Source organism: Dendrobates tinctorius, unplaced genomic scaffold (genome assembly GCF_039654945.1).
Source record: "Dendrobates tinctorius isolate UK_male_01 unplaced genomic scaffold, ASM3965494v1 ptg000350l, whole genome shotgun sequence".
Lineage (NCBI taxonomy): Eukaryota > Metazoa > Chordata > Amphibia > Anura > Dendrobatidae > Dendrobates > Dendrobates tinctorius.
The window spans coordinates 2,007,127-2,079,215 of NW_027362016.1; the positions used below are offsets into that span (position 1 = coordinate 2,007,127).

The window sequence follows — 72,089 nt, forward strand, 5'->3', positions numbered from 1 at the left end:
AAATGGTCTCACTTTTAACATTAACAATCAATAAAATATTGTCTCTACATTTTTGTCTCTTTTTTGCTCCAATTGTTTGCATCTCATAAAAAATAAAACTTGATGTAACATTATGCATGCAAATTGTGTTTTATGTGCGACCATGACCTATTCTAGAAGCACAGGGTCAGAATTATACTGGTGCATGGAGACAAACTGAAAATGTAAAAATTCAATGGCAAAATTGCTGTCTTTTTCTACTCATTCACAAATAGTTAATGAATGTTATTAAATATGTACAGCAAAATGGAAGGCGTTTCAAATAGAAATCATGCTTCAAAAAACAGTCAAATGAAAAATTATAATATATCTCTCCAGGTGTGACACTTGACATTTGCAGAGTGTCAAACCCCTCAGATAATGTATAGATATGGCCGAAATAGCTCAGTTGGGAGAGCGTTTGACTGAAGATCTAAAGATCCCTGGTCCAATCCCGGGTTTCGGCAAAATGCTTTTTCTTCACCGTTTACATTTTAAGGAGATATTAAACAAAGCACATGGACTGATCATGATCAAAAGGCCTAAAAATCTTAACTATCTACAGAAAACAAAATGTTAAAAATTTGAGAAAAGGTAACTTTTTCCTTTTGAACACATGAATGTTTTTTAGTAATTTTTCCTCTATTTTGTTTTATTTCAGATTGACTTAGCTGTAAGAGGATTAAAAGGTAACCTGATAGCTGAAACAGACAGCACTTATCAGACACTAGCTGAATGATTATAGTCAGCTTGTTTGACTTTGAAACACTGAGGCATTACTGAGACAAATGTCCTTAAAAAATATGCTGTGGACAAAGTCAAAAAGGCAAAAAACACAAGCTCCACACAGGTCCGTCATCTTTAATTTGAAATATAGGAGGTTTCTACTTTAATGGTGAGACAAAGCATCTACATATTTGACATTGCTCCAGTGAGTAGAGCCCACTTAAAAATGTATGGGTTGCTTGTCTCTGCAAGCAAAAGCTGGGCACTAAACTGGCATACTTGCAATGCTGGATGGTTCAGAGTGAAAACACCTATAGGCTGACAATAGTAATTGCAGGTGTTGATTAACTCATTGTGCAAAATAATTTCTAAAATGTGGTCACTTTGGGAGGTTTTCTGCTGTTTTGGTACTCTGCAAATTTCAACTGCAAGGTATTCCTGCAAAATCTGCATTGCAAAACCCAAATAGGGCTCTTCCTTTCAAAGCCCTGCTGTGTGGCCAAACAGTAGTTTCTGAAGAAATGTGGTGCATCACTGCATTTGTGAGAAATATAACATTTCTAATATCCAAACAAAATAAATGGAGGTTTAAAAATTAATGCAGATGAAAAGTACGCATATAAAAAATGTTATTTATTGACTTTTTTGGGGTGGTGTGACAAGTTTTTAATCTCAAGGAATGGTAACATTTTTGCTGACTAGCATGGAAGTAGTTAAGTTCCAATTGCATATCGAAGTCAGGATGGCCGAGCGGTCTAAGGCGCTGCGTTCAGGTCGCAGTCTCCCCTGGAGACGGGGGTTCAAATCCCACTTCTGACATCAACATTTAATTTCAAGAAACTTTATCTTCATTTATTGATTAGATGAGGTCAAACAAAACTTAGTAATGTGTTTTTGAAAAATTTCCTTAGAGTCTTTGGAGTGAATCTGAATTTGTCCTCTCAAAAAAGAACTCTAGGAACATCAAACAGATTTTTTGTGCATATGTCTGTTGTTCTTTTGGCACTAGAAAAATCCTTTGGACAGTCAATGAGGAGGGACTATTTCACCTCTTTGTGTTCTCTGTCCCTATTAGGGTAGGGAATCAACCTTCTACAGTGCTGTCATGAAATATATCTAGAAACGGATTTGCTGGTAAGTCTACTTTCATAGTTTTCACCTCATACATCAATAGACCATAACGATACTTAATAAACAAAAACTTAACAAGTAGGTAATCATAGTTTAAAAAATGTGAAATGCCCATGTCATTCTGACATGTTTCAGCACATTTTGGGACAAATGGTCTCACTTTTAACATTAACAATCAATAAAATATTTTCTCTAAATTTTTGTCTCTTTTTTGCTCCAATTGTTTGCATCTCATAAAAAATAAAACTTGATGTAACATTATGCATGCAAATTATGTTTTATGTGCGACCATGACCTATTCTAGAAGCACAGGGTCAGAATTATACTGGTGCATGGAGACAAACTGAAAATTTAAAAATTCAATGGCAAAATTGCTGTCTTTTTCTACTCATTCACAAATAGTTAATGAATGTTATTAAATATGTACAGCAAAATGGAAGGCGTTTCAAATAGAAATCATGCTTCAAAAAACAGTCAAATGAAAAATTATAATATATCCCTCCAGGTGTGACACTTGACATTTGCAGAGTGTCAAACCCCCCAGAAAATGTACAGCTATGGCCGAAATATCTCTGTTGGGAGAGCGTTAGACTGAAGATCTAAAGGTCCCTGGTCCAATCCCGGGTTTCGGCAAAATGCTTTTTCTTCACCGTTTACATTTTAAGGAGATATTAAACAAAGCACATGGACTGATCATGATCAAAAGGCCTAAAAATCTTAACTATCTACAGAAAACAAAATGTTAAAAATTTGAGAAACAGTAACTTTTTCCTTTTGAACACATGAATGTTTTTTAGTAATTTTTCCTCTATTTTGTTTTATTTCAGATTGACTTAGCTGTAAGAGGATTAAAAGGTAACCTGATAGCTGAAACAGACAGCACTTATCAGACACTAGCTGAATGATTATAGTCAGCTTGTTTGACTTTGAAACACTGAGGCATTACTGAGACAAATGTCCTTAAAAAATATGCTGTGGACAAAGTCAAAAAGGCAAAAAACACAAGCTCCACACAGGTCCGTCATCTTTAATTTGAAATATAGGAGGTTTCTACTTTAATGGTGAGACAAAGCATCTACATATTTGACATTGCTCCAGTGAGTAGAGCCCACTTAAAAATGTATGGGTTGCTTGTCTCTGCAAGCAAAAGCTGGGCACTAAACTGGCATATTTGCAATGCTGGATGGTTCAGAGTGAAAACACCTATAGGCTGACAATAGTAATTGCAGTTGTTGATTAACTCATTGTGCAAAATAATTTCTAAAATGTGGTCACTTTGGGAGGTTTTCTGCTGTTTTGGTACTCTGCAAATTTCATCTGCAAGGTATTCCTGCAAAATCTGCATTGCAAAACCCAAATAGGGCTCTTCCTTTCAAAGCCCTGCTGTGTGGCCAAACAGTAGTTTCTGAAGAAATGTGGTGCATCACCGCATTTGTGAGAAATCTAACATTTCTAATATCCAAACAAAATAAATGGAGGTTTAAAAATTAATGCAGATGAAAAGTATGCATATAAAAAATGTTATTTATTGACTTTTTTGGGGTGGTGTGACAAGTTTTTAATCACAAGGGATGGTAACATTTCTGCTGACTAGCATGGAAGGAGTTAAGTTCCAATTGCATATCGAAGTTAGGATGGCCGAGCGGTCTAAGGCGCTGCGTTCATGTCGCAGTCTTCCCTGGAGTCGTGGGTTCAAATCCCACTTCTGACATCAACATTTAATTTCAAGAAACTTTATCTTCATTTATTGATTAGATGAGGTCAAACAAAACTTAGTAATGTGGTTTTGAAAAATTTCCTGAGAGTCTTTGGAGTGAATCTGAATTTGTCCTCTCAAAAAAGAACTCTAGGAACATCAAACAGATTTTTTGTGCATATGTCTGTTGTTCTTTTGGCACTAGAAAAATCCTTTGGACAGTCAATGAGGAGGGACTATTTCACCTCTTTGTGTTCTCTGTCCCTATTAGGGTAGGGAATCAACCTTCTACAGTGCTGTCATGAAATATATCTAGAAACGGATTTGCTGGTAAGTCTACTTTCATAGTTTTCACCTCATACATCAATAGACCATAACGATACTTAATAAACAAAAACTTAACAAGTAGGTAATCATAGTTTAAAAAATTTGAAATGCCCATGTCCTTCTGACATGTTTCAGCACATTTTGGGACAAATGGTCTCACTTTTAACAATCAATAAAATATTTTCTCTAAATTTTTGTCTTTTTTGCTCCAATTGTTTGCATCTCATAAAAAATAAAACTTGATGTAACATTATGCATGCAAATTGTGTTTTATGTGCGACCATGACCTATTCTAGAAGCACAGGGTCAGAATTATACTGGTGCATGGAGACAAACTGAAAATGTAAAAATTCAATGGCAAAATTACTGTCTTTTTCTACTCATTCACAAATAGTTAATGAATGTTATTAAATATGTACAGCAAAATGGAAGGCGTTTCAAATAGAAATCATGCTTCAAAAAACAGTCAAATGAAAAATTATAATATATCCCTCCAGGTGTGACACTTGACATTTGCAGAGTGTCAAACCCCCCAGAAAATGTATAGATATGGCCGAAATAGCTCAGTTGGGAGAGCGTTAGACTGAAGATCTACAGGTCCCTGGTCCAATCCCAGGTTTCGGCAAAATGCTTTTTCTTCACCGTTTACATTTTAAGGAGATATTAAACAAAGCACATGGACTGATCATGATCAAAAGGCCTAAAAATCTTAACTATCTACAGAAAACAAAATGTTAAAAATTTGAGAAACGGTAACTTTTTCCTTTTGAACACATGAATGTTTTTTAGCAATTTTTCCTCTATTTTGTTTTATTTCAGATTGACTTAGCTGTAAGAGGATTAAAAGGTAACCTGATAGCTGAAACAGACAGCACTTATCAGACACTAGCTGAATGATTATAGTCAGCTTGTTTGACTTTGAAACACTGAGGCATTACTGAGACAAATGTCCTTAAAAAATATGCTGTGGACAAAGTCAAAAAGGCAAAAAACACAAGCTCCACACAGGTCCGTCATCTTTAATTTGAAATATAGGAGGTTTCTACTTTAATGGTGAGACAAAGCATTCACGTATTTAACATTGCTCCAGTGAGTAGAGCCCACTTAAAAATGTATGGGTTGCTTGTCTCTGCAAGCAAAAGCTGGGCACTAAACTGGCATACTTGCAATGCTGGATGGTTCAGAGTGAAAACACCTATAGGCTGACAATAGTAATTGCAGGTGTTGATTAACTCATTGTGCAAAATAATTTCTAAAATGTGGTCACTTTGGGAGGTTTTCTGCTGTTTTGGTACTCTGCAAATTTCATCTGCAAGGTATTCCTGCAAAATCTGCATTGCAAAACCCAAATAGGGCTCTTCCTTTCAAAGCCCTGCTGTGTGGCCAAACAGTAGTTTCTGAAGAAATGTGGTGCATCACCGCATTTGTGAGAAATCTAACATTTCTAATATCCAAACAAAATAAATGGAGGTTTAAAAATTAATGCAGATGAAAAGTACGCATATAAAAAATGTTATTTATTGACTTTTTTGGGGTGGTGTGACAAGTTTTTAATCACAAGGAATGGTAACATTTCTGCTGACTAGCATGGAAGGAGTTAAGTTCCAATTGCATATCGAAGTCAGGATGGCCGAGCGGTCTTCCCTGGAGGCGTGGGTTCAAATCCCACTTCTGACATCAACATTTAATTTCAAGAAACTTTATCTTCATTTATTGATTAGATGAGGTCAAACAAAACTTAGTAATGTGGTTTTGAAAAATTTCCTGAGAGTCTTTGGAGTGAATCTGAATTTGTCCTCTCAAAAAAGAACTCTAGGAAGATCAAACAGATTTTTTGTGCATATGTCTGTTGTTCTTTTGGCACTAGAAAAATCCTTTGGACAGTCAATGAGGAGGGACTATTTCACCTCTTTGTGTTCTCTGTCCCTATTAGGGTAGGGAATCAATCTTCTACAGTGCTGTCATGAAATATATCTAGAAACGGATTTGCTGGTAAGTCTACTTTCATAGTTTTCACCTCATACATCAATAGACCATAACGATACTTAATTAACAAAAACTTAACAAGTAGGTAATCATAGTTTAAAAAATGTGAAATGCCCATGTCCTTCTGACATGTTTCAGCACATTTTGGGACAAATGGTCTCACTTTTAACAATCAATAAAATATTTTCTCTAAATTTTTGTCTCTTTTTTGCTCCAATTGTTTGCATCTCATAAAAAATAAAACTTGATGTAACATTATGCATGCAAATTGTGTTTTATGTGCGACCATGACCTATTCTAGAAGCACAGGGTCAGAATTATACTGGTGCATGGAGACAAACTGAAAATGTAAAAATTCAATGGCAAAATTGCTGTCTTTTTCTACTCATTCACAAATAGTTAATGAATGTTATTAAATATGTACAGCAAAATGGAAGGCGTTTCAAATAGAAATCATGCTTCAAAAAACAGTCAAATGAAAAATTATAATATATCCCTCCAGGTGTGACACTTGACATTTGCAGAGTGTCAAACCCCCCAGAAAATGTATAGATATGGCCGAAATAGCTCAGTTGGGAGAGCGTTAGACTGAAGATCTAAACGTCCCTGGTCCAATCCCGGGTTTCGGCAAAATGCTTTTTCTTCACCGTTTACATTTTAAGGAGATATTAAACAAAGCACATGGACTGATCATGATCAAAAGGCCTAAAAATCTTAACTATCTACAGAAAGCAAAATGTTAAAAATTTGAGAAACGGTAACTTTTTCCTTTTGAACACATGAATGTTTTTTAGTAATTTTTCCTCTATTTTGTTTTATTTCAGATTGACTTAGCTGTAAGAGGATTAAAAGGTAACCTGATAGCTGAAACAGACAGCACTTATCAGACACTAGCTGAATGATTATAGTCAGCTTGTTTAACTTTGAAACACTGAGGCATTACTGAGACAAATGTCCTTAAAAAATATGCTGTGGACAAAGTGAAAAAGGCAAAAACACAAGCTCCACACAGGTCCATCATCTTTAATTTGAAATATAGGAGGTTTCTACTTTAATGGTGAGACAAAGCATCTACATATTTGACATTGCTCCAGTGAGTAGAGCCCACTTAAAAATGTATGGGTTGCTTGTCTCTGCAAGCAAAAGCTGGGCACTAAACTGGCATACTTGCAATGCTGGATGGTTCAGAGTGAAAACACCTATAGGCTGACAATAGTAATTGCAGGTGTTGATTAACTCATTGTGCAAAATAATTTCTAAAATGTGGTCACTTTGGGAGGTTTTCTGCTGTTTTGGTACTCTGCAAATTTCATCTGCAAGGTATTCCTGCAAAATCTGCATTGCAAAACCCAAATAGGGCTCTTCCTTTCAAAGCCCTGCTGTGTGGCCAAACAGTAGTTTCTGAAGAAATGTGGTGCATCACCGCATTTGTGAGAAATCTAACATTTCTAATATCCAAACAAAATAAATGGAGGTTTAAAAATTAATGCAGACGAAAAGTACGCATATAAAAAATGTTATTTATTGACTTTTTTGGGGTGGTGTGACAAGTTTTTAATCACAAGGAATGGTAACATTTCTGCTGACTAGCATGGAAGGAGTTAAGTTCCAATTGCATATTCCAATTGCGTTCAGGTTGCAGTCTCCCCTGGAGGCGTGGGTTCAAATCCCACTTCTGACATCAACATTTAATTTCAAGAAACTTTATCTTCATTTATTGATTAGATGAGGTCAAACAAAACTTAGTAATGTGGTTTTGAAAAATTTCCTGAGAGTCTTTGGAGTGAATCTGAATTTGTCCTCTCAAAAAAGAACTCTAGGAACATCAAACAGATTTTTTGTGCATATGTCTGTTGTTCTTTTGGCAATAGAAAAATCCTTTGGACAGTCAATGAGGAGGGACTATTTCACCTCTTTGTGTTCTCTGTCCCTATTAGGGTAGGGAATCAACCTTCTACAGTGCTGTCATGAAATATATCTAGAAACGGATTTGCTGGTAAGTCTACTTTCATAGTTTTCACCTCATACATCAATAGACCATAACGATACTTAATTAACAAAAACTTAACAAGTAGGTAATCATAGTTTAAAAAATGTGAAATGCCCATGTCCTTCTGACATGTTTCAGCACATTTTGGGACAAATGGTCTCACTTTTAACAATCAATAAAATATTTTCTCTAAATTTTTGTCTCTTTTTTGCTCCAATTGTTTGCATCTCATAAAAAATAAAACTTGATGTAACATTATGCATGCAAATTGTGTTTTATGTGCGACCATGACCTATTCTAGAAGCACAGGGTCAGAATTATACTGGTGCATGGAGACAAACTGAAAATGTAAAAATTCAATGGCAAAATTGCTGTCTTTTTCTACTCATTCACAAATAGTTAATGAATGTTATTAAATATGTACAGCAAAATGGAAGGCGTTTCAAATAGAAATCATGCTTCAAAAAACAGTCAAATGAAAAATTATAATATATCCCTCCAGGTGTGACACTTGACAGTTGCAGAGTGTCAAACCCCCCAGAAAATGTATAGATATGGCCGAAATAGCTCAGTTGGGAGAGCGTTAGACTGAAGATCTAAAGGTCCCTGGTCCAATCTCGGGTTTCGGCAAAATGCTTTTTCTTCACCGTTTACATTTTAAGGAGATATTAAACAAAGCACATGGACTGATCATGATCAAAAGGCCTAAAAATCTTAACTATCTACAGAAAACAAAATGTTAAAAATTTGAGAAACGGTAACTTTTTCCTTTTGAACACATGAATGTTTTTTAGTAATTTTTCCTCTATTTTGTTTTATTTCAGATTGACTTAGCTGTAAGAGGATTAAAAGGTAACCTGATAGCTGAAACAGACAGCACTTATCAGACACTAGCTGAATGATTATAGTCAGCTTGTTTGACTTTGAAACACTGAGGCATTACTGAGACAAATGTCCTTAAAAAATATGCTGTGGACAAAGTGAAAAAGGCAAAAAACACAAGCTCCACACAGGTCCGTCATCTTTAATTTGAAATATAGGAGGTTTCTACTTTAATGGTGAGACAAAGCATCTACATATTTGACATTGCTCCAGTGAGTAGAGCCCACTTAAAAATGTATGGGTTGCTTGTCTCTGCAAGCAAAAGCTGGGCACTAAACTGGCATACTTGCAATGCTGGATGGTTCAGAGTGAAAACACCTATAGGCTGACAATAGTAATTGCAGGTGTTGATTAACTCATTGTGCAAAATAATTTCTAAAATGTGGTCACTTTGGGAGGTTTTCTGCTGTTTTGGTATTCTGCAAATTTCATCTGCAAGGTATTCCTGCAAAATCTGCATTGCAAAACCCAAATAGGGCTCTTCCTTTCAAAGCCCTGCTGTGTGGACAAACAGTAGTTTCTGAAGAAATGTGGTGCATCACCGCATTTGTGAGAAATCTAACATTTCTAATATCCAAACAAAATAAATGGAGGTTTAAAAATTAATGCAGATGAAAAGTACGCATATAAAAAATGTTATTTATTGACTTTTTTGGGGTGGTGTGACAAGTTTTTAATCACAAGGAATGGTAACATTTCTGCTGACTAGCATGGAAGGAGTTAAGTTCCAATTGCATATCGAAGTCAGGATGGCAGAGCGGTCTAAGGCGCTGCGTTCAGGTCGCAGTCTTCCCTGGAGGCGTGGGATCAAATCCCTCTTCTGACATCAACATTTAGTTTCAAGAAACTTTATCTTCATTTATTGATTAGATGAGGTCAAACAAAACTTAGTAATGTGCTTTTGAAAAATTTCCTGAGAGTCTTTGGAGTGAATCTGAATTTGTCCTCTCAAAAAAGAACTCTAGGAACATCAAACAGATTTTTTGTGCATATGTCTGTTGTTCTTTTGGCACTAGAAAAATCCTTTGGACAGTCAATGAGGAGGGACTATTTCACCTCTTTGTGTTCTCTGTCCCTATTAGGGTAGGGAATCAACCTTCTACAGTACTGTCATGAAATATATCTAGAAACGGATTTGCTGGTAAGTCTACTTTCATAGTTTTCACCTCATACATCAATAGACCATAACGATACTTAATTAACAAAAACTTAACAAGTAGGTAATCATAGTTTAAAAAATGTGAAATGCCCATGTCCTTCTGACATGTTTCAGCACATTTTGGGACAAATGGTCTCACTTTTAACAATCAATAAAATATTTTCTCTAAATTTTTGTCTCTTTTTTGCTCCAATTGTTTGCATCTCATAAAAAATAAAACTTGATGCAACATTATGCATGCAAATTGTGTTTTATGTGCGACCATGACCTATTCTAGAAGCACAGGGTCAGAATTATACTGGTGCATGGAGACAAACTGAAAATGTAAAAATTCAATGGCAAAATTGCTGTCTTTTTCTACTCATTCACAAATAGTTAATGAATGTTATTAAATATGTACAGCAAAATGGAAGGCGTTTCAAATAGAAATCATGCTTCAAAAAACAGTCAAATGAAAAATTATAATATATCCCTCCAGGTGTGACACTTGACATTTGCAGAGTGTCAAACCCCCCAGAAAATGTATAGATATGGCCGAAATAGCTCAGTTGGGAGAGCGTTATACTGAACATCTAAAGGTCACTGGTCCAATCCCGGGTTTCGGCAAAATCCTTTTTCTTCACCGTTTACATTTTAAGGAGATATTAAACAAAGCACATGGACTGATCATGATCAAAAGGCCTAAAAATCTTAACTATCTACAGAAAACAAAATGTTAAAAATTTGAGAAACGGTAACTTTTTCCTTTTGAACACATGAATGTTTTTTAGCAATTTTTCCTCTATTTTGTTTTATTTCAGATTGACTTAGCTGTAAGAGGATTAAAAGGTAACCTGATAGCTGAAACAGACAGCACTTATCAGACACTAGCTGAATGATTATAGTCAGCTTGTTTGACTTTGAAACACTGAGGCATTACTGAGACAAATGTAATTAAAAAATATGCTGTGGACAAAGTCAAAAAGGCAAAAAACACAAGCTCCACACAGGTCCGTCATCTTTAATTTGAAATATAGGAGGTTTCTACTTTAATGGTGAGACAAAGCATCTACATATTTGACATTGCTCCAGTGAGTAGAGCCCACTTAAAAATGTATGGGTTGCTTGTCTCTGCAAGCAAAAGCTGGGCACTAAACTGGCATACTTGCAATGCTGGATGGTTCAGAGTGAAAACACCTATAGGCTGACAATAGTAGTTGCAGGTGTTGATTAACTCATTGTGCAAAATAATTTCTAAAATGTGGTCACTTTGGGAGGTTTTCTGCTGTTTTGGTACTCTGCAAATTTCATCTGCAAGGTATTCCTGCAAAATCTGCATTGCAAAACCCAAATAGGGCTCTTCCTTTCAAAGCCCTGCTGTGTGGCCAAACAGTAGTTTCTGAAGAAATGTGGTGCATCACCGCATTTGTGAGAAATCTAACATCTCTAATATCCAAACAAAATAAATGGAGGTTTAAAAATTAATGCAGACGAAAAGTACGCATATAAAAAATGTTATTTATTGACTTTTTTGGGGTGGTGTGACAAGTTTTTAATCACAAGGAATGGTAACATTTCTGCTGACTAGCATGGAAGGAGTTAAGTTCCAATTACATGTCGAAGTCAGGATGGCCGAGCGGTCTAAGGCACTGCGTTCAGGTCGCAGTCTTCCCTGGAGGTGTGGGTTCAAATCCCGCTTCTGACATCAACATTTAATTTCAAGAAACTTTATCTTCATTTATTGATTAGATGAGGTCAAACAAAACTTAGTAATGTGGGTTTGAAAAATTTCCTGAGAGTCTTTGGAGTGAATCTGAATTTGTCCTCTCAAAAAAGAACTCTAGGAACATCAAACAGATTTTTTGTACATATGTCTGTTGTTCTTTTGGCACTAGAAAAATCCTTTGGACAGTCAATGAGGAGGGACTATTTCACCTCTTTGTGTTCTCTGTCCCTATTAGGGTAGGGAATCAACCTTCTACAGTGCTGTCATGAAATATGTCTAGAAACGGATTTGCTGGTAAGTCTACTTTCATAGTTTTCACCTCATACATCAATAGACCATAACGATACTTAATTAACAAAAACTTAACAAGTAGGTAATCATAGTTTAAAAAATGTGAAATGCCCATGTCCTTCTGACATGTTTCAGCACATTTTGGGACAAATGGTCTCACTTTTAACAATCAATAAAATATTTTCTCTAAATTTTTGTCTCTTTTTTGCTCCAATTGTTTGCATCTCATAAAAAATAAAACTTGATGTAACATTATGCATGCAAATTGTGTTTTATGTGCGACCATGACCTATTCTAGAAGCACAGGGTCAGAATTATACTGGTGCATGGAGACAAACTGAAAATGTAAAAATTCAATGGCAAAATTGCTGTCTTTTTCTACTCATTCACAAATAGTTAATGAATGTTATTAAATATGTACAGCAAAATGGAAGGCGTTTCAAATAGAAATCATGCTTCAAAAAACAGTCAAATGAAAAATTATAATATATCCCTCCAGGTGTGACACTTGACATTTGCAGAGTGTCAAACCCCCCAGAAAATGTATAGATATGGCTGAAATATCTCAGTTGGGAGAGCGTTAGACTGAAGATCTAAAGGTCCCTGGTCCAATCCCGGGTTTCGGCAAAATGCTTTTTCTTCACCGTTTACATTTTAAGGAGATATTAAACAAAGCACATGGACTGATCATGATCAAAAGGCCTAAAAATCTTAACTATCTACAGAAAACAAAATGTTAAAAATTTGAGAAACGGTAACTTTTTCCTTTTGAACACATGAATGTTTTTTAGTAATTTTTCCTCTATTTTGTTTTATTTCAGATTGACTTAGCTGTAAGAGGATTAAAAGGTAACCTGATAGCTGAAACAGACAGCACTTATCAGACACTAGCTGAATGATTATAGTCAGCTTGTTTGACTTTGAAACACTGAGGCATTACTGAGACAAATGTCCTTAAAAAATATGCTGTGGACAAAGTGAAAAAGGCAAAAAACACAAGCTCCACACAGGTCCGTCATCTTTAATTTGAAATATAGGAGGTTTCTACTTTAATGGTGAGACAAAGCATCTACATATTTGACATTGCTCCAGTGAGTAGAGCCCACTTAAAAATGTATGGGTTGCTTGTCTCTGCAAGCAAAAGCTGGGCACTAAACTGGCATACTTGCAATGCTGGATGGTTCAGAGTGAAAACACCTATAGGCTGACAATAGTAATTGCAGGTGTTGATTAACTCATTGTGCAAAATAATTTCTAAAATGTGGTCACTTTGGGAGGTTTTCTGCTGTTTTGGTACTCTGCAAATTTCATCTGCAAGGTATTCCTGCAAAATCTGCATTGCAAAACCCAAATAGGGCTCTTCCTTTCAAAGCCCTGCTGTGTGGCCAAACAGTAGTTTCTGAAGAAATGTGGTGCATCACCGCATTTGTGAGAAATCTAACATTTCTAATATCCAAACAAAATAAATGGAGGTTTAAAAATTAATGCAGACGAAAAGTACGCATATAAAAAATGTTATTTATTGACTTTTTTGGGGTGTTGTGACAAGTTTTTAATCACAAAGAATGGTAACATTTCTGCTGACTAGCATGGAAGGAGTTAAGTTCCAAGTGCATATGAAAGTCAGGATGGCCGAGCGGTCTAAGGCGCTGCGTTCAAATCCCACTTCTGACATCAACATTTATTTTCAAGAAACTTTATCTTCATTTATTGATTAGATTAGGTCAAACAAAACTTAGTAATGTGGTTTTGAAAAATTTCCTGAGAGTCTTTGGAGTGAATCTGAATTTGTCCTCTCAAAAAAGAACTCTAGGAACATCAAACAGATTTTTTGTGCATATGTCTGTTGTTCTTTTGGCACTAGAAAAATCCTTTGGACAGTCAATGAGGATGGACTATTTCACCTCTTTGTGTTCTCTGTCCCTATTAGGTTAGGGAATCAACCTTCTACAGTGCTGTCATGAAATATATCTAGAAACGGATTTGCTGGTAAGTCTACTTTCATAGTTTTCACCTCATACATCAATAGACCATAACGATACTTCATTAACAAAAACTTAACAAGTAGGTAATCATAGTTTAAAAAATGTGAAATGCCCATGTCCTTCTGACATGTTTCAGCACATTTTGGGACAAATGGTCTCACTTTTAACAATCAATAAAATATTTTCTCTAAATTTTTGTCTCTTTTTTGCTCCAATTGTTTGCATCTCATAAAAAATAAAACTTGATGTAACATTATGCATGCAAATTGTGTTTTATGTTCGACCATGACCTATTCTAGAAGCACAGGGTCAGAATTATACTGGTGCATGGAGACAAACTGAAAATGTAAAAATTCAATGGCAAAATTGCTGTCTTTTTCTACTCATTCACAAATAGTTAATGAATGTTATTAAATATGTACAGCAAAATGGAAGGCGTTTCAAATAGAAATCATGCTTCAAAAAACAGTCAAATGAAAAATTATAATATATCCCTCCAGGTGTGACACTTGACATTTGCAGAGTGTCAAACCTACCAGAAAATGTATAGATAAGGCCGAAATAGCTCAGTTGGGAGAGCGTTAGACTGAAGATCTACAGGTCCCGGGTTTCGGCAAAATGCTTTTTCTTCACCGTTTACATTTTAAGGAGATATTAAACAAAACACATGGACTGATCATGATCAAAAGGCCTAAAAATCTTAACTATCTACAGAAAACAAAATGTTAAAAATTTGAGAAACGGTAACTTTTTCCTTTTGAACACATGAATGTTTTTTAGCAATTTTTCCTCTATTTTGTTTTATTTCAGATTGACTTAGCTGTAAGAGGATTAAAAGGTAACCTGATAGCTGAAACAGACAGCACTTATCAGACACTAGCTGAATGATTATAGTCAGCTTGTTTGACTTTGAAACACTGAGGCATTACTGAGACAAATGTCCTTAAAAAATATGCTGTGGACAAAGTCAAAAAGGCAAAAAACACAAGCTCCACACAGGTCCGTCATCTTTAATTTGAAATATAGGAGGTTTCTACTTTAATGGTGAGACAAAGCATCTACATATTTGACATTGCTCCAGTGAGTAGAGCCCACTTAAAAATGTATGGGTTGCTTGTCTCTGCAAGCAAAAGCTGGGCACTAAACTGGCATACTTGCAATGCTGGATGGTTCAGAGTGAAAACACCTATAGGCTGACAATAGTAATTGCAGGTGTTGATTAACTCATTGTGCAAAATAATTTCTAAAATGTGGTCACTTTGGGAGGTTTTCTGCTGTTTTGGTACTCTGCAAATTTCATCTGCAAGGTATTCCTGCAAAATCTGCATTGCAAAACCCAAATAGGGCTCTTCCTTTCAAAGCCCTGCTGTGTGGCCAAACAGTAGTTTCTGAAGAAATGTGGTGCATCACCGCATTTGTGAGAAATCTAACATTTCTAATATCCAAACAAAATAAATGGAGGTTTAAAAATTAATGCAGACGAAAAGTACGCATATAAAAAATGTTATTTATTGACTTTGCGTTCAGGTCGCAGTCTCCCCTGGAGGCGTGGGTTCAAATCCCACTTCTGACATCAACATTTAATTTCAAGAAACTTTATCTTCATTTATTGATTAGATGAGGTCAAACAAAACTTAGTAATGTGGTTTTGAAAAATTTCCTGAGAGTCTTTGGAGTGAATCTGAATTTGTCCTCTCAAAAAAGAACTCTAGGAACATCAAACAGATTTTTTGTGCATATGTCTGTTGTTCTTTTGGCACTAGAAAAATCCTTTGGACAGTCAATGAGGAGGGACTATTTCACCTCTTTGTGTTCTCTGTCCCTATTAGGGTAGGGAATCAACCTTCTACAGTGCTGTCATGAAATATATCTAGAAACGGATTTGCTGGTAAGTCTACTTTCATAGTTTTCACCTCATACATCAATAGACCATAACGATACTTAATAAACAAAAACTTAACAAGTAGGTAATCATAGTTTAAAAAATGTGAAATGCCCATGTCCTTCTGACATGTTTCAGCACATTTTGGGACAAATGGTCTCACTTTTAACAATCAATAAAATATTTTCTCTAAATTTTTGTCTCTTTTTTGCTCCAATTGTTTGCATCTCATAAAAAATAAAACTTGATTTAACATTATGCATGCAAATTGTGTTTTATGTGCGACCATGACCTATTCTAGAAGCACAGGGTCAGAATTATACTGGTGCATGGAGACAAACTGAAAATGTAAAAATTCAATGGCAAAATTGCTGTCTTTTTCTACTCATTCACAAATAGTTAATGAATGTTATTAAATATGTACAGCAAAATGGAAGGCGTTTCAAATAGAAATCATGCTTCAAAAAACAGTCAAATGAAAAATTATAATATATCCCTCCAGGTGTGACACTTGTCATTTGCAGAGTGTCAAACCCCCCAGAAAATGTATAGATATGGCCGAAATAGCTCAGTTGGGAGAGCGTTAGACTGAAGATCTAAAGGTCCCTGGTCCAATCCCGGGTTTCGGCAAATTGTTTTTTCTTCACCGTTTATATTTTAAGGAGATATTAAACAAAGCACATGGACTGATCATGATCAAAAGGCCTAAAAATCTTAACTATCTACAGAAAACAAAATGTTAAAAATTTGAGAAACGGTAACTTTTTCCTTTTGAACACATGAATGTTTTTTAGTAATTTTTCCTCTATTTTGTTTTATTTCAGATTGACTTAGCTGTAAGAGGATTAAAAGGTAACCTGATAGCTGAAACAGACAGCACTTATCAGACACTAGCTGAATGATTATAGTCAGCTTGTTTGACTTTGAAACACTGAGGCATTACTGAGACAAATGTCCTTAAAAAATATGCTGTGGACAAAGTCAAAAAGGCAAAAAAACACAAGCTCCACACAGGTCCGTCATCTTTAATTTGAAATATAGGAGGTTTCTACTTTAATGGTGAGACAACGCATCTACATATTTGACATTGCTCCAGTGAGTAGAGCCCACTTAAAAATGTATGGGTTGCTTGTCTCTGCAAGCAAAAGCTGGGCACTAAACTGGCATACTTGCAATGCTGGATGGTTCAGAGTGAAAACACCTATAGGCTGACAATAGTAATTGCAGGTGTTGATTAACTCATTGTGCAAAATAATTTCTAAAATGTGGTCACTTTGGGAGGTTTTCTGCTGTTTTGGTACTCTGCAAATTTCATCTGCAAGGTATTCCTGCAAAATCTGCATTGCAAAACCCAAATAGGGCTCTTCCTTTCAAAGCCCTGCTGTGTGGCCAAACAGTAGTTTCTGAAGAAATGTGGTGCATCACCGCATTTGTGAGAAATCTAAAATTTCTAATATCCAAACAAAATAAATGGAGGTTTAAAAATTAATGCAGACGAAAAGTACGCATATAAAAAATGTTATTTATTGACTTTGCGTTCAGGTCGCAGTCTCCCCTGGAGGCGTGGGTTCAAATCCCACTTCTGACATCAACATTTAATTTCAAGAAACTTTATCTTCATTTATTGATTAGATGAGGTCAAACAAAACTTAGTAATGTGGTTTTGAAAAATTTCCTGAGAGTCTTTGGAGTGAATCTGAATTTGTCCTCTCAAAAAAGAACTCTAGGAACATCAAACAGATTTTTTGTGCATATGTCTGTTGTTCTTTTGGCACTAGAAAAATCCTTTGGACAGTCAATGAGGAGGGACTATTTCACCTCTTTGTGTTCTCTGTCCCTATTAGGGTAGGGAATCAACCTTCTACAGTGCTGTCATGAAATATATCTAGAAAAGGATTTGCTGGTAAGTCTACTTTCATAGTTTTCACCTCATACATCAATAGACCATAACGATATTTAATAAACAAAAACTTAACAAGTAGGTAATCATAGTTTAAAAAATGTGAAATGCCCATGTCATTCTGACATGTTTCAGCACATTTTGGGACAAATGGTCTCACTTTTAACAATCAATAAAATATTTTCTCTAAATTTTTGTCTCTTTTTTGCTCCAATTGTTTGCATCTCATAAAAAATAAAACTTGATGTAACATTATGCATGCAAATTGTGTTTTATGTGCGACCATGACCTATTCTAGAAGCACAGGGTCAGAATTATACTGGTGCATGGAGACAAACTGAAAATGTAAAAATTCAATGGCAAAATTGCTGTCTTTTTCTACTCATTCACAAATAGTTAATGAATGTTATTAAATATGTACAGCAAAATGGAAGGCGTTTCAAATAGAAATCATGCTTCAAAAAACAGTCAAATGAAAAATTATAATATATCCCTCCAGGTGTGACACTTGACATTTGCAGAGTGTCAAACCCCCCAGAAAATGTTTAGATATGGCAGAAATAGCTCAGTTGGGAGAGCGTTAGACTGAAGATCTAAAGGTCCCTGGTCCAATCCCGGGTTTCGGCAAAATGCTTTTTCTTCACCGTTTACATTTTAAGGAGATATTAAACAAAGCACATGGACTGATCATGATCAAAAGGCCTAAAAGTCTTAACTATCTACAGAAAACAAAATGTTAAAAATTTGAGAAACGGTAACTTTTTCCTTTTGAACACATGAATGTTTTTTAGTAATTTTTCCTCTATTTTGTTTTATTTCAGATTGACTTAGCTGTAAGAAGATTAAAAGGTAACCTGATAGCTGAAACAGACAGCACTTATCAGACACTAGCTGAATGATTATAGTCAGCTTGTTTGACTTTGAAACACTGAGGCATTACTGAGACAAATGTCCTTAAAAAATATGCTGTGGACAAAGTCAAAAAGGCAAAAAAACACAAGCTCCACACAGGTCCGTCATCTTTAATTTGAAATATAGGAGGTTTCTACTTTAATGGTGAGACAACGCATCTACATATTTGACATTGCTCCAGTGAGTAGAGCCCACTTAAAAATGTATGGGTTGCTTGTCTCTGCAAGCAAAAGCTGGGCACTAAACTGGCATACTTGCAATGCTGGATGGTTCAGAGTGAAAACACCTATAGGCTGACAATAGTAATTGCAGGTGTTGATTAACTCATTGTGCAAAATAATTTCTAAAATGTGGTCACTTTGGGAGGTTTTCTGCTGTTTTGGTACTCTGCAAATTTCATCTGCAAGGTATTCCTGCAAAATCTGCATTGCAAAACCCAAATAGGGCTCTTCCTTTCAAAGCCCTGCTGTGTGGCCAAACAGTAGTTTCTGAAGAAATGTGGTGCATCACCGCATTTGTGAGAAATCTAAAATTTCTAATATCCAAACAAAATAAATGGAGGTTTAAAAATTAATGCAGACGAAAAGTACGCATATAAAAAATGTTATTTATTGACTTTGCGTTCAGGTCGCAGTCTCCCCTGGAGGCGTGGGTTCAAATCCCACTTCTGACATCAACATTTAATTTCAAGAAACTTTATCTTCATTTATTGATTAGATGAGGTCAAACAAAACTTAGTAATGTGGTTTTGAAAAATTTCCTGAGAGTCTTTGGAGTGAATCTGAATTTGTCCTCTCAAAAAAGAACTCTAGGAACATCAAACAGATTTTTTGTGCATATGTCTGTTGTTCTTTTGGCACTAGAAAAATCCTTTGGACAGTCAATGAGGAGGGACTATTTCACCTCTTTGTGTTCTCTGTCCCTATTAGGGTAGGGAATCAACCTTCTACAGTGCTGTCATGAAATATATCTAGAAACGGATTTGCTGGTAAGTCTACTTTCATAGTTTTCACCTCATACATCAATAGACCATAACGATACTTAATAAACAAAAACTTAACAAGTAGGTAATCATAGTTTAAAAAATGTGAAATGCCCATGTCCTTCTGACATGTTTCAGCACATTTTGGGACAAATGGTCTCACTTTTAACAATCAATAAAATATTTTCTCTAAATTTTTGTCTCTTTTTTGCTCCAATTGTTTGCAGCTCATAAAAAATAAAACTTGATGTAACATTATGCATGCAAATTGTGTTTTATGTGCGACCATGACCTATTCTAGAAGCACAGGGTCAGAATTATACTGGTGCATGGAGACAAACTGAAAATGTAAAAATTCAATGGCAAAATTGCTGTCTTTTTCTACTCATTCACAAATAGTTAATGAATGTTATTAAATATGTACAGCAAAATGGAAGGCGTTTCAAATAGAAATCATGCTTCAAAAAACAGTCAAATGAAAAATTATAATATATCCCTCCAGGTGTGACACTTGACATTTGCAGAGTGTCAAACCCGCCAGAAAATGTATAGATATGGCCGAAATAGCTCAGTTGGGAGAGCGTTAGACTGAAGATCTAAAGGTCCCTGGTCCAATCCCGGGTTTCGGCAAATTGTTTTTTCTTCACCGTTTACATTTTAAGGAGATATTAAACAAAGCACATGGACTGATCATGATCAAAAGGCCTAAAAATCTTAACTATCTACAGAAAACAAAATGTTAAAAATTTGAGAAACGGTAACTTTTTCCTTTTGAACACATGAATGTTTTTTAGTAATTTTTCCTCTATTTTGTTTTATTTCAGATTGACTTAGCTGTAAGAGGATTAAAAGGTAACCTGATAGCTGAAACAGACAGCACTTATCAGACACTAGCTGAATGATTATAGTCAGCTTGTTTGACTTTGAAACACTGAGGCATTACTGAGACAAATGTCCTTAAAAAATATGCTGTGGACAAAGTCAAAAAGGCAAAAAAACACAAGCTCCACACAGGTCCGTCATCTTTAATTTGAAATATAGGAGGTTTCTACTTTAATGGTGAGACAAAGCATCTACATATTTGACATTGCTCCAGTGAGTAGAGCCCACTTAAAAATGTATGGGTTGCTTGTCTCTGCAAGCAAAAGCTGGGCACTAAACTGGCATACTTGCAATGCTGGATGGTTCAGAGTGAAAACACCTATAGGCTGACAATAGTAATTGCAGGTGTTGATTAACTCATTGTGCAAAATAATTTCTAAAATGTGGTCACTTTGGGAGGTTTTCTGCTGTTTTGGTACTCTGCAAATTTCATCTGCAAGGTATTCCTGCAAAATCTGCATTGCAAAACCCAAATAGGGCTCTTCCTTTCAAAGCCCTGCTGTGTGGCCAAACAGTAGTTTCTGAAGAAATGTGGTGCATCACCGCATTTGTGAGAAATCTAACATTTCTAATATCCAAACAAAATAAATGGAGGTTTAAAAATTAATGCAGACGAAAAGTACGCATATAAAAAATGTTATTTATTGACTTTTTTGGGGTGGTGTGACAAGTTTTTAATCACAAGGAATGGTAACATTTCTGCTGACTAGCATCGAAGGAGTTAAGTTCCACTTGCATATCGAAGTCAGGATGGCTGAGCGGTCTAAGGCGCTGCATTCAGGTCTCAGTCTCCCCTGGAGGCGTGGGTTCAAATCCCACTTCTGACATCAACATTTAATTTCAAGAAACTTTATCTTCATTTATTGATTAGATGAGGTCAAACAAAACTTAGTAATGTGGTTTTGAAAAATTTCCTGAGAGTCTTTTTAGTGAATCTGAATTTGTCCTCTCAAAAAAGAACTCTAGGAACATCAAACAGATTTTTTGTGCATATGTCTGTTGTTCTTTTGGCACTAGAAAAATCCTTTGGACAGTCAATGAGGAGGGACTATTTCAACTCTTTGTGTTCTCTGTCCCTATTAGGGTAGGGAATCAACCTTCTACAGTGCTGTCATGAAATATATCTAGAAACGGATTTGCTGGTAAGTCTACTTTCATAGTTTTCACCTCATACATCAACAGACCATAACGATACTTAATAAACAAAAACTTAACAAGTAGGTAATCATAGTTTAAAAAATGTGAAATGCCCATGTCCTCCTGACATGTTTCAGCACATTTTGGGACAAATGGTCTCACTTTTAACAATCAATAAAATATTTTCTCTAAATTTTTGTCTCTTTTTTGCTCCAATTGTTTGCATCTCATAAAAAATAAAACTTGATGTAACATTATGCATGCAAATTGTGTTTTATGTGCGACCATGACCTATTCTAGAAGCACAGGGTCAGAATTATACTGGTGCATGGAGACAAACTGAAAATGTAAAAATTCAATGGCAAAATTGCTGTCTTTTTCTACTCATTCACAAATAGTTAATGAATGTTATTAAATATGTACAGCAAAATGGAAGGCGTTTCAAATAGAAATCATGCTTCAAAAAACAGTCAAATGAAAAATTATAATATATCCCTCCAGGTGTGACACTTGACATTTGCAGAGTGTCAAACCCCACAGAAAATGTATAGATATGGCCGAAATAGCTCAGTTGGGAGAGCGTTAGACTGAAGATCTAAAGGTCCCGGGTTTCGGCAAAATGTTTTTTCTTCACTGTTTACATTTTAAGGAGATATTAAACAAAGCACATGGACTGATCATGATCAAAAGGCCTAAAAATCTTAACTATCTACAGAAAACAAAATGTTAAAAATTTGAGAAACGGTAACTTTTTCCTTTTGAACACATGAATGTTTTTTAGTAATTTTTCCTCTATTTTGTTTTATTTCAGATTGACTTAGCTGTAAGAGGATTAAAAGGTAACCTGATAGCTGAAACAGACAGCACTTATCAGACACTAGCTGAATGATTATAGTCAGCTTGTTTGACTTTGAAACACTGAGGCATTACTGAGACAAATGTCCTTAAAAAATATGCTGTGGACAAAGTCAAAAAGGCAAAAAACACAAGCTCCACACAGGTCCGTCATCTTTAATTTGAAATATAGGAGGTTTCTACTTTAATGGTGAGACAAAGCATCTACATATTTGACATTGCTCCAGTGAGTAGAGCCCACTTAAAAATGTATGGGTTGCTTGTCTCTGCAAGCAAAAGCTGGGCACTAAACTGGCATACTTGCAATGCTGGATGATTCAGAGTGAAAACACCTATAGGCTGACAATAGTAATTTCAGGTGTTGATTAACTCATTGTGCAAAATAATTTCTAAAATGTGGTCACTTTGGGAGGTTTTCTGCTGCTTTGGTACTCTGCAAATTTCATCTGCAAGGTATTCCTGCAAAATCTGCATTGCAAAACCCAAATAGGGCTCTTCCTTTCAAAGCCCTGCTGTGTGGCCAAACAGTAGTTTCTGAAGAAATGTGGTGCATCACCGCATTTGTGAGAAATCTAACATTTCTAATATCCAAACAAAATAAATGGAGGTTTAAAAATTAATGCAGACGAAAAGTACGCATACAAAAAATGTTATTTATTGACTTTGCGTTCAGGTCGCAGTCTCCCCTGGAGGCGTGGGTTCAAATCCCACTTCTGACATCAACATTTAATTTCAAGAATCTTTATCTTCATGTAATGTGGTTTTGAAAAATTTCCTGAGAGTCTTTGGAGTGAATCTGAATTTGTCCTCTCAAAAAAGAACTCTAGGAACATCAAACAGATTTTTTGTGCATATGTCTGTTGTTCTTTTGGCACTAGAAAAATCCTTTGGACAGTCAATGAGGAGGGACTATTTCACCTCTTTGTGTTCTCTGTCCCTATTAGGGTAGGGAATCAACCTTCTACAGTGCTGTCATGAAATATATCTAGAAACGGATTTGCTGGTAAGTCTACTTTCATAGTTTTCACCTCATACATCAATAGACCATAACGATATTTAATAAACAAAAACTTAACAAGTAGGTAATCATAGTTTAAAAAATGTGAAATGCCCATGTCCTTCTGACATGTTTCAGCACATTTTGGGACAAATGGTCTCACTTTTAACAATCAATAAAATATTTTCTCTAAATTTTTGTCTCTTTTTTGCTCCAATTGTTTGCATCTCATAAAAAATAAAACTTGATGTAACATTATGCATGCAAATTGTGTTTTATGTGCGACCATGACCTATTCTAGAAGCACAGGGTCAGAATTATACTGGTGCATGGAGACAAACTGAAAATGTAAAAATTCAATGGCAAAATTGCTGTCTTTTTCTACACATTCACAAATAGTTAATGAATGTTATTAAATATGTACAGCAAAATGGAAGGCGTTTCAAATAGAAATCATGCTTCAAAAAACAGTCAAATGAAAAATTATAATATATCCCTCCAGGTGTGACACTTGACATTTGCAGAGTGTCAAACCCCACAGAAAATGTATAGATATGGCCGAAATAGCTCAGTTGGGAGAGCGTTAGACTGAAGATCTAAATGTCCTTGGTCCAACCCCGAATTTCGGCAAAATGCTTTTTCTTCACCGTTTACATTTTAAGGAGATATTAAACAAAGCACATGGAATGATCATGATCAAAAGGCCTAAAAATCTTAACTATCTACAGAAAACAAAATGTTAAAAATTTGAGAAACGGTAACTTTTTCCTTTTGAACACATGAATGTTTTTTAGTAATTTTTCCTCTATTTTGTTTTATTTCAGATTGACTTAGCTGTAAGAGGATTAAAAGGTAACCTGATAGCTGAAACAGACAGCACTTATCAGACACTAGCTGAATGATTATAGTCAGCTTGTTTGACTTTGAAACACTGAGGCATTACTGAGACAAATGTTCTTAAAAAATATGCTGTGGACAAAGTCAAAAAGGCAAAAAAACACAAGCTCCACACAGGTCCGTCATCTTTAATTTGAAATATAGGAGGTTTCTACTTTAATGGTGAGACAAAGCATCTACATATTTGACATTGCTCCAGTGAGAAGAGCCCACTTAAAAATGTATGGGTTGCTTGTCTCTGCAAGCAAAAGCTGGGCACTAAACTGGCATACTTGCAATGCTGGATGGATCAGAGTGAAAACACCTATAGGCTGACAATAGTAATTGCAGGTGTTGATTAACTCATTGTGCAAAATAATTTCTAAAATGTGGTCACTTTGGGAGGTTTTCTGCTGTTTTGGTACTCTGCAAATTTCATCTGCAAGGTTTTCCTGCAAAATCTGCATTGCAAAACCCAAATAGGGCTCTTCCTTTCAAAGCCCTGCTGTGTGGCCAAACAGTAGTTTCTGAAGAAATGTGGTGCATCACCGCATTTGTGAGAAATCTAACATTTCTAATATCCAAACAAAATAAATGGAGGTTTAAAAATTAATGCAGACGAAAAGTACACATATAAAAAATGTTATTTATTGACTTTTTTGGGGTGGTGTGACAAGATTTTAATCACAAGGAATGGTAACATTTCTGCTGACTAGCATGGAAGGAGTTAAGTTCCAATTGCATATCGAAGTCAGGATGGCCGAGCAGTCTAAGGCGCTGCGTTCAGGTCGCAGTCTCCCCTGGAGGCGTGGGTTCAAATCCCACTTCTGACATCAACATTTAATTTCAAGAAACTTTATGTTCATTTATTGATTAGATGAGGTCAAACAAAACTTAGTAATGTGGTTTTGAAAAATTTCCTGAGAGTCTTTGGAGTGAATCTGAATTTGTCCTCTCAAAAAAGAACTCTAGGAACATCAAACAGATTTTTTGTGCATATGTCTGTTGTTCTTTTGGCACTAGAAAAATCCTTTGGACAGTCAATGAGGAGGGACTATTTCACCTCTTTGTGTTCTCTGTCCCTATTAGGGTAGGGAATCAACCTTCTACAGTGCTGTCATGAAATATATCTAGAAACGGATTTGCTGGTAAGTCTACTTTCATAGTTTTCACTTCATACATCAATAGACCATAACGATATTTAATAAACAAAAACTTAACAAGTAGGTAATCATAGTTTAAAAAATGTGAAATGCCCATGTCATTCTGACATGTTTCAGCACATTTTGGGACAAATGGTCTCACTTTTAACAATCAATAAAATATTTTCTCTAAATTTTTGTCTCTTTTTTGCTCCAATTGTTTGCATCTCATAAAAAATAAAACTTGATGTAACATTATGCATGCAAATTGTGTTTTATGTGCGACCATGACCTATTCTAGAAGCACAGGGTCAGAATTATACTGGTGCATGGAGACAAACTGAAAATGTAAAAATTCAATGGCAAAATTGCTGTCTTTTTCTACTCATTCACAAATAGTTAATGAATGTTATTAAATATGTACAGCAAAATGGAAGGCGTTTCAAATAGAAATCATGCTTCAAAAAACAGTCAAATGAAAAATTATAATATATCCCTCCAGGTGTGACACTTGACATTTGCAGAGTGTCAAACCCCCCAGAAAATGTATAGATATGGCCGAAATAGCTCAGTTGGGAGAGCGTTAGACTGAACATCTAAAGGTCCCTGGTCCAATCCCGGGTTTCGGCAAAATGCTTTTTCTTCACCGTTTACATTTTAAGGAGATATTAAACAAAGCACATGGACTGATCATGATCAAACGGCCTAAAAATCTTAACTATCTACAGAAAACAAAATGTTAAAAATTTGAGAAACGGTAACTTTTCCTTTTGAACACATGAATGTTTTTTAGTAATTTTTCCTCTATTTTGTTTTATTTCAAATTGACTTAGCTGTAAGAGGATTAAAAGGTAACCTGATAGCTGAAACGGACAGCACTTATCAGACACTAGCTGAATGATTATAGTCAGCTTGTTTGACTTTGAAACACTGAGGCATTACTGAGACAAATGTCCTTAAAAAATATGCTGTGGACAAAGTCAAAAAGGCAAAAAAACACAAGCTACACAGAGCTCCGTCATCTTTAATTTGAAATATAGGAGGTTTCTACTTTAATGGTGAGACAAAGCATCTACATATTTGACATTGCTCCAGTGAGTAGAGCCCACTTAAAAATGTATGGGTTGCTTGTCTCTGCAAGCAAAAGCTGGGCACTAAACTGGCATACTTGCAATGCTGGATGGTTCAGAGTGAAAACACCTATAGGCTGACAATAGTAATTGCAGGTGTTGATTAACTCATTGTGCAAAATAATTTCTAAAATGTGGTCACTTTGGGAGGTTTTCTGCTGTTTTGGTACTCTGCAAATTTCATCTGCAAGGTATTCCTGCAAAATCTGCATTGCAAAACCCAAATAGGGCTCTTCCTTTCAAAGCCCTGCTGTGTGGCCAAACAGTAGTTTCTGAAGAAATGTGGTGCATCACCGCATTTGTGAGAAATCTAACATTTCTAATATCCAAACAAAATAAATGGAGGTTTAAAAATTAATGCAGACGAAAAGTACGCGTATAAAAAATGTTATTTATTGACTTTGCGTTCAGGTCGCAGTCTCCCCTGGAGGCATGGGTTCAAATCCCACTTCTGACATCAACATTTAATTTCAAGAAACTTTATCTTCATTTATTCATTAGATGAGGTCAAACAAAACTTAGTAATGTGGTTTTGAAAAATTTCCTGAGAGTCTTTGGAGTGAATCTGAATTTGTCCTCTCAAAAAAGAACTCTAGGAACATCAAACAGATTTTTTGTGCATATGTCTGTTGTTCTTTTGGCACTAGAAAAATTCTTTGGACAGTCAATGAGGAGGGACTATTTCACCTCTTTGTGTTCTCTGTCCCTATTAGGGTAGGGAATCAACCTTCTACAGTGCTGTCATGAAATATATCTAGAAACGGATTTGCTGGTAAGTCTACTTTCATAGTTTTCACCTCATACATCAATAGACCATAACGATATTTAATAAACAAAAACTTAACAAGTAGGTAATCATAGTTTAAAAAATGTGAAATGCCCATGTCATTCTGACATGTTTCAGCACATTTTGGGACAAATGGTCTCACTTTTAACAATCAATAAAATATTTTCTCTAAATTTTTGTCTCTTTTTTGCTCCAATTGTTTGCATCTCATAAAAAATAAAACTTGATGTAACATTATGCATGCAAATTGTGTTTTATGTGCGACCATGACCTATTCTAGAAGCACAGGGTCAGAATTATACTGGTGCATGGAGACAAACTGAAAATGTAAAAATTCAATGGCAAAATTGCTGTCTTTTTCTACTCATTCACAAATAGTTAATGAATGTTATTAAATATGTACAGCAAAATGGAAGGCGTTTCAAATAGAAATCATGCTTCAAAAAACAGTCAAATGAAAAATTATAACACAGGTCAACGAAAAAAAATTTTTTTTCTGGTGTCCAAAATATTTTAATGAATTTGGGGTATTTTTGGGGTGCTGATTCTGAATATGTCATCAGTTTTGCCAGATTGGCTCAAGTTTTTGAGATTTTTGGTATCTTATTTATAGCACTTGTTGGTAAATGCGACGCATCATCTCATTAATTTCTTTGGATTAGTACTTGAACTGAGCAGTTCTCAATATAGTTTTGTGTTAATTAGTGTTCTAAAAGTTTGTTCATAGCTTGATTTTTGCACTAACTTTATGTTGTTGTCTGTTTTCCAGTGAAAAGCATGAACTCATCATGAAGAAGTTGTCTTAACGATCCAGACTCATTCTGTTACATTTGTGGTGAATATACACTGCCAAAACATAGAAGAAACATAACACACTTCGTAAAAAAAGTGTATTTTGCCTATTTTGGGGTTATGCTTGGGGACCAAGACAAGTTTTGGGCACCACACATAGTGTGCAAAGCATGTATCGAATTATTACGAAAATGGAGCAAAGGACAAAGAAAAAGCTTCAAATTTGGTGTTCCAATGGTGTGGAGAGAGCCAAAAAATCATCATGATGACTGTTATTTCTGTGCAGTGCAAGTGCAAGGATTCAATAAGCATAAGAAACGAAAATGGGAGTAACATGGAATCTGCAAGAAGGCCTGTCCCTCATTGTGAAGATGTGCCTGTACCTGTGTTTACCATAAATAACAGTCATCATGATGATTTTTTGGCTCTCTCCACACCATTGGAACACCAAATTTGAAGCTTTTTCTTTGTCCTTTGCTCCATTTTCGTAATAATTCGATACATGCTTTGCACACTATGTGTGGTGCCCAAAACTTGTCTTGGTCCCCAAGCATAACCCCAAAATAGGCAAAATACACTTTTTTTACGAAGTCTGTTATGTTTCTTCTATGTTTTGGCAGTGTGTATTCACCACAAATGTAACAGAATGAGTCTGGATCGTTAAGACAACTTCTTCATGATGAGTTCATGCTTTTCACTGGAAAACAGACAACAACATAAAGTTAGTGCAAAAATCAAGCTATGAACAAACTTTTAGAACACTAATTAACACAAAACTATATTGAGAACTGCTCAGTTCAAGTACTAATCCAAAGAAATTAATGAGATGATGCGTCGCATTTACCAACAAGTGCTATAAATAAGATACCAAAAATCTCAAAAACTTGAGCCAATCTGGCAAAACTGATGACATATTCAGAATCAGCACCCCAAAAATACCCTAAATTCGATGAAATATCTTTGGCACCAAAAATGCTGTTGACCAGTGTAATGTATCCCTCCAGGTGTGACACTTGACATTTGCAGAGTGTCAAACCCCCCAGAAAATGTATAGATATGGCCGAAATAGCTCAGTTGGGAGAGCGTTAGACTGAAGATCTAAAGGTCCCTTGTCCAATCCCGGGTTTCGGCAAAATGCTTTTTCTTCACCGTTTACATTTTAAGGAGATATTAAACAAAGCACATGGACTGATCATGATCAAAAGGCCTAAAAATCTTAACTATCTACAGAAAACAAAATGTTAAAAATTTGAGAAACGGTAACTTTTTCCTTTTGAACACATGAATGTTTTTTTGTAATTTTTCCTCTATTTTGTTTTATTTCAGATTGACTTAGCTGTAAAAGGATTAAAAGGTAACCTGATAGCTGAAACAGACAGCACTTATCAGACACTAGCTGAATGATTATAGTCAGCTTGTTTGACTTTGAAACACTGAGGCATTACTGAGACAAATGTCCTTAAAAAATATGCTGTGGACAAAGTCAAAAAGGCAAAAAACACAAGCTCCACACAGGTCCGTCATCTTTAATTTGAAATATAGGAGGTTTCTACTTTAATGGTGAGACAAAGCATCTACATATTTGACATTGCTCCAGTGAGTAGAGCCCACTTAAAAATGTATGGGTTGCTTGTCTCTGCAAGCAAAAGCTGGGCACTAAACTGGCATACTTGCAATGCTGGATGGTTCAGAGTGAAAACACCTATAGGCTGACAATAGTAATTTCAGGTGTTGATTAACTCATTGTGCAAAATAATTTCTAAAATGTGGTCACTTTGGGAGGTTTTCTGCTGTTTTGGTACTCTGCAAATTTCATCTGCAAGGTATTCCTGCAAAATCTGCATTGCAAAACCCAAATAGGGCTCTTCCTTTCAAAGCCCTGCTGTGTGGCCAAACAGTAGTTTCTGAAGAAATGTGGTGCATCACCGCATTTGTGAGAAATCTAACATTTCTAATATCCAAACAAAATAAATGGAGGTTTAAAAATTAATGCAGACGAAAAGTACGCATATAAAAAATGTTATTTATTGACTTTTTTGGGGTGGTGTGACAAGTTTTTAATCACAAGGAATGTTAACATTTCTGCTGACTAGCATGGAAAGAGTTAAGTTCCAATTGCATATCGAAGTCAGGATGGCCGAGTGGTCTAAGGTGCTGTGTTTAGGTTGCAGTTTCCCCTGGAGGAGTGGGTTCAAATCCCACTTCTGACATCAACATTTAATTTCAAGAAACTTTATCTTCATGTAATGTGGTTTTGAAAAATTTCCTGAGAGTCTTTGGAGTGAATCTGAATTTGTCCTCTCAAAAAAGAACTCTAGGAACATCAAACAGATTTTTTGTGCATATGTCTGTTGTTCTTTTGGCACTAGAAAAATCCTTTGGACAGTCAATGAGGAGGGACTATTTCACCTCTTTGTGTTCTCTGTCCCTATTAGGGTAGGGAATCAACCTTCTACAGTGCTGTCATGAAATATATCTAGAAACGAATTTGCTGGTAAGTCTACTTTCATAGTTTTCACCTCATACATCAATAGACCATAACTTTACTTAATAAACAAAAACTTAACAAGTAGGTAATCATAGTTTAAAAAATGTGAAATGCCCATGTCCTTCTGACATGTTTCAGCACATTTTGGGACAAATGGTCTCACTTTTAACAATCAATAAAATATTTTCTCTAAATTTTTGTCTCTTTTTTGCTCCAATTGTTTGCATCTCATAAAAAATAAAACTTGATGTAACATTATGCATGCAAATTGTGTTTTATGTGCGACCATGACCTATTCTAGAAGCACAGGGTCAGAATTATACTGGTGCATGGAGACAAACTGAAAATGTAAAAATTCAATGGCAAAATTGCTGTCTTTTTCCACTCATTCACAAATAGTTAATGAATGTTATTAAATATGTACAGCAAAATAGAAGGCGTTTCAAATAGAAATCATGCTTCAAAAAACAGTCAAATGAAAAATTATAATATATCCCTCCAGGTGTGACACTTGACATTTGCAGAGTGTCAAACCCCACAGAAAATGTATAGATATGGCCGAAATAGCTCAGTTGGGAGAGCGTTAGACTGAAGATCTAAAGGTCCCTGGTCCAATCCCGGGTTTCGGCAAAATGTTTTTTCTTCACTGTTTACATTTTAAGGAGATATTAAACAAAGCACATGGACTGATCATGATCAAAAGGCCTAAAAATCTTAACTATCTACAGAAAACAAAATGTTAAAAATTTGAGAAACGGTAACTTTTTCCTTTTGAACACATGAATGTTTTTTAGTAATTTTTCCTCTATTTTGTTTTATTTCAGATTGACTTAGCTGTAAGAGGATTAAAAGGTAACCTGATAGCTGAAACAGACAGCACTTATCAGACACTAGCTGAATGATTATAGTCAGCTTGTTTGACTTTGAAACACTGAGGCATTACTGAGACAAATGTCCTTAAAAAATATGCTGTGGACAAAGTCAAAAAGGCAAAAAACACAAGCTCCACACAGGTCCGTCATCTTTAATTTGAAATATAGGAGGTTTCTACTTTAATGGTGAGACAAAGCATCTACATATTTGACATTGCTCCAGTGAGTAGAGCCCACTTAAAAATGTATGGGTTGCTTGTCTCTGCAAGCAAAAGCTGGGCACTAAACTGGCATACTTGCAATGCTGGATGGTTCAGAGTGAAAACACCTATAGGCTGACAATAGTAATTTCAGGTGTTGATTAACTCATTGTGCAAAATAATTTCTAAAATGTGGTCACTTTGGGAGGTTTTCTGCTGTTTTGGTACTCTGCAAATTTCATCTGCAAGGTATTCCTGCAAAATCTGCATTGCAAAACCCAAATAGGGCTCTTCCTTTCAAAGCCCTGCTGTGTGGCCAAACAGTAGTTTCTGAAGAAATGTGGTGCATCACCGCATTTGTGAGAAATCTAACATTTCTAATATCCAAACAAAATAAATGGAGGTTTAAAAATTAATGCAGACGAAAAGTACGCATATAAAAAATGTTATTTATTGACTTTGCGTTCAGGTCGCAGTCTCCCCTGGAGGCGTGGGTTCAAATCCCACTTCTGACATCAACATTTAATTTCAAGAAACTTTATCTTCATTTATTGATTAGATGAGGTCAAACAAAACTTAGTAATGTGGTTTTGAAAAATTTCCTGAGAGTCTTTGGAGTGAATCTGAATTTGTCCTCTCAAAAAAGAACTCTAGGAACATCAAACAGATTTTTTGTGCATATGTCTGTTGTTCTTTTGGCACTAGAAAAATCCTTTGGACAGTCAATGAGGAGGGACTATTTCACCTCTTTGTGTTCTCTGTCCCTATTAGGGTAGGGAATCAACCTTCTACAGTGCTGTCATGAAATATATCTAGAAACGGATTTGCTGGTAAGTCTACTTTCATAGTTTTCACCTCATACATCAATAGACCATAACGATACTTAATAAACAAAAACTTAACAAGTAGGTAATCATAGTTTAAAAAATGTGAAATGCCCATGTCCTTCTGACATGTTTCAGCACATTTTGGGACAAATGGTCTCACGTTTAACAATCAATAAAATATTTTCTCTAAATTTTTGTCTCTTTTTTGCTCCAATTGTTTGCATCTCATAAAAAATAAAACTTGATGTAACATTATGCATGCAAATTGTGTTTTATGTGTGACCATGACCTATTCTAGAAGCACAGGGTCAGAATTATACTGGTGCATGGAGACAAACTGAAAATGTAAAAATTCAATGGCAAAATTGCTGTCTTTTTCTACTCATTCACAAATAGTTAATGAATGTTATTAAATATGTACAGCAAAATGGAAGGCGTTTCAAATAGAAATCATGCTTCAAAAAACAGTCAAATGAAAAATTATAATATATCCCTCCAGGTGTGACACTTGACATTTGCAGAGTGTCAAACCCCACAGAAAATGTATAGATATGGCCGAAATAGCTCAGTTGGGAGAGCGTTAGACTGAAGATCTAAAGGTCCCTGGTCCAATCCCGGGTTTCGGCAAAATGTTTTTTCTTCACTGTTTACATTTTAAGGAGATATTAAACAAAGCACATGGACTGATCATGATCAAAAGGCCTAAAAATCTTAACTATCTACAGAAAACAAAATGTTAAAAATTTGAGAAACGGTAACTTTTTCCTTTTGAACACATGAATGTTTTTTAGTAATTTTTCCTCTATTTTGTTTTATTTCAGATTGACTTAGCTGTAAGAGGATTAAAAGGTAACCTGATAGCTGAAACAGACAGCACTTATCAGACACTAGCTGAATGATTATAGTCAGCTTGTTTGACTTTGAAACACTGAGGCATTACTGAGACAAATGTCCTTAAAAAATATGCTGTGGACAAAGTCAAAAAGGCAAAAAACACAAGCTCCACACAGGTCCGTCATCTTTAATTTGAAATATAGGAGGTTTCTACTTTAATGGTGAGACAAAGCATCTACATATTTGACATTGCTCCAGTGAGTAGAGCCCACTTAAAAATGTATGGGTTGCTTGTCTCTGCAAGCAAAAGCTGGGCACTAAACTGGCATACTTGCAATGCTGGATGGTTCAGAGTGAAAACACCTATAGGCTGACAATAGTAATTTCAGGTGTTGATTAACTCATTGTGCAAAATAATTTCTAAAATGTGGTCACTTTGGGAGGTTTTCTGCTGTTTTGGTACTCTGCAAATTTCATCTGCAAGGTATTCCTGCAAAATCTGCATTGCAAAACCCAAATAGGGCTCTTCCTTTCAAAGCCCTGCTGTGTGGCCAAACAGTAGTTTCTGAAGAAATGTGGTGCATCACCGCATTTGTGAGAAATCTAACATTTCTAATATCCAAACAAAATAAATGGAGGTTTAAAAATTAATGCAGACGAAAAGTACGCATATAAAAAATGTTATTTATTGACTTTGTGTTCAGGTCGCAGTCTCCCCTGGAGGCGTGGGTTCAAATCCCACTTCTGACATCAACATTTAATTTCAAGAAACTTTATCTTCATTTATTGATTAGATGAGGTCAAACAAAACTTAGTAATGTGGTTTTGAAAAATTTCCTGAGAGTCTTTGGAGTGAATCTGAATTTGTCCTCTCAAAAAAGAACTCTAGGAACATCAAACAGATTTTTTGTGCATATGTCTGTTGTTCTTTTGGCACTAGAAAAATCCTTTGGACAGTCAATGAGGAGGGACTATTTCACCTCTTTGTGTTCTCTGTCCCTATTAGGGTAGGGAATCAACCTTCTACAGTGCTGTCATGAAATATATCTAGAAACGGATTTGCTGGTAAGTCTACTTTCATAGTTTTCACCACATACATCAATAGACCATAACGATACTTAATAAACAAAAACTTAACAAGTAGGTAATCATAGTTTAAAAAATGTGAAATGCCCATGTCCTTCTGACATGTTTCAGCACATTTTGGGACAAAAGGTCTCACTTTTAACAATCAATAAAATATTTTCTCTAAATTTTTGTCTCTTTTTTGCTCCAATTGTTTGCATCTCATAAAAAATAAAACTTGATGTAACATTATGCATGCAAATTGTGTTTTATGTGCGACCATGACCTATTCTAGAAGCACAGGGTCAGAATTATACTGGTGCATGGAGACAAACTGAAAATATAAAAATTCAATGGCAAAATTGCTGTCTTTTTCTACTCATTCACAAATAGTTAATGAATGTTATTAAATATGTACAGCAAAATGGAAGGCGTTTCAAATAGAAATCATGCTTCAAAAAACAGTCAAATGAAAAATTATAATATATCCCTCCAGGTGTGACACTTGACATTTGCAGAGTGTCAAACCCCCCAGAAAATGTATAGATATGGCCGAAATAGCTCAGTTGGGAGAGCGTTAGAATGAAGATCTAAAGGTCCCTGGTCCAATCCCGGGTTTCGGCAAATTGTTTTTTCTTCACCGTTTACATTTTAAGGAGATATTAAACAAAGCACATGGACTGATCATGATCAAAAGGCCTAAAAATCTTAACTATCTACAGAAAACAAAATGTTAAAAATTTGAGAAACGGTAACTTTTTCCTTTTGAACACATGAATGTTTTTTAGTAATTTTTCCTCTATTTTGTTTTATTTCAGATTGACTTAGCTGTAAGAGGATTAAAAGGTAACCTGATAGCTGAAACAGACAGCACTTATCAGACACTAGCTGAATGATTATAGTCAGCTTGTTTGACTTTGAAACACTGAGGCATTACTGAGACAAATGTCCTTAAAAAATATGCTGTGGACAAAGTCAAAAAGGCAAAAAAACACAAGCTCCACACAGGTCTGTCATCTTTAATTTGAAATATAGGAGGTTTCTACTTTAATGGTGAGACAAAGCATCTACATATTTGACATTGCTCCAGTGAGTAGAGCCCACTTAAAAATGTATGGGTTGCTTGTCTCTGCAAGCAAAAGCTGGGCACTAAACTGGCATACTTGCAATGCTGGATGGTTCAGAGTGAAAACACCTATAGGCTGACAATAGTAATTGCAGGTGTTGATTAACTCATTGTGCAAAATAATTTCTAAAATGTGGTCACTTTGGGAGGTTTTCTGCTGTTTTGGTACTCTGCAAATTTCATCTGCAAGGTATTCCTGCAAAATCTGCATTGCAAAACCCAAATAGGGCTCTTCCTTTCAAAGCCCTGCTGTGTGGCCAAACAGTAGTTTCTGAAGAAATGTGGTGCATCACCGCATTTGTGAGAAATCTAAAATTTCTAATATCCAAACAAAATAAATGGAGGTTTAAAAATTAATGCAGACGAAAAGTACGCATATAAAAAATGTTATTTATTGACTTTGCGTTCAGGTCGCAGTCTCCCCTGGAGGCGTGGGTTCAAATCCCACTTCTGACATCAACATTTAATTTCAAGAAACTTTATCTTCATTTATTGATTAGATGAGGTCAAACAAAACTTAGTAATGTGGTTTTGAAAAATTTCCTGAGAGTCTTTGGAGTGAATCTGAATTTGTCCTCTCAAAAAAGAACTCTAGGAACATCAAACAGATTTTTTGTGCATATGTCTGTTGTTCTTTTGGCACTAGAAAAATCCTTTGGACAGTCAATGAGGAGGGACTATTTCACCTCTTTGTGTTCTCTGTCCCTATTAGGGTAGGGAATCAACCTTCTACAGTGCTGTCATGAAATATATCTAGAAACGGATTTGCTGGTAAGTCTACTTTCATAGTTTTCACCTCATACATCAATAGACCATAACGATACTTAAGAAACAAAAACTTAACAAGTAGGTAATCATAGTTTAAAAAATGTGAAATGCCCATGTCCTTCTGACATGTTTCAGCACATTTTGGGACAAATGGTCTCACTTTTAACAATCAATAAAATATTTTCTCTAAATTTTTGTCTCTTTTTTGCTCCAATTGTTTGCATCTCATAAAAAATAAAACTTGATGTAACATTATGCATGCAAATTGTGTTTTATGTGCGACCATGACCTATTCTAGAAGCACAGGGTCAGAATTATACTGGTGCATGGAGACAAACTGAAAATGTAAAAATTCAATGGCAAAATTGCTGTCTTTTTCTACTCATTCACAAATAGTTAATGAATGTTATTAAATATGTACAGCAAAATGGAAGGCGTTTCAAATAGAAATCATGCTTCAAAAAACAGTCAAATGAAAAATTATAATATATCCCTCCAGGTGTGACACTTGACATTTGCAGATTGTCAAACCCCCCAGAAAATGTATAGATATGGCCGAAATAGCTCAGTTGGGAGAGCGTTAGACTGAAGATCTAAAGGTCCCTGGTCCAATCCCGGGTTTCGGCAAATTGTTTTTTCTTCACCGTTTACATTTTAAGGAGATATTAAACAAAGCACATGGACTGATCATGATCAAAAGGCCTAAAAATCTTAACTATCTACAGAAAACAAAATGTTAAAAATTTGAGAAACGGTAACTTTTTCCTTTTGAACACATGAATGTTTTTTAGTAATTTTTCCTCTATTTTGTTTTATTTCAGATTGACTTAGCTGTAAGAGGATTAAAAGGTAACCTGATAGCTGAAACAGACAGCACTTATCAGACACTAGCTGAATGATTATAGTCAGCTTGTTTGACTTTGAAACACTGAGGCATTACTGAGAAAAATGTCCTTAAAAAATATGCTGTGGACAAAGTCAAAAAGGCAAAAAAACACAAGCTCCACACAGGTCCGTCATCTTTAATTTGAAATATAGGAGGTTTCTACTTTAATGGTGAGACAAAGCATCTACATATTTGACATTGCTCCAGTGAGTAGAGCCCACTTAAAAATGTATGGGTTGCTTGTCTCTGCAAGCAAAAGCTGGGCACTAAACTGGCATACTTGCAATGCTGGATGGTTCAGAGTGAAAACACCTATAGGCTGACAATAGTAATTGCAGGTGTTGATTAACTCATTGTGCAAAATAATTTCTAAAATGTGGTCACTTTGGGAGGTTTTCTGCTGTTTTGGTACTCTGCAAATTTCATCTGCAAGGTATTCCTGCAAAATCTGCATTGCAAAACCCAAATAGGGCTCTTCCTTTCAAAGCCCTGCTGTGTGGCCAAACAGTAGTTTCTGAAGAAATGCGGTGCATCACCGCATTTGTGAGAAATCTAACATTTCTAATATCCAAACAAAATAAATGGAGGTTTAAAAATTAATGCAGACGAAAAGTACGCATATAAAAAATGTTATTTATTGACTTTTTTGGGGTGGTGTGACAAGTTTTTAATCACAAGGAATGGTAACATTTCTGCTGACTAGCATGGAAGGAGTTAAGTTCCAATTGCATATCAAAGTCAGGATGGCTGAGCGATCTATGGCGCTGCGTTCAGGTCGCAGTCTCCCCTGGAGGCGTGGGTTCAAATCCCACTTCTGACATCAACATTTAATTTCAAGAAACTTTATCTTCATTTATTGATTAGATGAGGTCAAACAAAACTTAGTAATGTGGTTTTGAAAAATTTCCTGAGAGTCTTTGGAGTGAATCTGAATTTGTCCTCTCAAAAAAGAACTCTAGGAACATCAAACAGATTTTTTGTGCATATGTCTGTTGTTCTTTTGGCACTAGAAAAATCCTTTGGACAGTCAATGAGGAGGGACTATTTCACCTCTTTGTGTTCTCTGTCCCTATTAGGGTAGGGAATCAACCTTCTACAGTGCTGTCATGAAATATATCTAGAAACGGATTTGCTGGTAAGTCTACTTTCATAGTTTTCACCTCATACATCAATAGACCATAACGATACTTAATAAACAAAAACTTAACAAGTAGGTAATCATAGTTTAAAAAATGTGAAATGCCCATGTCCTTCTGACATGTTTCAGCACATTTTGGGACAAATGGTCTCACTTTTAACAATCAATAAAATATTTTCTCTAAATTTTTGTCTCTTTTTTGCTCCAATTGTTTGCATCTCATAAAAAATAAAACTTGATGTAACATTATGCATGCAAATTGTGTTTTATGTGCGACCATGACCTATTCTAGAAGCACAGGGTCAGAATTATACTGGTGCATGGAGACAAACTGAAAATGTAAAAATTCAATGGCAAAATTGCTGTCTTTTTCTACTCATTCACAAATAGTTAATGAATGTTATTAAATATGTACAGCAAAATGGAAGGCGTTTCAAATAGAAATCATGCTTCAAAAAACAGTCAAATGAAAAATTATAATATATCCCTCCAGGTGTGACACTTGACATTTGCAGAGTGTCAAACCCCACAGAAAATGTATAGATATGGCCGAAATATCTCAGTTGGGAGAGCGTTAGACTGAAGATCTAAAGGTCCCTGGTCCAATCCCGGGTTTCGGCAAAATGTTTTTTCTTCACTGTTTACATTTTAAGGAGATATTAAACAAAGCACATGGACTGATCATGATCAAAAGGCCTAAAAATCTTAACTATCTACAGAAAACAAAATGTTAAAAATTTGAGAAACGGTAACTTTTTCCTTTTGAACACATGAATGTTTTTTAGTAATTTTTCCTCTATTTTGTTTTATTTCAGATTGACTTAGCTGTAAGAGGATTAAAAGGTAACCTGATAGCTGAAACAGACAGCACTTATCAGACACTAGCTGAATGATTATAGTCAGCTTGTTTGACTTTGAAACACTGAGGCATTACTGAGACAAATGTCCTTAAAAAATATGCTGTGGACAAAGTCAAAAAGGCAAAAAACACAAGCTCCACACAGGTCCATCATCTTTAATTTGAAATATAGGAGGTTTCTACTTTAATGGTGAGACAAAGCATCTACATATTTGACATTGCTCCAGTGAGTAGAGCCCACTTAAAAATGTATGGGTTGCTTGTCTCTGCAAGCAAAAGCTGGGCACTAAACTGGCATACTTGCAATGCTGGATGGTTCAGAGTGAAAACACCTATAGGCTGACAATAGTAATTTCAGGTGTTGATTAACTCATTGTGCAAAATAATTTCTAAAATGTGGTCACTTTGGGAGGTTTTCTGCTGTTTTGGTACTCTGCAAATTTCATCTGCAAGGTATTCCTGCAAAATCTGCATTGCAAAACCCAAATAGGGCTCTTCCTTTCAAAGCCCTGCTGTGTGGCCAAACAGTAGTTTCTGAAGAAATGTGGTGCATCACCGCATTTGTGAGAAATCTAACATTTCTAATATCCAAACAAAATAAATGGAGGTTTAAAAATTAATGCAGACGAAAAGTACGCATATAAAAAATGTTATTTATTGACTTTGCGTTCAGGTCGCAGTCTCCCCTGGAGGCGTGGGTTCAAATCCCACTTCTGACATCAACATTTAATTTCAAGAAACTTTATCTTCATTTATTGATTAGATGAGGTCAAACAAAACTTAGTAATGTGGTTTTGAAAAATTTCCTGAGAGTCTTTGGAGTGAATCTGAATTTGTCCTCTCAAAAAAGAACTCTAGGAACATCAAACAGATTTTTTGTGCATATGTCTGTTGTTCTTTTGGCACTAGAAAAATCCTTTGGACAGTCAATGAGGAGGGACTATTTCACCTCTTTGTGTTCTCTGTCCCTATTAGGGTAGGGAATCAACCTTCTACAGTGCTGTCATGAAATATATCTAGAAACGGATTTGCTGGTAAGTCTACTTTCATAGTTTTCACCTCATACATCAATAGACCATAACGATACTTAATAAACAAAAACTTAACAAGTAGGTAATCATAGTTTAAAAAATGTGAAATGCCCATGTCCTTCTGACATGTTTCAGCACATTTTGGGACAAATGGTCTCACTTTTAACAATCAATAAAATATTTTCTCTAAATTTTTGTCTCTTTTTTGCTCCAATTGTTTGCATCTCATAAAAAATAAAACTTGATGTAACATTATGCATGCAAATTGTGTTTTATGTGCGACCATGACCTATTCTAGAAGCACAGGGTCAGAATTATACTGGTGCATGGAGACAAACTGAAAATGTAAAAATTCAATGGCAAAATTGCTGTCTTTTTCTACTCATTCACAAATAGTTAATGAATGTTATTAAATATGTACAGCAAAATGGAAGGCGTTTCAAATAGAAATCATGCTTCAAAAAACAGTCAAATGAAAAATTATAATATATCCCTCCAGGTGTGACACTTGACATTTGCAGAGTGTCAAACCCCACAGAAAATGTATAGATATGGCCGAAATAGCTCAGTTGGGAGAGCGTTAGACTGAAGATCTAAAGGTCCCTGGTCCAATCCCGGGTTTCGGCAAAATGTTTTTTCTTCACTGTTTACATTTTAAGGAGATATTAAACAAAGCACATGGACTGATCATGATCAAAAGGCCTAAAAATCTTAACTATCTACAGAAAACAAAATGTTAAAAATTTGAGAAACGGTAACTTTTTCCTTTTGAACACATGAATGTTTTTTAGTAATTTTTCCTCTATTTTGTTTTATTTCAGATTGACTTAGCTGTAAGAGGATTAAAAGGTAACCTGATAGCTGAAACAGACAGCACTTATCAGACACTAGCTGAATGATTATAGTCAGCTTGTTTGACTTTGAAACACTGAGGCATTACTGAGACAAATGTCCTTAAAAAATATGCTGTGGACAAAGTCAAAAAGGCAAAAAACACAAGCTCCACACAGGTCCGTCATCTTTAATTTGAAATATAGGAGGTTTCTACTTTAATGGTGAGACAAAGCATCTACATATTTGACATTGCTCCAGTGAGTAGAGCCCACTTAAAAATGTATGGGTTGCTTGTCTCTGCAAGCAAAAGCTGGGCACTAAACTGGCATACTTGCAATGCTGGATGGTTCAGAGTGAAAACACCTATAGGCTGACAATAGTAATTTCAGGTGTTGATTAACTCATTGTGCAAAATAATTTCTAAAATGTGGTCACTTTGGGAGGTTTTCTGCTGTTTTGGTACTCTGCAAATTTCATCTGCAAGGTATTCCTGCAAAATCTGCATTGCAAAACCCAAATAGGGCTCTTCATTTCAAAGCCCTGCTGTGTGGCCAAACAGTAGTTTCTGAAGAAATGTGGTGCATCACCGCATTTGTGAGAAATCTAACATTTCTAATATCCAAACAAAATAAATGGAGGTTTAAAAATTAATGCAGACGAAAAGTACGCATATAAAAAATGTTATTTATTGACTTTTTTGGGGTGGTGTGACAAGTTTTTAATCACAAGGAATGGTAACATTTCTGCTGACTAGCATGGAAGGAGTTAAGTTCCAATTGCATATAGAAGTGAGGATGGCCGAGCGGTCTAAGGCGCTGCGTTCAGGTCGCAGTCTCCCCTGGAGGGAGACATCAACATTTAATTTCAAGAAACATTATCTTCATTTATTGATTAGATGAGGTCAAACAAAACTTAGTAATGTGGTTTTGAAAAATTTCCTGAGAGTCTTTGGAGTGAATCTGAATTTGTCCTCTCAAAAAAGAACTCTAGGAACATCAAACAGATTTTTTGTGCATATGTCTGTTGTTCTTTTGGCACTAGAAAAATCCTTTGGACAGTCAATGAGGAGGGACTATTTCACCTCTTTGTGTTCTCTGTCCCTATTAGGGTAGGGAATCAACCTTCTACAGTGCTGTCATGAAATATATCTAGAAACGGATTTGCTGGTAAGTCTACTTTCATAGTTTTCACCTCATACATCAATAGACCATAACGATACTTAATAAACAAAAACTTAACAAGTAGGTAATCATAGTTTAAAAAATGTGAAATGCCCATGTCCTTCTGACATGTTTCAGCACATTTTGGGACAAATGGTCTCACTTTTAACAATCAATAAAATATTTTCTCTAAATTTTTGTCTCTTTTTTGCTCCAATTGTTTGCATCTCATAAAAAATAAAACTTGATGTAACATTATGCATGCAAATTGTGTTTTATGTGCGACCATGACCTATTCTAGAAGCACAGGGTCAGAATTATACTGGTGCATGGAGACAAACTGAAAATGTAAAAATTCAATGGCAAAATTGCTGTCTTTTTCTACTCATTCACAAATAGTTAATGAATGTTATTAAATATGTACAGCAAAATGGAAGGCGTTTCAAATAGAAATCATGCTTCAAAAAACAGTCAAATGAAAAATTATAATATATCCCTCCAGGTGTGACACTTGACATTTGCAGAGTGTCAAACCCCCCAGAAAATGTATAGATATGGCCGAAATAGCTCAGTTGGGAGAGCATTAGACTGAAGATCTAAAGGTCCCGGGTTTCGGCAAAATGCTTTTTCTTCACCGTTTACATTTTAAGGAGATATTAAACAAAGCACATGGACTGATCATGATCAAAAGGCCTAAAAATCTTAACTATCTACAGAAAACAAAATGTTAAAAATTTGAGAAATGGTAACTTTTTCCTTTTGAACACATGAATGTTTTTTAGTAATTTTTCCTCTATTTTGTTTTATTTCAGATTGACTTAGCTGTAAGAGGATTAAAAGGTAACCTGATAGCTGAAACAGACAGCACTTATCAGACACTAGCTGAATGATTACACAGGTCAACGAAAAAAAATTTTTTTTCTGGTGTCCAAAATATTTTAATGAATTTGGGGTATTTTTGGGGTGCTGATTCTGAATATGTCATCAGTTTTGCCAGATTGGCTCAAGTTTTTGAGATTTTTGGTATCTTATTTATAGCACTTGTTGGTAAATGCGACGCATCATCTCATTAATTTCTTTGGATTAGTACTTGAACTGAGCAGTTCTCAATATAGTTTTGTGTTAATTAGTGTTCTAAAAGTTTGTTCATAGCTTGATTTTTGCACTAACTTTATGTTGTTGTCTGTTTTCCAGTGAAAAGCATGAACTCATCATGAAGAAGTTGTCTTAACGATCCAGACTCATTCTGTTACATTTGTGGTGAATATACACTGCCAAAACATAGAAGAAACATAACACACTTCGTAAAAAAAGTGTATTTTGCCTATTTTGGGGTTATGCTTGGGGACCAAGACAAGTTTTGGGCACCACACATAGTGTGCAAAGCATGTATCGAATTATTACGAAAATGGAGCAAAGGACAAAGAAAAAGCTTCAAATTTGGTGTTCCAATGGTGTGGAGAGAGCCAAAAAATCATCATGATGACTGTTATTTCTGTGCAGTGCAAGTGCAAGGATTCAATAAGCATAAGAAACGAAAATGGGAGTAACATGGAATCTGCAAGAAGGCCTGTCCCTCATTGTGAAGATGTGCCTGTACCTGTGTTTACCATAAATAACAGTCATCATGATGATTTTTTGGCTCTCTCCACACCATTGGAACACCAAATTTGAAGCTTTTTCTTTGTCCTTTGCTCCATTTTCGTAATAATTCGATACATGCTTTGCACACTATGTGTGGTGCCCAAAACTTGTCTTGGTCCCCAAGCATAACCCCAAAATAGGCAAAATACACTTTTTTTACGAAGTGTGTTATGTTTCTTCTATGTTTTGGCAGTGTATATTCACCACAAATGTAACAGAATGAGTCTGGATCGTTAAGACAACTTCTTCATGATGAGTTCATGCTTTTCACTGGAAAACAGACAACAACATAAAGTTAGTGCAAAAATCAAGCTATGAACAAACTTTTAGAACACTAATTAACACAAAACTATATTGAGAACTGCTCAGTTCAAGTACTAATCCAAAGAAATTAATGAGATGATGCGTCGCATTTACCAACAAGTGCTATAAATAAGATACCAAAAATCTCAAAAACTTGAGCCAATCTGGCAAAACTGATGACATATTCAGAATCAGCACCCCAAAAATACCCTAAATTCGATGAAATATCTTTGGCACCAAAAATGCTGTTGACCAGTGTTATAGTCAGCTTGTTTGACTTTGAAACACTGAGGCATTACTGAGACAAATGTCCTTAAAAAATATGCTGTGGACAAAGTCAAAAAGGCAAAAAACACAAGCTCCACACAGGTCCGTCATCTTTAATTTGAAATATAGGAGGTTTCTACTTTAATGGTGAGACAAAGCATCTACATATTTGACATTGCTCCAGTGAGTAGAGCCCACTTAAAATGTATGGGTTGCTTGTCTCTGCAAGCAAAAGCTGGGCACTAAACTGGCATACTTGCAATGCTGGATGGTTCAGAGTGAAAACACCTATAGGCTGACAATAGTAATTGCAGGTGTTGATTAACTCATTGTGTAAAATAATTTCTAAAATGTGGTCACTTTGGGAGGTTTTCTGCTGTTTTGGTACTCTGCAAATTTCATCTGCAAGGTATTCCTGCAAAATCTGCATTGCAAAACCCAAATAGGGCTCTTCCTTTCAAAGCCCTGCTGTGTGGCCAAACAGTAGTTTCTGAAGAAATGTGGTGCATCACCGCATTTGTGAGAAATCTAACATTTCTAATATCCAAACAAAATAAATGGAGGTTTAAAAATTAATGCAGACGAAAAGTACGCATATAAAAAATGTTATTTATTGACTTTTTTGGGGTGGTGTGACAAGTTTTTAATCACAAGGAATGGTAACATTTCTGCTGACTAGCATGGAAGGAGTTAAGTTCCAATTGCATATAGAAGTCAGGATGGCCGAGCGGTCTAAGGCGCTGCGTTCAGGTCGCAGTCTCCCCTGGAGGGAGACATCAACATTTAATTTCAAGAAACTTTATCTTCATTTATTGATTAGATGAGGTCAAACAAAACTTAGTAATGTGGTGTTGAAAAATTTCCTGAGAGTCTTTGGAGTGAATCTGAATTTGTCCTCTCAAAAAAGAACTCTAGGAACATCAAACAGATTTTTTGTGCATATGTCTGTTGTTCTTTTGGCACTAGAAAAATCCTTTGGACAGTCAATGAGGAGGGACTATTTCACCTCTTTGTGTTCTCTGTCCCTATTAGGGTAGGGAATCAACCTTCTACAGTGCTGTCATGAAATATATCTAGAAACGGATTTGCTGGTAAGTCTACTTTCATAGTTTTCACCTCATACATCAATAGACCATAACGATATTTAATAAACAAAAACTTAACAAGTAGGTAATCATAGTTTAAAAAATGTGAAATGCCCATGTCATTCTGACATGTTTCAGCACATTTTGGGACAAATGGTCTCACTTTTAACAATCAATAAAATATTTTCTCTAAATTTTTGTCTCTTTTTTGCTCCAATTGTTTGCATCTCATAAAAAATAAAACTTGATGTAACATTATGCATGCAAATTGTGTTTTATGTGCGACCATGACCTATTCTAGAAGCACAGGGTCAGAATTATACTGGTGCATGGAGACAAACTGAAAATGTAAAAATTCAATGGCAAAATTGCTGTCTTTTTCTACTCATTCACAAATAGTTAATGAATGTTATTAAATATGTACAGCAAAATGGAAGGCGTTTCAAATAGAAATCATGCTTCAAAAAACAGTCAAATGAAAAATTATAATATATCCCTCCAGGTGTGACACTTGACATTTGCAGAGTGTCAAACCCCCCAGAAAATGTATAGATATGGCTGAAATAGCTCAGTTGGGAGAGCGTTAGACTGAAGATCTAAAGGTCCCTGGTCCAATCCCGGGTTTCGGCAAAATGCTTTTTCTTCACCGTTTACATTTTAAGGAGATATTAAACAAAGCACATGGACTTATCATGATCAAAAGGCCTAAAAATCTTAACTATCTACAGAAAACAAAATGTTAAAAATTTGAGAAACGGTAACTTTTTCCTTTTGAACACATGAATGTTTTTTAGTAATTTTTCCTCTATTTTGTTTTATTTCAGATTGACTTAGCTGTAAGAGGATTAAAAGGTAACCTGATAGCTGAAACAGACAGCACTTATCAGACACTAGCTGAATGATTATAGTCAGCTTGTTTGACTTTGAAACACTGAGGCATTACTGAGACAAATGTCCTTAAAAAATATGCTGTGGACAAAGTCAAAAAGGCAAAAAACACAAGCTCCACACAGGTCCGTCATCTTTAATTTGAAATATAGGAGGTTTCTACTTTAATGGTGAGACAAAGCATCTACATATTTGACATTGCTCCAGTGAGTAGAGCCCACTTAAAAATGTATGGGTTGCTTGTCTCTGCAAGCAAAAGCTGGGCACTAAACTGGCATACTTGCAATGCTGGATGGTTCAGAGTGAAAACACCTATAGGCTGACAATAGTAATTGCAGGTGTTGATTAACTCATTGTGCAAAATAATTTCTAAAATGTGGTCACTTTGGGAGGTTTTCTGCTGTTTTGGTACTCTGCAAATTTCATCTGCAAGGTATTCCTGCAAAATCTGCATTGCAAAACCCAAATAGGGCTCTTCCTTTCAAAGCCCTGCTGTGTGGCCAAACAGTAGTTTCTGAAGAAATGTGGTGCATCACCGCATTTGTGAGAAATCTAACATTTCTAATATCCAAACAAAATAAATGGAGGTTTAAAAATTAATGCAGACGAAAAGTACGCGTATAAAAAATGTTATTTATTGACTTTGCGTTCAGGTCGCAGTCTCCCCTGGAGGCATGGGTTCAAATCCCACTTCTGACATCAACATTTAATTTCAAGAAACTTTATCTTCATTTATTGATTAGATGAGGTCAAACAAAACTTAGTAATGTGGTTTTGAAAAATTTCCTGAGAGTCTTTCGAGTGAATCTGAATTTGTCCTCTCAAAAAAGAACTCTAGGAACATCAAACATATTTTTTGTGCATATGTCTGTTGTTCTTTTGGCACTAGAAAAATCCTTTGGACAGTCAATGAGGAGGGACTATTTCACCTCTTTGTGTTCTCTGTCCCTATTAGGGTAGGGAATCAACCTTCTACTGTGCTGTCATGAAATATATCTAGAAACGGATTTGCTGGTAAGTCTACTTTCATAGTTTTCACCTCATACATCAATAGACCATAACGATACTTAATAAACAAAAACTTAACAAGTAGGTAATCATAGTTTAAGAAATGTGAAATGCCCATGTCCTTCTGACATGTTTCAGCACATTTTGGGACAAATGGTCTCACTTTTAACAATCAATAAAATATTTTCTCTAAATTTTTGTCTCTTTTTTGCTCCAATTGTTTGCATCTCATAAAAAATAAAACTTCATGTAACATTATGCATGCAAATTGTGTTTTATGTGCGACCATGACCTATTCTAGAAGCACAGGGTCAGAATTATACTGGTGCATGGAGACAAACTGAAAATGTAAAAATTCAATGGCAAAATTGCTGTCTTTTTCTACTCATTCACAAATAGTTAATGAATGTTATTAAATATGTACAGCAAAATGGAAGGCGTTTCAAATAGAAATCATGCTTCAAAAAACAGTCAAATGAAAAATTATAATATATCCCTCCAGGTGTGACACTTGACATTTGCAGAGTGTCAAACCCCCCAGAAAATGTATAGATATGGCCGAAATATCTCAGTTGGGAGAGCGTTAGACTGAAGATCTAAAGGTCCCTGGTCCAATCCCAGGTTTCCGCAAAATGTTTTTTCTTCACCGTTTACATTTTAAGGAGATATTAAACAAAGCACATGGACTGATCATGATCAAAAGGCCTAAAAATCTTAACTATCTACAGAAAACAAAATGTTAAAAATTTGAGAATCGGTAACTTTTTCCTTTTGAACACATGAATGTTTTTTAGTAATTTTTCCTCTATTTTGTTTTATTTCAGATTGACTTAGCTGTAAGAGGATTAAAAGGTAACCTGATAGCTGAAACAGACAGCACTTATCAGACACTAGCTGAATGATTATAGTCAGCTTGTTTGACTTTGAAACACTGAGGCATTTCTGAGACAAATGTCCTTAAAAAATATGCTGTGGACAAAGTCAAAAAGGCAAAAAACACAAGCTCCACACAGGTCCGTCATCTTTAATTTGAAATATAGGAGGTTTCTACTTTAATGGTGAGACAAAGCATCTACATATTTGACATTGCCCCAGTGAGTAGAGCCCACTTAAAAATGTATGGGTTGCTTGTCTCTGCAAGCAAAAGCTGGGCACTAAACTGGCATACTTGCAATGCTGGATGGTTCAGAGTGAAAACACCTATAGGCTGACAATAGTAATTGCAGGTGTTGATTAACTCATTGTGCAAAATAATTTCTAAAATGTGGTCACTTTGGGAGGTTTTCTGCTGTTATGGTACTCTGCAAATTTCATCTGCAAGGTATTCCTGCAAAATCTGCATTGGAAAAACCCAAATAGGGCTCTTCCTTTCAAAGCCCTGCTGTGTGGCCAAACAGTAGTTTCTGAAGAAATGTGGTGCATCACCGCATTTGTGAGAAATCTAACATTTCTAATATCCAAACAAAATAAATGGAGGTTTAAAAATTAATGCAGACGAAAAGTACGCATATAAAAAATGTTATTTATTGACTTTTTTGGGGTGGTGTGACAAGTTTTTAATCACAAGGAATGGTAACATTTCTGCTGACCAGCATGGAAGGAGTTAAGTTCCAATTGCATATCGAAGTCAGGATGGCCGAGCGGGCTAAGGTGCTGCGTTCAGGTCGCAGTCTCCCCTGGCGGCGTGGGTTCAAATCCCACTTCTGACATCAACATTTAATTTCAAGAAACTTTATCTTCATGTAATGTGGTTTTGAAAAATTTCCTGAGAGTTTTTGGAGTGAATCTGAATTTGTCCTCTCAAAAAAGAACTCTAGGAACATCAAACAGATTTTTTGTGCATATGTCTGTTGTTCTTTTGGCACTAGAAAAATTCTTTGGACAGTCAATGAGGAGGGACTATTTCACCTCTTTGTGTTCTCTGTCCCTATTAGGGTAGGGAATCAACCTTCTACAGTGCTGTCATGAAATATATCTAGAAACGGATTTGCTGGTAAGTCTACTTTCATAGTTTTCACCTCATACATCAATAGACCATAACGATATTTAATAAACAAAAACTTAACAAGTAGGTAATCATAGTTTAAAAAATGTGAAATGCCCATGTCATTCTGACATGTTTCAGCACATTTTGGGACAAATGGTCTCACTTTTAACAATCAATAAAATATTTTCTCTAAATTTTTGTCTCTTTTTTGCTCCAATTGTTTGCATCTCATAAAAAATAAAACTTGATGTAACATTATGCATGCAAATTGTGTTTTATGTGCGACCATGACCTATTCTAGAAGCACAGGGTCAGAATTATACTGGTGCATGGAGACAAACTGAAAATGTAAAAATTCAATGGCAAAATTGCTGTCTTTTTCTACTCATTCACAAATAGTTAATGACTGTTATTAAATATGTACAGCAAAATGGAAGGCGTTTCAAATAGAAATCATGCTTCAAAAAACAGTCAAATGAAAAATTATAATATATCCCTCCAGGTGTGACACTTGACATTTGCAGAGTGTCAAACCCCCCAGAAACTGTACAGACATGGCCGAAATAGCTCAGTTGGGAGAGCATTAGACTGAAGATCTAAAGGTCCCTGGTCCAATCCCAGGTTTCGGCAAAATGCTTTTTCTTCACCGTTTACATTTTAAGGAGATATTAAACAAAGCACATGGACTGATCATGATCAAAAGGCCTAAAAATCTTTACTATCTACAGAAAACAAAATGTTAAAAATTTGAGAAAAGGTAACTTTTTCCTTTTGAACACATGAATGTTTTTTAGTAATTTTTCCTCTATTTTGTTTTATTTCAGATTGACTTAGCTGTAAGAGGATTAAAAGGTAACCTGATAGCTGAAACAGACAGCACTTATCAGACACTAGCTGAATGATTATAGTCAGCTTGTTTGACTTTGAAACACTGAGGCATTACTGAGACAAATGTCCTTAAAAAATATGCTCTGGACAAAGTCAAAAAGGCAAAAAACACAAGCTCCACACAGGTCCGTCATCTTTAATTTGAAATATAGGAGGTTTCTACTTTAATGGTGAGACAAAGCATCTACATATTTGACATTGCTCCAGTGAGTAGAGCCCACTTAAAAATGTATGGGTTGCTTGTCTCTGCAAGCAAAAGCTGGGCACTAAACTGGCATACTTGCAATGCTGGATGGTTCAGAGTGAAAACACCTAAAGGCTGACATTAGTAATTGCAGGTGTTGATTAACTCATTGTGCAAAATAATTTCTAAAATGTGGTCACTTTGGGAGGTTTTCTGCTGTTTTGGTACTCTGCAAATTTCATCTGCAAGGTATTCCTGCAAAATCTGCATTGCAAAACCCAAATAGGGCTCTTCCTTTCAAAGCCCTGCTGTGTGGCCAAACAGTAGTTTCTGAAGAAATGTGGTGCATCACCGCATTTGTGAGAAATCTAACATTTCTAATATCCAAACAAAATAAATGGAGGTTTAAAAATTAATGCAGACGAAAAGTACGCATATAAAAAATGTTATTTATTGACTTTTTTGGGGTGGTGTGACAAGTTTTTAATCACAAGGAATGGTAACATTTCTGCTGACTAGCATGGAAGGAGTTAAGTTCCAATTGCATATAGAAGTCAGGATGGCCGAGCGGTCTAAGGCGCTGCGTTCAGGTCGCAGTCTCCCCTGGAGGGAGACATCAACATTTAATTTCAAGAAACTTTATCTTCATTTATTGATTAGATGAGGTCAAACAAAACTTAGTAATGTGGTTTTGAAAAATTTCCTGAGAGTCTTTGGAGTGAATCAGAATTTGTCCTCTCAAAAAAGAACTCTAGGAACATCAAACAGATTTTTTGTGCATATGTCTGTTGTTCTTTTGGCACTAGAAAAATTCTTTGGACAGTCAATGAGGAGGGACTATTTCACCTCTTTGTGTTCTCTGTCCCTATTAGGGTAGGGAATCAACCTTCTACAGTGCTGTCATGAAATATATCTAGAAACGGATTTGCTGGTAAGTCTACTTTCATAGTTTTCACCTCATACATCAATAGACCATAACGATATATAATAAACAAAAACTTAACAAGTAGGTAATCATAGTTTAAAAAATGTGAAATGCCCATGTCATTCTGACATGTTTCAGCACATTTTGGGACAAATGGTCTCACTTTTAACAATCAATAAAATATTTTCTCTAAATTTTTGTCTCTTTTTTGCTCCAATTGTTTGCATCTCATAAAAAATAAAACTTGATGTAACATTATGCATGCAAATTGTGTTTTATGTGCGACCATGACCTATTCTAGAAGCACAGGGTCAGAATTATACTGGTGCATGGAGACAAACTGAAAATGTAAAAATTCAATGGCAAAATTGCTGTCTTTTTCTACTCATTCACAAATAGTTAATGAATGTTATTAAATATGTACAGCAAAATGGAAGGCGTTTCAAATAGAAATCATGCTTCAAAAAACAGTCAAATGAAAAATTATAATATATCCCTCCAGGTGTGACACTTGACATTTGCAGAGTGTCAAACCCCCCAGAAAATGTATAGATATGGCCGAAATAGCTCAGTTGGGAGAGCGTTAGACTGAAGATCTAAAGGTCCCTGGTCCAATCCCGCGTTTCGGTAAAATGCTTTTTCTTCACCGTTTACATTTTAAGGAGATATTAAACAAAGCACATGGACTGATCATGATCAAAAGGCCTAAAAATCTTAACTATCTACAGAAAACAAAATGTTAAAAATTTGAGAAACGGTAACTTTTTCCTTTTGAACACATGAATGTTTTTTAGTAATTTTTCCTCTATTTTGTTTTATTTCAGATTGACTTAGCTGTAAGAGGATTAAAAGGTAACCTGATAGCTGAAACAGACAGCACTTATCAGACACTAGCTGAATGATTATAGTCAGCTTGTTTGACTTTGAAACACTGAGGCATTACTGAGACAAATGTCCTTAAAAAATATGCTGTGGACAAAGTCAAAAAGGCAAAAAACACAAGCTCCACACAGGTCCGTCATCTTTAATTTGAAATATAGGAGGTTTCTACTTTAATGGTGAGACAAAGCATCTACATATTTGACATTGCTCCAGTGAGTAGAGCCCACTTAAAAATGTATGGGTTGCTTGTCTCTGCAAGCAAAAGCTGGGCACTAAACTGGCATACTTGCAATGCTGGATGGTTCAGAGTGAAAACACCTATAGGCTGACAATAGTAATTGCAGGTGTTGATTAACTCATTGTGCAAAATAATTTCTAAAATGTGGTCACTTTGGGAGGTTTTCTGCTGTTTTGATACTATGCAAATTTCATCTGCAAGGTATTCCTGCAAAATCTGCATTGCAAAACCCAAATAGGGCTCTTCCTTTCAAAGCCCTGCTGTGTGGCCAAACAGTAGTTTCTGAAGAAATGTGGTGCATCACCGCATTTGTGAGAAATCTAACATTTCTAATATCCAAACAAAATAAATGGAGGTTTAAAAATTAATGCAGACGAAAAGTACGCATATAAAAAATGTTATTTATTGACTTTTTTGGGGTGGTGTGACAAGTTTTTAATCACAAGGAATGGTAACATTTCTGCTGACTAGCATGGAAGGAGTTAAGTTCCAATTGCATATCGAAGTCAGGATGGCCGAGTGGTCTAAGGTGCTGTGTTTAGGTTGCAGTTTTCCCTGGAGGAGAGGGTTCAAATCCCACTGCTGACATCAACATTAAATTTCAAGAAACTTTATCTTCATGTAATGTGGTTTTGAAAAATTTCCTGAGACTCTTTGGAGTGAATCTGAATTTGTCCTCTCAAAAAAGAACTCTAGGAACATCAAACAGATTTTTTGTGCATATGTCTGTTGTTCTTTTGGCACTAGAAAAATCCTTTGGACAGTCAATGAGGAGGGACTATTTCTCCTCTTTGTGTTCTCTGTCCCTATTACGGTAGGGAATCAACCTTCTACAGTGCTGTCATGAAATATATCTAGAAACGGATTTGCTGGTAATTCTACTTTCATAGTTTTCACCTCATACATCAATAGACCATAACGATACTTAATAAACAAAAACTTAACAAGTAGGTAATCATAGTTTAAAAAATGTGAAATGCCCATGTCATTCTGACATGTTTCAGCACATTTTGGAACAAATGGTCTCACTTTTAACAATCAATAAAATATTTTCTCTAAATTTTTGTCTCTTTTTTGCTCCAATTGTTTGCATCTCATAAAAAATAAAACTTGATGTAACATTATGCATGCAAATTGTGTTTTATGTGCGACCATGACCTATTCTAGAAGCACAGGGTCAGAATTATACTGGTGCATGGAGACAAACTGAAAATGTAAAAATTCAATGGCAAAATTGCTGTCTTTTTCTACTCAATCACAAATAGTTAATGAATGTTATTAAATATGTACAGCAAAATGGAAGGCGTTTCAAATAGAAATCATGCTTCAAAAAACAGTCAAATGAAAAATTATAATATATCCCTCCAGGTGTGACACTTGACATTTGCAGAGTGTCAAACCCCCCAGAAAATGTGTAGAAATGGCCGAAATATCTCAGTTGGGAGAGCGTTAGACTGAAGATCTAAAGGTCCGTGGTCCAATCCCGGGTTTCGGCAAAATGCTTTTTCTTCACCGTTTACATTTTAAGGAGATATTAAACAAAGCACATGGACTGATCATGATCAAAAGGCCTAAAAATCTTAACTATCTACAGAAAACAAAATGTTAAAAATTTGAGAAACGGTAACTTTTTCCTTTTGAACACATGAATGTTTTTTAGTAATTTTTCCTCTATTTTGTTTTATTTCAGATTGACTTAGCTGTAAGAGGATTAAAAGGTAACCTGATAGCTGAAACAGACAGCACTTATCAGACACTAGCTGAATGATTATAGTCAGCTTGTTTGACTTTGAAACACTGAGGCATTACTGAGACAAATGTCCTTAAAAAATATGCTGTGGACAAAGTCAAAAAGGCAAAAAACACAAGCTCCACACAGGTCCGTCATCTTTAATTTGAAATATAGGAGGTTTCTACTTTAATGGTGAGACAAAGCATCTACATATTTGACATTGCTCCAGTGAGTAGAGCCCACTTAAAAATGTATGGGTTGCTTGTCTCTGCAAGCAAAAGCTGGGCACTAAACTGGCATACTTGCAATGCTGGATGGTTCAGAGTGAAAACACCTATAGGCTGACAATAGTAATTGCAGGTGTTGATTAACTCATTGTGCAAAATAATTTCTAAAATGTGGTCACTTTGGGAGGTTTTCTGCTGTTTTGGTACTCTGCAAATTTCATCTGCAAGGTATTCCTGCAAAATCTGCATTGCAAAACCCAAATAGGGCTCTTCCTTTCAAAGCCCTGCTGTGTGGCCAAACAGTAGTTTCTGAAGAAATGTGGTGCATCACCGCATTTGTGAGAAATCTAACATTTCTAATATCCAAACAAAATAAATGGAGGTTTAAAAATTAATGCAGACGAAAAGTACGCATATAAAAAATGTTATTTATTGACTTTTTTGGGGTGGTGTGACAAGTTTTTAATCACAAGGAATGGTAACATTTCTGCTGACTAGCATGGAAGGAGTTAAGTTCCAGTTGCATATTGAAGTCAGGATGGCCGAGCGGTCTAAGGCGCTGCGTTCAGGTCGCAGTCTCCCCTGGAGGCTTGGGTTCAAATACCACTTCTGACATCAACATTTAATTTCAAGAAACTTTATCTTCATGTAATGTGGTTTTGAAAAATTTCCTGAGAGTCTTTGGAGTGAATCTGAAATTGTCCTCTCAAAAAAGAACTCTAGGAACATCAAAACAGATTTTTTGTGCATATGTCTGTTGTTCTTTTGGCACTAGAAAAATCCTTTGGACAGTCAATGAGGAGGGACTATTTCTCCTCTTTGTGTTCTCTGTCCCTATTACGGTAGGGAATCAACCTTCTACAGTGCTGTCATGAAATATATCTAGAAACGGATTTGCTGGTAATTCTACTTTCATAGTTTTCACCTCATACATCAATAGACCATAACGATACTTAATAAACAAAAACTTAACAAGTAGGTAATCATAGTTTAAAAAATGTGAAATGCCCATGTCATTCTGACATGTTTCAGCACATTTTGGGACAAATGGTCTCACTTTTAACAATCAATAAAATATTTTCTCTAAATTTTTGTCTCTTTTTTGCTCCAATTGTTTGCATCTCATAAAAAATAAAACTTGATGTAACATTATGCATGCAAATTGTGTTTTATGTGCGACCATGACCTATTCTAGAAGCACAGGGTCAGAATTATACTGGTGCATGGATACAAACTGAAAATGTAAAAATTCAATGGCAAAATTGCTGTCTTTTTCTACTCATTCACAAATAGTTAATGAATGTTATTAAATATGTACAGCAAAATGGAAGGCGTTTCAAATAGAAATCATGCTTCAAAAAACAGTCAAATGAAAAATTATAATATATCCCTCCAGGTGTGACACTTGACATTTGCAGAGTGTCAAACCCCCCAGAAAATGTGTAGAAATGGCCGAAATATCTCAGTTGGGAGAGCGTTAGACTGAAGATCTAAAGGTCCCTGGTCCAATCCCGGGTTTCGGCAAAATGCTTTTTCTTCACCGTTTACATTTTAAGGAGATATTAAACAAAGCACATGGACTGATCATGATCAAAAGGCCTAAAAATCTTAACTATCTACAGAAAACAAAATGTTAAAAATTTGAGAAACGGTAACTTTTTCCTTTTGAACACATGAATGTTTTTTAGTAATTTTTCCTCTATTTTGTTTTATTTCAGATTGACTTAGCTGTAAGAGGATTAAAAGGTAACCTGATAGCTGAAACAGACAGCACTTATCAGACACTAGCTGAATGATTATAGTCAGCTTGTTTGACTTTGAAACACTGAGGCATTACTGAGACAAATGTCCTTAAAAAATATGCTGTGGACAAAGTCAAAAAGGCAAAAAAACACAAGCTCCACACAGGTCCGTCATCTTTAATTTGAAATATAGGAGGTTTCTACTTTAATGGTGAGACAAAGCATCTACATATTTGACATTGCTCCAGTGAGTAGAGCCCACTTAAAAATGTATGGGTTGCTTGTCTCTGCAAGCAAAAGCTGGGCACTAAACTGGCATACTTGCAATGCTGGATGGTTCAGAGTGAAAACACCTATAGGCTGACAATAGTAATTGCAGGTGTTGATTAACTCATTGTGCAAAATAATTTCTAAGATGTGGTCACTTTGGGAGGTTTTCTGCTGTTTTGGTACTCTGCAAATTTCATCTGCAAGGTATTCCTGCAAAATCTGCATTGCAAAACCCAAATAGGGCTCTTCCTTTCAAAGCCCTGCTGTGTGGCCAAACAGTAGTTTCCGAAGAAATGTGGTGCATCACCGCATTTGTGAGAAATCTAACATTTCTAATATCCAAACAAAATAAATGGAGGTTTAAAAATTAATGCAGACGAAAAGTACGCATATAAAAAATGTTATTTATTGACTTTTTTGGGGTGGTGTGACAAGTTTTTAATCACAAGGAATGGTAACATTTCTGCTGACTAGCATGGAAGGAGTTAAGTTCCAATTGCATATAGAAGTCAGGATGGCCGAGCGGTCTAAGGCGCTGCGTTCAGGTCGCAGTCTCCCCTGGAGGGAGACATCAACATTTAATTTCAAGAAACATTATCTTCATTTATTGATTAGATGAGGTCAAACAAAACTTAGTAATGTGGTTTTGAAAAATTTCCTGAGAGTCTTTGGAGTGAATCTGAATTTGTCCTCTCAAAAAAGAACTCTAGGAACATCAAACAGATTTTTTGTGCATATGTCTGTTGTTCTTTTGGCACTAGAAAAATCCTTTGGACAGTCAATGAGGAGGGACTATTTCACCTCTTTGTGTTCTCTGTCCCTATTAGGGTAGGGAATCAACCTTCTACAGTGCTGTCATGAAATATATCTAGAAACGGATTTGCTGGTAAGTCTACTTTCATAGTTTTCACCTCATACATCAATAGACCATAACGATACTTAATAAACAAAAACTTAACAAGTAGGTAATCATAGTTTAAAAAATGTGAAATGCCCATGTCATTCTGACATGTTTCAGCACATTTTGGGACAAATGGTCTCACTTTTAACAATCAATAAAATATTTTCTCTAAATTTTTGTCTCTTTTTTGCTCCAATTGTTTGCATCTCATAAAAAATAAAACTTGATGTAACATTATGCATGCAAATTGTGTTTTATGTGCGACCATGACCTATTCTAGAAGCACAGGGTCAGAATTATACTGGTGCATGGAGACAAACTGAAAATGTAAAAATTCAATGGCAAAATTGCTGTCTTTTTCTACTCATTCACAAATAGTTAATGAATGTTATTAAATATGTACAGCAAAATGGAAGGCGTTTCAAATAGAAATCATGCTTCAAAAAACAGTCAAATGAAAAATTATAATATATCCCTCCAGGTGTGACACTTGACATTTGCAGAGTGTCAAACCCCCCAGAAAATGCATAGCTATGGCCGAAATAGCTCAGTTGGGAGAGTGTTAGACTGAAGATCTAAAGGTCCCGGGTCTCGGCAAAATGCTTTTTCTTCACCATTTACATTTTAAGGAGATATTAAACAAAGCACATGGACTGATCATGATCAAAAGGCCTAAAAATCTTAACTATCTACAGAAAACAAAATGTTAAAAATTTGAGAAACGGTAACTTTTTCCTTTTGAACACATGAATGTTTTTTAGTAATTTTTCCTCTATTTTGTTTTATTTCAGATTGACTTAGCTGTAAGAGGATTAAAAGGTAACCTGATAGCTGAAACAGACAGCACTTATCAGACACTAGCTGAATGATTATAGTCAGCTTGTTTGACTTTGAAACACTGAGGCATTACTGAGACAAATGTCCTTAAAAAATATGCTGTGAAAAAGGCAAAAAAGACAAGCTCCACACAGGTCCGTCATCTTTAATTTGAAATATAGGAGGTTTCTACTTTAATGGTGAGACAAAGCATCTGCATATTTGACATTGCTCCAGTGAGTAGAGCCCACTTAAAAATGTATGGGTTGCTTGTCTCTGCAAGCAAAAGCTGGGCACTAAACTGGCATACTTGCAATGCTGGATGGTTCAGAGTTAAAACACCTATAGGCTGACAATAGTAATTGCAGGTGTTGATTAACTCATTGTGCAAAATAATTTCTAAGATGTGGTCACTTTGGGAGGTTTTCTGCTGTTTTGGTACTCTGCAAATTTCATCTGCAAGGTATTCCTGCAAAATCTGCATTGCAAAACCCAAATAGGGCTCTTCCTTTCAAAGCCCTGCTGTGTGGCCAAACAGTAGTTTCTGAAGAAATGTGGTGCATCACCGCATTTGTGAGAAATCTAACATTTCTAATATCCAAACAAAATAAATGGAGGTTTAAAAATTAATGCAGACGAAAAGTACGCATATAAAAAATGTTATTTATTGACTTTTTTGGGGTGGTGTGACAAGTTTTAATCACAAGAAATGGTAACATTTCTGCTGACTAGCATGGAAGGAGTTAAGTTCCAATTGCATATCGAAGTCAGGATGGCCGAGCGGTCTAAGGCGCTGCGTTCAGGTCGCAGACTCCCACTTCTGACATCAACATTTAATTTCAAGAAACTTTATCTTGATTTATTGATTAGATGAGGTCAAACAAAACTTAGTAATGTGGTTTTGAAAAATTTCCCGAGAGTCTTTGGAGTGAATCTGAATTTGTCCTCTCAAAAAAGAACTCTAGGAACATCAAACAGATTTTTTGTGCATATGTCTGTTGTTCTTTTGGCACTTGAAAAATCCTTTGGACAGTCAATGAGGAGGGACTATTTCACCTATTTGTGTTCTCTGTCCCTATTAGGGTAGGGAATCAACCTTCTACAGTGCTGTCATGAAATATATCTAGAAACGGATTTGCTGGTAAGTCTACTTTCATAGTTTTCACCTCATACATCAATAGACTATAACGATACTTAATAAACAAAAACTTAACAAGTAGGTAATCATAGTTTAAAAAATGTGAAATGCCCATGTCATTCTGACATGTTTCAGCACATTTTGGGACAAATGGTCTCACTTTTAACATTAACAATCAATAAAATATTTTCTCTAAATTTTTGTCTCATTTTTGCTCCAATTGTTTGCATCTCATAAAAAATAAAACTTGATGTAACATTATGCATGCAAATTGTGTTTTATGTGCGACCATGACCTATTCTAGAAGCACAGGGTCAGAATTATACTGGTGCATGGAGACAAACTGAAAATGTACAAATTCAATGGCAAAATTGCTGTCTTTTTCTACTCATTCACAAATAGTTAATGAATGTTATTAAATATGTACAGCAAAATGGAAGGCGTTTCAAATAGAAATCATGCTTCAAAAAACAGTCAAATGAAAAATTATAATATATCCCTCCAGGTGTGACACTTGACATTTGCAGAGTGTCAAACCCCCCAGAAAATGTATAGATATGGCCGAAATAGCTCAGTTGGGAGAGCGTTAGACTGAAGATCTAATGGTCCCGGGTTTCGGCAAAATGCTTTTTCTTCACCGTTTACAAGTGGTTCAAATCCCACCTCTGACATCAACTTTTAATTTCAAGAAACTTTTTTCTTCATTTATTGATTAGATGAGGTCAAACAAAACTTAGTAATGTGGTTTTGAAAAATTTCCTGAGAGTCTTTGGAGTGAATCTGAATTTGTCCTCTCAAAAAAGAACTCTAGGAACATCAAACAGATTTTTTGTGCATATGTCTGTTGTTCTTTTGGCACTAGAAAAATCCTTTGGACAGTCAATGAGGAGGTACTATTTCACCTCTTTGTGTTCTCTGTCCCTATTAGGGTAGGGAATCAACCTTCTACAGTGCTGTCATGAAATATATCTAGAAACGGATTTGCTGGTAAGTCTACTTTCATAGTTTTCACCTCATACATCAATAGACCATAACGATACTTAATAAACAAAAACTTAACAAGTAGGTAATCATAGTTTAAAAAATGTGAAATGCCCATGTCATTCTGACATGTTTCAGCACATTTTGGGACAAATGGTCTCACTTTTAACATTAACAATCAATAAAATATTTTCTCTAAATTTTTGTCTTTTTTGCTCCAATTGTTTGCATCTCATAAAAAATAAAACTTGATGTAACATTATGCATGCAAATTGTGTTTTATGTGCGACCATGACCTATTCTAGAAGCACAGGGTCAGAATTATACTGGTGCATGGAGACAAACTGAAAATGTAAAAATTCAATGGCAAAATTGCTGTCTTTTTCTACTCATTCACAAATAGTTAATGAATGTTATTAAATATGTACAGCAAAATGGAAGGCGTTTCAAATAGAAATCATGCTTCAAAAAACAGTCAAATGAAAAATTATAATATATCCCTCCAGGTGTGACACTTGACATTTGCAGAGTGTCAAACCCCCCAGAAAATGTATAGATATGGCCGAAATATCTCAGTTGGGAGAGCGTTAGACTGAAGATCTAAAGGTCCCTGGTCCAATCCCGGGTTTCGGCAAAATGCTTTTTCTTCACCGTTTACATTTTAAGGAGATATTAAACAAAGCACATGGACTGATCATGATCAAAAGGCCTAAAAATCTTAACTATCTACAGAAAACAAAATGTTAAAAATTTGAGAAACGGTAACTTTTTCCTTTTGAACACATGAATGTTTTTTAGTAATTTTTCCTCTATTTTGTTTTATTTCAGATTGACTTAGCTGTAAGAGGATTAAAAGGTAACCTGATAGCTGAAACAGACAGCACTTATCAGACACTAGCTGAATGATTATAGTCAGCTTGTTTGACTTTGAAACACTGAGGCATTACTGAGACAAATGTCCTTAAAAAATATGCTGTGGACAAAGTCAAAAAGGCAAAAAACACAAGCTCCACACAGGTCCGTCATCTTTAATTTGAAATATAGGAGGTTTCTACTTTAATGGTGAGACAAAGCATCTACATATTTGACATTGCTCCAGTGAGTAGAGCCCACTTAAAAATGTATGGGTTGCTTGTCTCTGCAAGCAAAAGCTGGGCACTAAACTGGCATACTTGCAATGCTGGATGGTTCAGAGTGAAAACACCTATAGGCTGACAATAGTAATTGCAGGTGTTGGTTAACTCATTGTGCAAAATAATTTCTAAAATGTGGTCACTTTGGGAGGTTTTCTGCTGTTTTGGTACTCTACAAATTTCATCTGCAAGGTATTCCTGAAAAATCTGCATTGCAAAACCCAAATAGGGCTCTTCCTTTCAAAGCCCTGCTGTGTGGCCAAACAGTAGTTTCTGAAGAAATGTGGTGCATCACCGCATTTGTGAGAAATCTAACATTTCTAATATCCAAACAAAATAAATGGAGGTTTAAAAATTAATGCAGACGAAAAGTACGCATATAAAAAATGTTATTTATTGACTTTTTTGGGGTGGTGTGACAAGTTTTTAATCACAAGAAATGGTAACATTTCTGCTGACTAGCATGGAAGGAGTTAAGTTCCAATTGCATATCGAAGTCAGGATGGCCGAGCGGTCTAAGGCGCTGCGTTCAGGTCGCAGACTCCCACTTCTCCCACTTCTGACATCAACATTTAATTTCAAGAAACTTTATCTTGATTTATTGATTAGATGAGGTCAAACAAAACTTAGTAATGTGGTTTTGAAAAATTTCCCGAGAGTCTTTGGAGTGAATCTGAATTTGTCCTCTCAAAAAAGAACTCTAGGAACATCAAACAGATTTTTTGTGCATATGTCTGTTGTTCTTTTGGCACTAGAAAAATCCTTTGGACAGTCAATGAGGAGGGACTATTTCACCTCTTTGTGTTCTCTGTCCCTATTAGGGTAGGGAATCAACCTTCTACAGTGCTGTCATGAAATTTATCTAGAAACGGATTTGCTGGTAAGTCTACTTTCATAGTTTTCACCTTATACATCAATAGACCATAACGATACTTAATAAACAAAAACTTAACAAGTAGGTAATCATAGTTTAAAAAATGTGAAATGCCCATGTCATTCTGACATGTTTCAGCACATTTTGGGACAAATGGTCTCACTTTTAACATTAACAATCAATAAAATATTTTCTCTAAATTTTTGTCTCTTTTTTGCTTCAATTGTTTGCATCTCATAAAAAATAAAACTTGATGTAACATTATGCATGCAAATTGTGTTTTATGTGCGACCATGACCTATTCTAGAAGCACAGGGTCAGAATTATACTGGTGCATGGAGACAAACTGAAAATGTAAAAATTCAATGGCAAAATTGCTGTCTTTTTCTATTCATTCACAAATAGTTAATGAATGTTATTAAATATGTACAGCAAAATGGAAGGCGTTTCAAATAGAAATCATGCTTCAAAAAACAGTCAAATGAAAAATTATAATATATCCCTCCAGGTGTGACACTTGACATTTGCAGAGTGTCAAACCCCCCAGAAAATGTATAGATATGGCCGAAATATCTCAGTTGGGAGAGCGTTAGACTGAAGATCTAAAGGTCCCTGGTCCAATCCCGGGTTTCGGCAAAATGCTTTTTCTTCACCGTTTACATTTTAAGGAGATATTAAACAAAGCACATGGACTGATCATGATCAAAAGGCCTAAAAATCTTAACTATCTACAGAAAACAAAATGTTAAAAATTTGAGAAACGGTAACTTTTTCCTTTTGAACACATGAATGTTTTTTAGTAATTTTTCCTCTATTTTGTTTTATTTCAGATTGACTTAGCTGTAAGAGGATTAAAAGGTAACCTGATAGCTGAAACAGACAGCACTTATCAGACACTAGCTGAATGATTATAGTCAGCTTGTTTGACTTTGAAACACTGAGGCATTACTGAGACAAATGTCCTTAAAAAATATGCTGTGGACAAAGTCAAAAAGGCAAAAAACACAAGCTCCACACAGGTCCGTCATCTTTAATTTGAAATATAGGAGGTTTCTACTTTAATGGTGAGACAAAGCATCTACATATTTGACATTGCTCCAGTGAGTAGAGCCCACTTAAAAATGTATGGGTTGCTTGTCTCTGCAAGCAAAAGCTGGGCACTAAACTGGCATACTTGCAATGCTGGATGGTTCAGAGTGAAAACACCTATAGGCTGACAATAGTAATTGCAGGTGTTGGTTAACTCATTGTGCAAAATAATTTCTAAAATGTGGTCACTTTGGGAGGTTTTCTGCTGTTTTGGTACTCTACAAATTTCATCTGCAACGTATTCCTGAAAAATCTGCATTGCAAAACCCAAATAGGGCTCTTCCTTTCAAAGCCCTGCTGTGTGGCCAAACAGTAGTTTCTGAAGAAATGTGGTGCATCACCGCATTTGTGAGAAATCTAACATTTCTAATATCCAAACAAAATAAATGGAGGTTTAAAAATTAATGCAGACGAAAAGTACGCATATAAAAAATGTTATTTATTGACTTTTTTGGGGTGGTGTGACAAGTTTTTAATCACAAGAAATGGTAACATTTCTGCTGACTAGCATGGAAGGAGTTAAGTTCCAATTGCATATCGAAGTCAGGATGGCCGAGCGGTCTAAGGCGCTGCGTTCAGGTCGCAGACTCCCACTTCTGACATCAACATTTAATTTCAAGAAACTTTATCTTGATTTATTGATTAGATGAGGTCAAACAAAACTTAGTAATGTGGTTTTGAAAAATTTCCCGAGAGTCTTTGGAGTGAATCTGAATTTGTCCTCTCAAAAAAGAACTCTAGGAACATCAAACAGATTTTTTGTGCATATGTCTGTTGTTCTTTTGGCACTAGAAAAATCCTTTGGACAGTCAATGAGGAGGGACTATTTCACCTCTTTGTGTTCTCTGTCCCTATTAGGGTAGGGAATCAACCTTCTACAGTGCTGTCATGAAATTTATCTAGAAACGGATTTGCTGGTAAGTCTACTTTCATAGTTTTCACCTTATACATCAATAGACCATAACGATACTTAATAAACAAAAACTTAACAAGTAGGTAATCATAGTTTAAAAAATGTGAAATGCCCATGTCATTCTGACATGTTTCAGCACATTTTGGGACAAATGGTCTCACTTTTAACATTAACAATCAATAAAATATTTTCTCTAAATTTTTGTCTCTTTTTTGCTTCAATTGTTTGCATCTCATAAAAAATAAAACTTGATGTAACATTATGCATGCAAATTGTGTTTTATGTGCGACCATGACCTATTCTAGAAGCACAGGGTCAGAATTATACTGGTGCATGGAGACAAACTGAAAATGTAAAAATTCAATGGCAAAATTGCTGTCTTTTTCTATTCATTCACAAATAGTTAATGAATGTTATTAAATATGTACAGCAAAATGGAAGGCGTTTCAAATAGAAATCATGCTTCAAAAAACAGTCAAATGAAAAATTATAATATATCCCTCCAGGTGTGACACTTGACATTTGCAGAGTGTCAAACCCCCCATAAAATGTACAGATATGGCCGAAATAGCTCAGTTGGGAGAGCGTTAGACTGAAGATCTAAAGGTCCCTGGTCCAGTCCCGGGTTTCTGCAAAATGCTTTTTCTTCACCGTTTACATTTTAAGGAGATATTAAACAAAGCACATGGACTGATCATGATCAAAAGGCCTAAAAATCTTAACTATCTACAGAAAACAAAATGTTAAAAATTTGAGAAACGGTAACTTTTTCCTTTTGAACACATGAATGTTTTTTAGTAATTTTTCCTCTATTTTGTTTTATTTCAGATTGACTTAGCTGTAAGAGGATTAAAAGGTAACCTGATACCTGAAACAGACAGCACTTATCAGACACTAGCTGAATGATTATAGTCAGCTTGTTTGACTTTGAAACACTGAGGCATTACTGAGACAAATGTCCTTAAAAAATATGCTGTGGACAAAGTCAAAAAGGCAAAAAACACAAGCTCCACACAGGTCCGTCATCTTTAATTTGAAATATAGGAGGTTTCTACTTTAATGGTGAGACAAAGCATCTACATATTTGACATTGCTCCAGTGAGTAGAGCCCACTTAAAAATGTATGGGTTGCTTGTCTCTGCAAGCAAAAGCTGGGCACTAAACTGGCATACTTGCAATGCTGGATGGTTCAGAGTGAAAACACCTATAGGCTGACAATAGTAATTGCAGGTGTTGATTAACTCATTGTGCAAAATAATTTCTAAAATGTGGTCACTTTGGGAGGTTTTCTGCTGTTTTGGTACTCTGCAAATTTCATCTGCAAGGTATTCCTGCAAAATCTGCATTGCAAAACCCAAATAGGGCTCTTCCTTTCAAAGCCCTGCTGTGTGGCCAACCAGTAGTTTCTGAAGAAATGTGGTGCATCACCGCATTTGTGAGAAATCTAACATTTCTAATATCCAAGCAAAATATATGGAGGTTTAAAAATTAATGCAGACGAAAAGTACGCATATAAAAAATGTTATTTATTGACTTTTTTGGGGTGGTGTGACAAGTTTTTAATCACAAGAAATGGTAACATTTCTGCTGACTAGCATGGAAGGAGTTAAGTTCCAATTGCATATCGAAGTCAGGATGGCCGAGCGGTCTAAGGCGCTGCGTTCAGGTCGCAGACTCCCACTTCTACCACTTCTGACATCAACATTTAATTTCAAGAAACTTTATCTTCATTTATTGATTAGTTGAGGTCAAACAAAACTTAGTAATGTGGTTTTGAAAAATTTCCTGAGAGTCCTTGGAGTGAATATGAATTTGCCCCCTCAAAAAAGAACTCTAGGAACATCAAACAGATTTTTTGTGCATATGTCTGTTGTTCTTTTGGCACTAGAAAAATCCTTTGGACAGTCAATGAGGAGGGACTATTTCACCTCTTTGTGTTCTCTGTCCCTATTAGGGTAGGGAATCAACCTTCTACAGTGCTGTCATGAAATATATCTAGAAACGGATTTGCTGGTAAGTCTACTTTCATAGTTTTCACCTCATACATCAATAGACCATAACGATACTTAATAAACAAAAACTTAACAAGTAGGTAATCATAGTTTAAAAAATGTGAAATGCCCATGTAATTCTGACATGTTTCAGCACATTTTGGGACAAATGGTCAAATGGGACAAATATGACAAATGGTCAAATGGGACAAATATTTTCTCTAAATTTTTGTCTCTTTTTTGCTCCAATTGTTTGCATCTCATAAAAAATAAAACTTGATGCAACATTATGCATGCAAATTGTGTTTTATGTGCGACCATGACCTATTCTAGAAGCACAGGGTCAGAATTATACTGGTGCATGGAGACAAACTGAAAATGTAAAAATTCAATGGCAAAATTGCTGTCTTTTTCTACTCATTCACAAATAGTTAATGAATGTTATTAAATATGTACAGCAAAATGGAAGGCGTTTCAAATAGAAATCATGCTTCAAAAAACAGTCAAATGAAAAATTATAATATATCCCTCCAGGTGTGACACTTGACATTTGCAGAGTGTCAAACCCCCCAGAAAATGTAAAGATATGGCAGAAATAGCTCAGTTGGGAGAGCGTTAGACTGAAGATCTAAAGGTCCCTGGTCCAATCCCGGGTTTCGGCAAAATGCTTTTTCTTCACCGTTTACATTTTAAGGAGATATTAAACAAAGCACATGGACTGATCATGATCAAAAGGCCTAAAAATCTTAACTATCTACAGAAAACAAAATGTTAAAAATTTGAGAAACGGTTACTTTTTCCTTTTGAACACATGAATGTTTTTTAGTAATTTTTCCTCTATTTTGTTTTATTTCAGATTGACTTAGCTGTAAGAGGATTAAAAGGTAACCTGATAGCTGAAACAGACAGCACTTATCAGACACTAGCTGAATGATTATAGTCAGCTTGCTTGACTTTGAAACACTGAGGCATTACTGAGACAAATGTCCTTAAAAAATATGCTGTGGACAAAGTCAAAAAGGCAAAAAACACAAGCTCCACACAGGTCCGTCATCTTTAATTTGAAATATAGGAGGTTTCTACTTTAATGGTGAGACAAAGCATCTACATATTTGACATTGCTCCAGTGAGTAGAGCCCACTTAAAAATGTATGGGTTGCTTGTCTCTGCAAGCAAAAGCTGGGCACTAAACTGGCATACTTGCAATGCTGGATGGTTCAGAGCGAAAACACCTATAGGCTGACAATAGTAATTGCAGGTGTTGATTAACTCATTCGGCAAAATAATTTCTAAAATGTGGTCACTTTGGGAGGTTTTCTGCTGTTTTGGTACTCTACAAACTTCATCTGCAAGGTATTCCTGCAAAATCTGCATTGCAAAAATCCAAATAGGGCTCTTCCTTTCAAAGCCCTGCTGTGTGGCCAAACAGTAGTTTCTGAAGAAATGTGGTGCATCACCGCATTTGTGAGAAATCTAACATTTCTAATATCCAAACAAAATAAATGGAGGTTTAAAAATTAATGCAGACGAAAAGTACGCATATAAAAAATGTTATTTATTGACTTTTTTGGGGTGGTGTGACAAGTTTTTAATCACAAGGAATGGTAACATTTCTGCTGACTAGCATGGAAGGAGTTAAGTCCCAATTGCGTATGAAAGTCAGGATTGACGAGCGGTCTAAGGCGCTGTGTTCAGGTTGCAGTCTCCCCTGGAGGCGTGGGTTCAAATCACACTTCTGACATCAACATATAATTTCAAGAAACTTTATCTTCATTTATTGATTAGATGAGGTCAAACAAAACTTAGTAATGTGGTTTTGAAAAATTTCCTGAGTGTCTTTGGAGTGAATCTGAATTTGTCCCCTCAAAAAAGAACTCTAGGAACATCAAACAGATTTTTTGTGCATATGTCTGTTGTTCTTTTGGCACTAGAAAAATCCTTTGGACAGTCAATGAGGAGGGACTATTTCACCTCTTTGTGTTCTCTGTCCCTATTAGGGTAGGGAATCAACCTTCTACAGTGCTGTCATGAAATATATCTAGAAACGGATTTGCTGGTAAGTCTACTTTCATAGTTTTCACCTCATACATCAATAGACCATAACGATACTTAATAAATAAAAACTTAACAAGTAGGTAATCATAGTTTAAAAAATGTGAAATGCCCATGTCATTCTGACATGTTTCAGCACATTTTGGGACAAATGGTCTCACTTTTAACATTAACAATCAATAAAATATTTTCTCTAAATTTTTGTCTCTTTTTTGCTCCAATTGTTTGCATCTCATAAAAAATAAAACTTGATGTAACATTATGCATGCAAATTGTGTTTTATGTGCGACCATGACCTATTCTAGAAGCACAGGGTCAGAATTATACTGGTGCATGGAGACAAACTGAAAATGTAAAAATTCAATGGCAAAATTGCTGTCTTTTTCTACTCATTCACAAATAGTTAATGAATGTTATTAAATATGTACAGCAAAATGGAAGGCGTTTCAAATAGAAATCATGCTTCAAAAAACAGTCAAATGAAAAATTATAATATATCCCTCCAGGTGTGACACTTGACATTTGCAGAGTGTCAAACCCCCCAGAAAATGTATAGATATGGCAGAAATACCTCAGTTGGGAGAGCGTTAGACTGAAGATCTAAAGGTCCCGGGTCCAATCCCGGGTTTCGGCAAAATGCTTTTTCTTCACCGTTTACATTTTAAGGAGATATTAAACAAAGCACATGGACTAATCATGATCAAAATGCCTAAAAATCTTAACTATCTACAGAAAACAAAATGTTAAAAATTTGAGAAACGGTAACTTTTTCCTTTTGAACACATGAATGTTTTTTAGTAATTTTTCCTCTATTTTGTTTTATTTCAGATTGACTTAGCTGTAAGAGGATTAAAAGGTAACCTGATAGCTGAAACAGACAGCACTTATCAGACACTAGCTGAATGATTATAGTCAGCTTGTTTGACTTTGAAACACTGAGGCATTACTGAGACAAATGTCCTTAAAAAATATGCTGTGGACAAAGTCAAAAAGGCAAAAAACACAAGTCCGTCATCTTTAATTTGAAATATAGGAGGTTTCTACTTTAATGGTGAGACAAAGCATCTACATATTTGACATTGCTCCAGTGAGTAGAGCCCACTTAAAAATGTATGGGTTGCTTGTCTCTGCAAGCAAAAGCTGGGCACTAAACTGGCATACTTGCAATGCTGGATGGTTCAGAGCGAAAACACCTATAGGCTGACAATAGTAATTGCAGGTGTTGATTAACTCATTCGGCAAAATAATTTCTAAAATGTGGTCACTTTGGGAGGTTTTCTGCTGTTTTGGTACTCTACAAACTTCATCTGCAAGGTATTCCTGCAAAATCTGCATTGCAAAAATCCAAATAGGGCTCTTCCTTTCAAAGCCCTGCTGTGTGGCCAAACAGTAGTTTCTGAAGAAATGTGGTGCATCACCGCATTTGTGAGAAATCTAACATTTCTAATATCCAAACAAAATAAATGGAGGTTTAAAAATTAATGCAGACGAAAAGTACGCATATAAAAAATGTTATTTATTGACTTTTTTGGGGTGGTGTGACAAGTTTTTAATCACAAGGAATGGTAACATTTCTGCTGACTAGCATGGAAGGAGTTAAGTTCCAAATGCATATCGAAGTCAGGATGGCCGAGCGGTCTAAGGCGCTGCGTTCAGGTCGTAGTCTCCCCAGGAGGTGTGGGTTCAAATCCCACTTCTGACATCAACATTTAATTTCAAGAAACTTTATCTTCATTTATTGATTAGATGAGGTCAAACAAAACTTAGTAATGTGGTTTTGAAAAATTTCCTGAGAGTCTTTGGTGTGAATCTGAATTTGTCCCCTCAAAAAAACTCTAGGAACATCAAACAGATTTTTTGTGCACATGTCTGTTGTTCTTTTGGCACTAGAAAAATCCTTTGGACAGTCAATGAGGAGGGACTATTTCACCTCTTTGTGTTCTCTGTCCCTATTAGGGTAGGGAATCAACCTTCTACAGTGCTGTCATGAAATATATCTAGAAACGGATTTGCTGGTAAGTCTACTTTCATAGTTTTCACCTCATACATCAATAGACCATAACGATACTTAATAAACAAAAACTTAACAAGTAGGTAATCATAGTTTAAAAAATGTGAAATGCCCATGTCATTCTGACATGTTTCAGCACATTTTGGGACAAATGGTCTCACTTTTAACATTAACAATCAATAAAATATTTTCTCTAAATTTTTGTCTCTTTTTTGCTCCAATTGTTTGCATCTCATAAAAAATAAAACTTGATGTAACATTATGCATGCAAATTGTGTTTTATGTGCGACCATGACCTATTCTAGAAGCACAGGGTCAGAATTATACTGGTGCATGGAGACAAACTGAAAATGTAAAAATTCAATGGCAAAATTGCTGTCTTTTTCTACTCATTCACAAATAGTTAAGGAATGTTATTAAATATGTACAGCAAAATGGAAGGCGTTTCAAATAGAAATCATGCTTCAAAAAACAGTCAAACGAAAAATTATAATATATCCCTCCAGGTATGACACTTGACATTTGCAGAGTGTCAAACCCCCCAGAAAATGTATAGATATGGCCGAAATAGCTCAGTTGGGAGAGCGTTAGACTGAAGATCTACAGGTCCCTGGTCCAATCCCGGGTTTCGGCAAAATGCTTTTTCTTCACCGTTTACATTTTAAGGAGATATTAAACAAAGCACATGGACTAATCATGATCAAAAGGCCTAAAAATCTTAACTATCTACAGAAAACAAAATGTTAAAAATTTGAGAAACGGTAACTTTTTCCTTTTGAACACATGAATGTTTTTTAGTAATTTTTCCTCTATTTTGTTTTATTTCAGATTGACTTAGCTGTAAGAGGATTAAAAGGTAACCTGATAGCTGAAACAGACAGCACTTATCAGACACTAGCTGAATGATTATAGTCAGCTTGTTTGACTTTGAAACACTGAGGCATTACTGAGACAAATGTCCTTAAAAAATATGCTGTGGACAAAGTCAAAAAGGCAAAAAACACAAGTCCGTCATCTTTAATTTGAAATATAGGAGGTTTCTACTTTAATGGTGAGACAAAGCATCTACATATTTGACATTGCTCCAGTGAGTAGAGCCCACTTAAAAATGTATGGGTTGCTTGTCTCTGCAAGCAAAAGCTGGGCACTAAACTGGCATACTTGCAATGCTGGATGGTTCAGAGCGAAAACACCTATAGGCTGACAATAGTAATTGCAGGTGTTGATTAACTCATTCGGCAAAATAATTTCTAAAATGTGGTCACTTTGGGAGGTTTTCTGCTGTTTTGGTACTCTGCAAACTTCATCTGCAAGGTATTCTTGCAAAATCTGCATTGCAAAAATCCAAATAGGGCTCTTCCTTTCAAAGCCCTGCTGTGTGGCCAAACAGTAGTTTCTGAAGAAATGTGGTGCATCACCGCATTTGTGAGAAATCTAACATTTCTAATATCCAAACAAAATAAATGGAGGTTTAAAAATTAATGCAGACGAAAAGTACGCATATAAAAAATGTTATTTATTGACTTTTTTGGGGTGGTGTGACAAGTTTTTAATCACAAGGAATGGTAACATTTCTGCTGACTAGCATGGAAGGAGTTAAGTTCCAAATGCATATCGAAGTCAGGATGGCCGAGCGGTCTAAGGCGCTGCGTTCAGGTCGTA

General features: G+C 35.6%; 9 non-coding genes across 9 annotated transcripts; all 9 read left to right on the plus strand.

Annotated features, from left to right (window-relative positions):
- The first annotated feature begins 16,335 nt into the window (after positions 1–16,335).
- TRNAF-GAA (transfer RNA phenylalanine (anticodon GAA)) lies at positions 16,336–16,408 on the plus strand. The gene has a single exon. It is a non-coding gene; the product is annotated as a tRNA-Phe (tRNA).
- A 3,721-nt stretch (positions 16,409–20,129) lies between these two features.
- On the plus strand, positions 20,130–20,202 carry TRNAF-GAA (transfer RNA phenylalanine (anticodon GAA)). Its single transcript has one exon. It is a non-coding gene; the product is annotated as a tRNA-Phe (tRNA).
- A 4,867-nt stretch (positions 20,203–25,069) lies between these two features.
- Positions 25,070–25,152, plus strand: TRNAL-CAG (transfer RNA leucine (anticodon CAG)). The gene has a single exon. It is a non-coding gene; the product is annotated as a tRNA-Leu (tRNA).
- A 5,145-nt stretch (positions 25,153–30,297) lies between these two features.
- Positions 30,298–30,380, plus strand: TRNAL-UAG (transfer RNA leucine (anticodon UAG)). The gene has a single exon. It is a non-coding gene; the product is annotated as a tRNA-Leu (tRNA).
- Positions 30,381–31,215: 835 nt separating this feature from the next.
- TRNAF-GAA (transfer RNA phenylalanine (anticodon GAA)) lies at positions 31,216–31,288 on the plus strand. Its single transcript has one exon. It is a non-coding gene; the product is annotated as a tRNA-Phe (tRNA).
- A 1,823-nt stretch (positions 31,289–33,111) lies between these two features.
- Positions 33,112–33,184, plus strand: TRNAF-GAA (transfer RNA phenylalanine (anticodon GAA)). The gene has a single exon. It is a non-coding gene; the product is annotated as a tRNA-Phe (tRNA).
- Positions 33,185–36,904: 3,720 nt separating this feature from the next.
- Positions 36,905–36,977, plus strand: TRNAF-GAA (transfer RNA phenylalanine (anticodon GAA)). Its single transcript has one exon. It is a non-coding gene; the product is annotated as a tRNA-Phe (tRNA).
- A 3,841-nt stretch (positions 36,978–40,818) lies between these two features.
- TRNAF-GAA (transfer RNA phenylalanine (anticodon GAA)) lies at positions 40,819–40,891 on the plus strand. The gene has a single exon. It is a non-coding gene; the product is annotated as a tRNA-Phe (tRNA).
- A 9,106-nt stretch (positions 40,892–49,997) lies between these two features.
- TRNAF-GAA (transfer RNA phenylalanine (anticodon GAA)) lies at positions 49,998–50,070 on the plus strand. Its single transcript has one exon. It is a non-coding gene; the product is annotated as a tRNA-Phe (tRNA).
- The last annotated feature ends 22,019 nt before the right edge of the window (positions 50,071–72,089 follow it).